Genomic DNA, 59,714 nt, shown 5'->3' on the forward strand with positions numbered 1-59,714 from the left:
TTTAAAAAATGCCCTGACAAAATACGGGGTTCACACTTATAATTACCAGCCACTAGCACACAGGGGGCATTGTTTAGGCTAAAATTGAAATAACGCCTATTCAAAAGGACACAATGGCTATAGCAAGAATTAGGTCAAAGGAATGAAGTGTTAGGCCTAACAAGTGATCCGATAAGGGTAAGGCTAGTCCATATCAAGGTAAAATGATTTGATCATGTGAGCACAGGTCCTTAAATCCCTTAAGACTCAAAATTACAAGAGATCGATGCTTCGCACAAAACCATGATCTCAACGGGCCTTAAATCTCGCAAGATCGTGACTCTCATCTGCGAATATTTTGAGAACACAGGTTGGCAGTTACAAACAGCTAACGAAGACTTACACACTATAAATATGAGAACAACAGCAAGGAGCAAGATCAAGATCACTAAGAGACAATCTAAAAATGTTACAAGCTTCGTGCTTCATATATTATCAGTCTTTATCCTTAGTTTACTTTACAATTTAGTTTAGCTTCTTAATTTACCCATTTGTAATTTCGAGTTCACGTGCACCATTTAATCAGACTTGATCCATTCTATCTCAACTTACATCTCTGCATTCGAGTGAACTGAGGTAAAGGAGCTTGAGAATCTAATTTTATTTAAGATTCAACATCTTTGGCACACCTGGTATTTCGATTGGTTTGGTTGATTTGTTTCCCAAACTCGAAAATCGATATTACAAACCAAACAATACACTCCTTCTTTACTAGTTTTTCAGGACACGTGCCAGACACACATATGGTGCATTATACATTAAGGAAAATTGTGGTTGCATGTGAGCAAAGTAAGTAGAACAACCTGGTTTTTCTCTAATGCAATATTTTTTATTTAAAAAAAATACTAAATAGGGAGTAATTAATAAGAAGGTAGTAAATAATCTAATCATGCATGTTCTTTTTTCTTTTTTCCTTTTGCCACATCTTTGTTCACATGCTTAAAAAATTAAAAGCTGGTCCATTACATTAGACTGAACACAATAGCACAAGTATTTGTTTTCTTCTTTTTTTCTAAACAAAAAAGCGTGATTTCGTGGAATTTTCCGTCTCTTTTATCCTGCAGATGCCCATTGACTTAGTTGGGTCTACTCAAGACTCTAGTCTTCGTTTTATATGACTCAATTGCAAAGACGTTCACTGGCTGACACATCTTGGCTTCTAAAACCAGCACAATAAATTAGACTGAAACTTGCAGGAACTTAGTTTCTTACAAATGGCAGACATAGATGCTTCGTTTATTTTGTACCTTTTACATAGATGCTACGTTCGTCTAATATCAGATAATCTTTGATTAAAATGTCATTTTCTGTTTTTGTACCTTTTACATTCCTGAAACTGGGGACTTGACACTTGAAAAGTGACATTGTGTAAAGGTTTGGTTTGCTAGGTGAATTCAACACAAATATTATATTTAAGACGTTGGGTTCACAGATTCAAAGCGATGAAGCAATCACCATGTCGCAGGATCAACTGTTCCAATGTGGGGAAAATCCAGTACTGTTGATATTGGATGATGTTTGGCCTCACTCAGAAAATATTGTTGAAAAGATGAATACAAGACAACAAGAATCTAGAATTTCGGTGACTTCAAGAGCTCAAATGACAACAGTTGGAACCCGATGCCTTATGAAACTACTCAGCGACGAAGATGCAGAAAAACTTTTCCGTCACTTAATCCAACCGAGTCAAACCGACTTCGATGACCCAGAAAGACGTAAACTTCTCTTCCAGGTGACATGTATCTATATTCTTCCAAATTTTCTGGATAAATCACTTGAGATACGATGAGTTATGGTATTTGGTTGACTGAACAGAACATATTGTGACACACAAAAGGATCCAAGTGTCAATGTATTTGGTTGACTGAAATGCAGATACTTGAAGGTTGTAAGGCTTTGCCTTTGGCCCTTGAATTCATTGGTCGTAAACTCCAAGGGAAGCCTATAGAAGCGTTTCAAAAGGTGCAGTTAGAATGGTCGCGAGTTGGCTCTATAATTGATTCCCTTGAAGACTTGCTTGCTCGTCTCCAAAATTCCGTAGATGAATCCATCAAGGAGTGCTTTATGGACCTTGGGTTCCTGAAGATCAAAAGATCCCCATTCCGGCGTTGATAGACTTGTGGATTGAACTGTTTGGCCTAACTGAACCGGCAAGCATATCTGCAATGCTCACTGTCTAAGAATTAATAGACATGAATTTGACTGCCAGCGTCAATGTTAGAAGGTAGAAATACGATACTGCATTCTTTTCATTGGCTTTTTTATTGATCTCCTTACTTTTGGGTTTACATTCTGGTTTAAGCAGGGAGGTTGGAAGAGACGACCTGGATAATTACTACAATAACCACTTCCTCGTGCAGCATGATCTTTTCAGAGAGCTGGCCATCCATATGAGCACACAAGAACCATTAGAGAATAGAAGGAGACTCATCATTGACTTGCACGGGAATCCGAATGATCCTCCAAAATGGTGGCCCGAGCAATAACTGAGTGTAGACGCCGCTCCTCCTGTCATGTCAATACCAACTGGTTCCTTTGTGTGTGTGTGTGTGTGTGTGTGTGTGTCTTTTAAAGTTGAAATAACTAAGAAGGAAGCGTTCAGCTCATTTCCGTTCATCATCTTCCACATTTAATGCAACCTTCAAGCAGGCAGTACTGTGGTTCTGGTCTTGAATCTTAAGACCGCAGAATACACTTTACCAAAATTCGTGAAGGAAATGGAAAACCTGAAAGTTCTTATAGTAACCAATTATGGTCTCTGTAAAACTGACTTAAGAAACCTCGAGCTACTTGGTTCTTTATTGAGCCTTAAAAGAATCTGATTGCAGCAACTTTCAATTCCATCCCTGTGTGATCTGAAGAATGTGAAAAAGCTATCACTTTACATGTGTAAGGTGAACTAGGCTTTTGACAACAGTTCCATTGACCTCTCAAAAGCAATGCCAAAACTGGAAGACTTGAGCATTGAGTGTATATTGTGAAGATTTGGTGAAGTTGCCTACGGGGCTCTGCGATATCAGCATCATGAAGAACCTCACCATAAGCAGCTGCCACAACTTTATCAGACTACCCCAAGAAATTGGGAAGCTTGAGAATTTGGAATACTGAGGATCAATTACTGCACTAATATTGAAGAAATGCCAGAGTCAATCACAAAGCTGAAGAATCTAACAAAGCTTCATATAACACGTTGCCCCATACGTGAATTGCCAGAGTCAGTCATGGATTTTGAGAATTTAGAGTGTGCTATGTGATGGGCATGCATTTCCCTTGTGGGAAGTGATCATATCTTGCTTTTCAAGACTAAACATAAAGATAGCCGACATGGACGCTAGCTTAAATTGGCTTTCTTGAATTTGGCTGCAAGGTTTCTTCATTTGAAGTTGGTTGGTTGTTTCCTTTCTTAGTTGTCATCGTTTGAATAAATGATTTCTGCGACGAACGTATTAACGTGTTAATGTTCTTGAAAACTACGAGATACTTACTGGAATATATAAATGGTGCCATGCAACGTATTTATGATATATTTCTGTTTACTGGAAGATATTATCTCCTTTAACCCTTATGATTAAGAGATTTAGAAGATTATATATTCAAGTTTCAAGCTCTAGAATGAAAGATATATATATATATATATATATATGTGCGCAAGAAATTTTGAAACTTATGAGAGATGGAATGATGGTGTATTCACTAGTTATTTAGTCCCTTCGGAAAAATTTTAGTTCCATTTCAATAACAAATGGTTACAACTTAATTTCAAATTCAATGATCAATTGGTAGAAAATACACTTACTCTGTTTCAAAAAAATAATAATAAGAAAAAAATAGAAACTGCCTGCTAATAACAATCAAACTTCCTACCAATAGGTGTTGGTTTTAGTAAAAGAAAATTATAACTGCTTAAGTACAAGATTTTAAATTCAAGTTCGTATAAATCTAAAAAATATTTTTGACAAAGCTATTCTCAATTAAATCTAACAATTTTCTAATGTGACTCAATCAGATATGCAATTGGGAAAAAAAATCACACTTCCTACTCACTAATCACTTGTTTCAATTTACACCTAACGAACTAGTGTAAGTATATCCCTTGAATAATATCAAATATTAAAAAAAAACTCTGACTATTTTAAAAATTTTAAATATAACCAACTACAATACTTCCTTCAAACTATAATATGAATTATTATTAATTAGTTTACGTTTCTAACAAAATGGTTAAAATTTTGAATTTTTAAAATTTTTTATATCTTTTCAAACATACACTTGAGTGCAATAAATATAACATTTGACTTATTCTTAACATTTTATTAATTACTCAATAAAGTAAGTGTATAATAAAAAAAAAGATATGTAATAGTTACCTAATGTCCCATATTTTAAACTAAACAAAATTTTTAAAAGACACACTGTGTTGTGGTCTGTCATTAAATATTGCATCTTGGGCATGCAAGAGTAGCCAAGAGTGAAGATTATGACCTATTTGAATAATCCTCAAAAGCTCATTTAAATTATTTTTGGAATGTATTTTTATCAAACTTAACAAATAGTTAGATTTTTTAAATATAATTTTGTCAAATATAAACTAAAAACCAAATACACACTATAAAAACGTACTACAAAAGCAACATAAAAAAAACTGCATTGCACTAAATTTTATGCAATGTTTCATAAGTAACCAAGTACTATATGTTTTTGTTTTAGAAAGTAAATGTAAAATTCACTTATCTTACAAGTAAAAATCATGTTCATAATTAGAATGACTCTAAATATATTTATTTAAAAATAATATATTTAAAAAAAAATTAATTTGTATGTCAGATAATTTGCATCCCCTATTTTATTGGGGAGCATATTCCACCTCTCCTCTAGTTTTAAAGAATTTAAATTTTTTTGTGCATTTTTTCTTTTAAAAATCATCCATCTATCATAAAATAAAGGTTAAAATATTTTAAAACCTCTTACATTTTAAAACAGTTGCTTATAACTTTCAAACCTTTAAACGTTTAAAATTAACTCTTTTAATCTTTAATTTTTTTTTTCAAAGCTCCCTACCATCAATTAATTCTATTATGCTATCAATTAATTTTTGTCATGTCAGATTAATGAAATATACATGGCACATGACATGAAAAAAATTATTTTTATTATTTTTTAACACAATTTAAAGAGAAGCCAAATTATAATTTTTATTTTTAGATATTAAATTAAAATAAATAAACTAACTAAACACAGAATAATAGTTGAGTCATGATTTTTTAAAAAAGAAAAAGGTGGTAAGGAATCTTTGGCAAAAGAAAGAAAGAGACGTTAAGAAATTAAATATTCGAACTGATAACCATACACACTTGAAGGTGTTTTCACTTTTTTTTTTTTTTAAATTGAGTAACATTTGATCTCATTGTTAATTGTTAAAAAATTTAAGAAAAACATTCAAAAGTTATCATTAATAAGAATCAAATAAATAAAAATTTATCCTTTAATACAAGAAAACTATACACCATTGATAATAAAAAAATTAGATAAAACTAATATAAAAGTAAATATTTAAAATTCTACAATAATAATAACATTTTTTTATTATTAATGCCTCAACTATTCAAAAAAAATAAATTAGTTTTTTCTTTCTTTATATTTTTTTACCAAAATTGATACAAATCACTAATAACCAAAAAGTAAATATTTAAAATTGTTTTGTTTAGTATAGGGCAGTAAGATAGAAAACCAACGAGGGGTTTTTTTTCCCCCAAGATAAATGACATTTTAACTTATATAAAAAAATAATTTAATTTTTATATATTGATTTTTTACTTACATAAGATGTCATGTTAGTTTCTATGTAATTTTTCTTAATCTGAATGACAAACTCTCTTAATAACATAATAGAATTAATCAAACATAGGGGCTTTGAAAACAAAAGTAAAAAACAAATATTTAAATATGAGGGATATTATATGTAATTGCCTCAAAATTTAAACAGCTTTATGCATTTTAATCTAAACTAAAAAAAGATATTTTTTGCTCAAAAAAAAAAGATATTTAAAGATTACTTTAATCATAAATGTTTCCTTATAAAGTCCAAGAAATGTTGTAGTATAAATCATGTTATAAAATATAAAAGAATAACAAATACTTAATTATTTTCATAATTATAAGGAAATACATAATTATTATTCCTTATAATTTTAATTGAATTTTACTTTTAATTTCTATAATTTATTTTCAATCCTTATAGTCCTATAATTTAACAACGTTAGGGACTTAAGGAACAAATATCATTTAATCTTATGAAAATTACAAAAACTAAAAATATCAAAAACAATTAAAAAAACGAACAATATTGTTTTTTCAAGCCATAAATATAAATTTAAAAATGTGAAAGAGTCCATGAGATGAGCTGCCAGACGCGCTACTTTGATGAATTTAAAAAATTGAATTGACATTGAAATAATACTCCATGTAATATATTTAAAAAAAAATTAGCTCAATAGTCTCAAAAAATATAACTTTTATAAATTATGAATAAAATTTTTAAATATTTGAAAATATAATCCATTCATAAAATTAATTAGATGTGTTTTTCTTTTTTATTCTCAGAATAAATTTATTATTAAAACAAAATATAATTGATTTAACTAATTTTTAGCTAAATGAATCTTTCATTTTTGTCACCAAAAAATGTATTGTGCATGCTCCCTATTTAATTTATCATCTCTAAATATTTTCATTATCATATTTTTAGATTTGATTTTTCTTGATCGTCATATTCATATCTTATACGGTGCTTTTCTTCATCAAAATTTTTAATTTAATTTTTCTGAATCACTATTTTCATCACAAAGCTTTTCCTCTCTCTCCCTCTTTGTTTTTTCCTAAATATTACGAAGAGGACATTAGACATTGAAAAGGAAACTCCATTACTAATCTGCGATACTATATCATTGATATACAGACGTATACCAATGATAAACAAATTGATAAGTTAAAATCACTTATATGGCTTATATATTAGTGATATATAATTTTATATCACTAATATACTATCGTAAATCAACATAAACAGACAATCAAACATAAACTTATTTATAATTAATATACAGTCGTATATCAATGATGTAGTATCGCAGATTAGTAACACAAAAAACACATAGTCATTTTCTCAAAACAAATCAAATAAAATCTCAGGAAACCCTTGCTTGAACTCTGACTTTTATAACAGAGCCTGACCAAACTTCCTCACCCTAGATTTGCAGCTTTAGTGTAGCTTTATGTAGAAGCTGCAATTTCAAACTTCCTCACCTTGCATTTGTGATTTTTCAACCTGAATCTGTAGCTTCTAGTCTGCCTTGCCTTGCATTCTTATAGTCTTTAATGAATATCTAACTCCATTTATCCATCGGTGTGAGCTGTTTCGTTGTCTACTGTCAATTTCTTCATTGTTATGATCAAGAGTGTAGTGTCGTCTTCACATCTTCAAATGGGTAAAAACGAAACTAGTGTGAAAAGGAAAAATTAGGATATTATGGTGTTAAAGGGTAGTTTTATCTTTTGCATTAAAGGTAAATTAAAAAACGACCATTATCTTAATTTAAAAAAATGAGTTATTAATTTTATTTAATCATATAATGTTGGCTAAATTTGCTAAAACCCCATATCTTTAAGAGAGATAAAATAATATTAAAGGATTAATAATAGTGGGCAAACGTTATGGTATAACCTCACTTGTCTTAAAGCTTCACTAATTAAATCAATGTTTGTCCGTGTCTTTATCCTCTACTATGTCATGCGTCAAAAACAGAGAATGACCAACACAAAATGTCAACCATATTACACATTTCTTAAACCTTAAATTAAAATTTTTTTCATTTTTAAAACAGTTGAATTTTGTATTGAAAATTATAAGACACTTGATAAAAATTATTATAATATAAGTTTTAATATTTCTGTAAAAATTTTGACAAAACTCCCTATAAATAAGATTTCCTAAAAATTTTACAACGCAATATTTTATACAAAATATAATATTAATTAGGAGCTTAGCTCCTTTCAACCAACACACAACATATATCAAAATAGAAATCTAACTATAAGCTACGTGTAACACCTAATCTTACTTTCAAAATAAAATACGTGAGTTCAAATAATGACATCAAAAGGAGATAATGCTAGGCAAAATTCCATCTAGAACAAATGTATGCCCTTCAAAGATCAATAGTAGGATCAACGTTAGTTAATGAATTTGAGACTAAAATAAATTTTTCAGTAAATAGCATCCCAACAATAAATAATTAAATTTATATATGAAAAAATGTTAACATAATTATGTGTGCTAGAGATAACAATTTTTGCAAACAAATATTTAATAAATTTCAACATACAAGGACTCTATGTAACTTTAATTAAATTCTTGATTCATTAAAACATCGTATCAAACATCATTATCATATAATTTCAATAATATAAATAATTACATTAAATAATTATAAATGTATCACTAATCAAAACCAATGAAAAATAAATCCATCAAATAATTAAAAAGACTCATAATTATAAAGACTTATCAGAATAACAAACATAAACACATAGTTCACGAAAGTAAATAATCAAATGCGGCTTATACCTCAAAAATAAATATAAACAAAATCCACGAGAGTAAAAACCAAACACAACCTAAGCTACGAAACAAACATGGATACATAGTCCATGAGAATAATGCTAACCAAGCACAGCTAAAAGCCATGAAATCAATCACAGGTATTAAACCCACAAATAACAAACGTAAGAACAAGACTCATAAAATCCAAACTAACTAATCATTGACCAAGGCGCCAAGGGCTAACAAATCTGCTGTTAGCAACCAGTATTTTGTAATAAGTTTCTTTCAAACCAAATTTCAAATATTCAAGAAAATATTCACCATTGAAACAAAATTTTTCATTTTCAATGTCAGCTCACAGGAATCGTTCTTCATATCAATTCAATATTTTTCAAAATAAATCTCATAATTAGAATCCAAATTTATATTTACTAATTAACTAAAATTATCAGATCTAGTAAAGATAATTTCACAAAATAAAGTATTTTAATCAGTAAAATATCTAATAATCATATTGTTGTTGTAAAAAAGATTAACATAAAAATGTTATATTTTAATAAAGAAAATTTTATTGAATATCAGTTGACACGCTATTCACTTACCTGAGATACCCCTATAGTTTAAGAATTCCTCTTTCAACATCAATTAAATTTCTCCTCCTCCAAACACATTATAAATTAAGTTAAGATTTTATTTTTATTAAATCTACAACCAATATAGTAATTCCTTTTCAACCTTACTCACCACCAATATTAAATAATAATACATTTGAAACTTTGAAAAAATTCTCACTAGCATTTGACCAAGACACCAAACATAAATCATTTCCAAACTAATCATAAAAATGCTAGCATTCAATATTTCATCAACAACTATCCCTCTCCAAGAACTCAAAAATCACATTATTAATTTCATAGGCAAATAATTTTCTGCAACATCAGAATTAAAATTCATGCTTCTCATAAGAATTAATGAAACTCCAAAAATATTCAAAAATTAAGTTCAATTTCTTCTAACAAATACTTCAACAATCATCTTATAATTATCATTCCTCAAATTTCATATCTCATCTCTTCTAAGTTAATCCTAACCAAATTTCAATCAATTTAAATAAAATAAATTTAACTTAAAAATTAACCTATATGTATGTCATTATCAAGTTTTTAAGATAATTTCCAGCTCAATTTTGAATTTCCTCATCTCTACAACAGCATGGCAGCAGCGATACACACACGGAAATTTGTAACCTCACGCCCAACAACAGAATACACTCACAGAAGAACCAACAATGAAAAGGTTTGAATCTCCTCACCTCAACCCAGCAAAGCAGAAAAGAAAAAGAGCACGATGGGCAGACCCTGTGCAACCGAACTGAGAAGAGGAAAGGAAAAGAAAATCTACAGCACCAATAGGGGAAATCTGAACGTCTATCTTGGAAGAGCGAAAGAGAAGGAGATGAGGAATATTGACGGCAAAAGGAGATGAGGAACTCACGCTCAAATAACAGACGAAGCTTCGGATCTCCCCACCGCAGTGATCGACGGCAACACCAATCAGAAAAGAAACAGAACAGAAAAGGGTAAGAAGAACGCACAGAAGGAAGATTTCGATCTGTTCAGCTCTCCGATGACAGCAGCAAGATTTCGAGTGCGACAGAACAACCCCCTCAAGTAGCGATTTATGGCAACTCAAAGCTAGGAAGAGAGGAAAATTTCATGTTTCATCAACGGCCAGAACCTCTGCTCACGCAAGCTGGCGATGTCCTGAAATGGCGGAGGAAGAGAGGGAGGAGACGAAGGAACTGGTGAAAGTCCCAGAGCTTCCCTTCTCTGTTTCAGCATTTTTTTTTTTTTTTTTGAAAGAAAAGAATGAGGAGGGGAACATATCAGAATAAGGAAGAGGGGCATAATGGTAATTTTACCATAGTAATAAGAAAATAAAAATTCGCCACTTGCCTCCAGACGGTAACTGAGACCTGTCTAATAAAAGTCTAGCTCCGCTGTCATTAAACTAATTTTTCTTTTTATAATCTTGATTAAAAATTAATATAACTATCATTAAAATGTAAACTTATATATATATATATATATATATATTATTTTTTATTTTTTTAATTGTACTTATTACATACTCTCTACATTTAAAAATATAAAATATTTTTAATTAAATCTCACCCCTAAATAAAATAGTTATCTACTTTCAAACTAACTCCATTTTTCACATTTACTCCTATTAAACACCCTACAATAAATATAAAGTCATTATTAATAGGAGTACTTTTGAAAAAAAAAGTAATGATTACATCTTAAAAGATTAAAAATACCTTATATTTTTTAATATCTAACTCCTCAAAAAATACCTTACATTTTTTAATAAGGGAGTATAACAGAACTCCTTTACATTTGATGAAAAAATTAAGTTGAATGAAAGTTGTGTTTTAAAACACTGAATTAATTATAATTAAATTCACAATAAATTTTTCTAAAAAATTAAATTAAAAATATCAATTCAAATTATTATAAATTCAAAAGTTTTAACTGTAAATCAGTATTTAAATTTAAATATTAAATGTAATTTGTAGATTGTAACAAAAAATTTTATTTATAATTATTTAAATTAGCATTTACAATTCATTTTATAAAAAATTTTATCAAAAATCTAATTATTATTAATTCATTCTTTTAAAATCTAACTATTATACTCTCAAAAATTTATTTACATTTGCAGATCCTCCCCTTCTTTTGGACAAAGTGGAGAAGGCTTCGACCATCCTGAGATAAGGCCTAGAATAGAAAATTGCTTGATTTGATAAAAATATTTAGGATAAAAGTATATTTTTATTGTTAAAGTATTTTTTAAAAAATACTCAAAGTCTTAACATTTTTGTCAAAATAATTTTATCTTTAAAATTATTAAAATAAAATATTTTATTATTTTCATCAAATTTTTTAATAGTTAATATTTGAAGTCAACGTCAAAAATTTAATGAAATGAACAAAAATATTCTATTTTAATAATTTTAATAATAAAATTATTCTAAAAAATATTAAGATATTAGGTGTCCTTTACAAAATACTTTAAATATTTTAAAAATAAAAATATACATTTACCTAAATATTTAAACAAACTTTGTATCAAACAGATCCCTTGGAGTGAAAACAGGAATTATGAACTGAAGAACACAAGATTTTTTTTTTTTTAATAGAAAAAATGTGTACCTACGCGGAATTTTCGTGCTCCTTTCCTAGTTACATTGTTCAGGCATATTTCGTGGACGTCTCTGGGGCTACGCCAGTCAATCTATGGGTCGTCTTCTCTAATATTAAAAATTACAGGACACTCATTTGCTCGCCTGACACATTGTAGCTTAAAGTCCACGCTGCACTGAAACATACAGAAACTTGGCTCATCACCAATGGCGGATGTTTCGCTTATTTGGGGTTTACTGAAAGAAGCTCTGGCTGTTGTGGGAAAGGGTCTAGAATACAAGAGCACTCGCAAGAATCTCGAGTCAGCTGTGGAGGACTTGAGCCCGTTGGTTGAAAAGATCGAACATTCCATGAAGCAGATGGATCTGCCAACTAAACATATAGAGAAACTGAAAAGGATATTAGCAGACAACAAAGAGGCTCTTGGAAAGCACAAAATCCATTGGTGGAGTTGCGTCCTTGCGCCGTATTCTCAGAGAAAACTATCCGAAGGGTTCACTTCCCTGGAACGCAACATCTCTGTTGACATACAAATTCTCACGCTTCAGCAATTGACTGACATCCTCTCGATCCTGAGTTCTCAAGGTAGTGGCCTTGGAATCCCAACCAATTCAGCTCTGAACACACACAATGTCGGGACACAGATTTTCAAGGATCATCTTGATGAAAGATTATTCCCCCGATTTACTGTGGGATTGGATGGCCCTTCTATGGAAGAGTTGAAGGATAAGCTGCTTCATGGTGATGAGCGGGTTCTGAACTTGTATGGTTTACCAGGATCCGGGAAGACCACTATGGCGAAAAAACTCTGTCTTGATCTCCAAGTCGAAGGTAATCACATTTTATGCATTCACTTGCTTTCCCCTGTTTATCTCATGTTCTGTATTTGTGCCTTTTAGAACTCTGAAACTGGGACTTGACACGAACTAGTGTTGTTTTAAGAAGTAATATTGTCGTGTTCTTGGGTTTGGTAGGCAAAATTCAAGTCCAATATCATCTTTGAGCCGTTGGGTTCACAGATTCAAAGCAATGAGACAGAGATAATCAACAAGTTGCAGGATCAACTGTCCAAAAATGGCGGAAATCCAGTACTGTTGGTATTGGATGATGTTTGGCCTCGCTTAGAAAATATTGTTGATAAGATATATCTAAGATCACCATATTCTAGAATTTTGGTGACTTCTAGAGCTCAAATCAGATCAGTTAAAACCCGATACCCTATGGATTTGCTCAGCGAGAAAGATGCAGAAAAACTTCTCCGTCACTTAGTTCAATCGAGCAACATCGATTTTGATGAGCCAGCAAGACGTGAAATTCTTCTCCAGGTGACATGTATCACAATGAACTAGGGAGTTCTTAATAACCTTCACTTTTCTCTTCACAGAGAAGATCCAAAAATCTTAGAACTTTCACTAGATTAACTAATTGCATTTGGTTGGGTGAAATGCAGATAGCAAAAGGTTGTGAGGGCTTACCATTGGCTCTTGAATTCATCGGCGGCAAACTCCGAGGGAAGGACATTGAAGCGTTTCAGAAGGTGCAGTTAGAATGGTCGCGAGGTGGCTCAATTCTTGATTCAAATGCAGAGTTGCTTCGCCATCTCCAAAACACGTTGCATCTTTTGGTAGATGAATCCATCAAGGAGTGTTTTATGGACCTTGGTTTATTTCCTGAAGATCATAAAGTCCCCATTACTGCACTGATAGACATGTGGATTGAACTGTATGACCTAAATGAGCCAAGAAACATAGATGCAATATCTTCATCAAAGAATTAGTGGCCATGAATTTGGCCGCCGGAATCAAAATTAGAAGGTAAAAAAATGTTACCTCATTCTTTCTTTTCATAGATTTTAGATTGTCTAAGTGGTGGGTGGATTTGAGTTAATGTGGGAAGTTTCACATAAGATAAAAGTTTGACTTGATAGCTAATAAATAATAAAAGAAAAAAACTCATATAATTGAGCCTTGGTGTTCTGATTTAGAATATGGTGTCCACTGATTTTGTCTATTTATTATTCCTCTCTTGTTTCGGATGGTCACTCTTCACATAGTTTGAGTCCCAAAAAGGGAGTCTCCCTGTGAGGGGAAAATTGTTACTTGAACGATGTGGTGTCTTTTTGTTCCTCTTACCCATTTATTCTATTAATTAAAGGCTTCTCAATCCTCTTGTTTCATTTGGGTTTATAATCTTTTTAAGCAGGATGGTTGGAATGGAAGTGGACAATTACTACAATAACCACTTCCTCGTGCAGCATGATCTTTACAGAGAGCTAGCCATTGATTTGAGTGAACAAGAACCATTAGAGAATAGAAGGAGATTGATCATTGACATGAATGGGAATATCCCTCCACAATGGTGGCCTTATCCTGTCACTATCAACAGGTTCTATTTTTGTAATCTCCAGTTGATGCAAACCCACTCAATTAAAAGTTAAAATGACTTGGGAGAAAATTTTTACCGCATTAATTTCCACTCATCATCTTCCAAATTCGATGCAGATCAAAAGGTCACTCCAGGCTGGTGCAACATTCAAGGACCTAGAGCTGTGGTTCTGGTTTTGAATCTTAAGACTATAGAATACATTTTACCTGAATTCATCAAGGAAATGAAAAATCTTAAAGTTCTTATAGTCACCAATTATGGTTTCTGCACCACTGAGTTAAAGAACCTGGAACTGCTTGGTTCTTTGTTGAGCCTCAAGAGAATCAGATTGCAGCAAGTTTCAGTTCCATCTCTATGTGATCTGAAGAATGTGCACAAGCTGTCACTTTACATGTGTGAAGTTGAGAATGCTTTTGAGAACAGCTCCATTGACTTCTCAGAAGCAATGCCAAAACTGGAAGACTTGAGCATTGAGTATTGCAAAGATTTGGTGAAGTTGCCGACTGGGCTCTTCAATATTGCTGCTCTTAGGAACCTCACTATTAGCAACTGCCACAAATTTATCGGACTGCCAGAAGAAATTGAAAAGCTTGAGAAATTGAAATTACTGAGGATTAGTTACTGTGCTGATATTGAAGAAATGCCAAAGTCAATCACAAAGCTCAAGAGTCTAAGCTTTCTGGACATGTCATTCTGTGTAAGCCTTAAAAGATTACCGGAAGAAATTGGTGAGCTGCAGAATCTGAAAAAGCTTTATATGGCGGGCTGCCCTGTACTTGAATTGCCAAAATCAATCACGGATGTTGGGAAGTTAGAGAGTGTGATATGCGATGAGTATGCATATCCGTTGTGGGAAGTTATCAAATATCGCTTTTCTGGACTCAGCATAAAGACGGTCACCATGGAGATTAGCTTGAATTGGCTTTCCTGAATTTGGTTGTTTGTTTGCTTTCTTAGTTGTCGTTTGAATAAATGATATATTTGTGTCTACTGGAAGATATAATCTCCTCTTTTCCCCTATGAGAGAAAAGGGACGGTGGTGTACAGGAAGTTTTGAAAAAAGATGGAATGATGGTGTATTCATTAGGTAATTAATTTCTCTCCGAAAAAGTTTAGCTCCATTAATTTCAATAACAAATGGTTAAAACTTAATTTTAAATTCAATAATTTTTTGGTCGAAAATACACTTACTCTGTTCCCAAAAAAAAAAAGAATAAGAAAAAGAAAAAAGAAGCTATGCTTGCTAGTAAAAATCACACTTCCTACTCACTCACATACACCTAACTAGTGTGCGTATATTCCTTGATTAATATCAAAGATTAAAAAAAACTCAATTATTCTAAAAAGTTCAAATACAATTAATTATAATATAATAAAAAAGAAAGCTATGATTCTTCTTTTCACGGAAGCATGACTTTTCCGCCCTTTTGGGTCATTAAATATTGTTGCCTGGGGCATGCAGGAGCAGCCAAGAGCGAAGACTACAAGAGCATAAGCAACATAAAAAACACTGCATGATTTCACAAATTTCTAGACCTAGATTTCAGCTACCCTTCTGCAAGATCCATTTTCTTCAACTACAATTCAATTTGCTCGACCAACCCCCCTCCATCATGCTCTTCCTTCTCTTAAAACCAAAGGCTCTGTAGCTATAGCCCATTGAGATTACACAACTTGCAGAGATACACTGATTTGTTACCAATGGTGGATGCTGCTCTTCTTCTGGAGCTGGGCGAGATAGCCTCGAGAGTTGTGGAAAAAGGTCTCAAGTACAATAGCACCCGCGAAACCCTCAAGTCAACCACCAAGGATTTGGCTCCCGTGGTTCAGCAGATTGAACAGTCCATGAAGGAGATGGATCACCCAACTGAAGAAGTAGAGAAGCTCAAGGAGATGCTTGCAGCAAACCATGAGGTTCTTGGAAAGATTCAGATCCACTGGTGGAACTGCTGTCTTGCTCCATGCTTTCAAGGAAAACTCGATGAGGAGTACCAGTCACTGGTAAGGTACAGTTCAGTTCAGGTGCAGATTCACATGTTAAGAGATGTGAAGAAAATCCTGTCCAAGTTGAGTCCTCATGATGTTGATGACCAGAGGAGACAAGCCATCACAGCTCAAGATCAGACAAGAGATATGACCCCCACACCTACGTTCAAGGATGATGATGATGATGATGATCTTGAGATATTCCCAGAATTTACAGTGGGAATGGATGGCCCTTTCGTGAACGAGTTGAAGTACAAGTTGCTTAATGGCAATGAGCAGGTTCTGAACTTGTACGGTTTAACAGGATCGGGAAAGACCACCTTGGCTAAAAAACTTTGTCGTGATCCCCTGGTCAGAGGTAATCACTAATCAACAACCTTAAATTTACCACTCTAGGTATTTTTTTTGTCTTCGCTCCCTTCTAGATTTGTAATCTTGTAAACTTTGACCATAATTTTTGTGCAATTATTTGCCTTCTGTACTTATATTCTCTAAGGTCACACATTTTAATTTTAGAAAAATTTTAGTGAGACCCATTGATTAAATTTAATTTTAATTAGAACCTCTAAAATTATGACATTTTACAAATAAGTGAGGGACTAAAATGAAAGTGAAGAGTTTTTACTTATGTCAGTTTTTCATTTTTTATACATTAATTATTTATTTCTTTACACAAGTTGTTCATGCATTTATATTCATTAAGAATAATAAAATTATTTCAATCAACTTTTTAATTAACCATCCATGTTGGTTGTTAATTTTCTTACATTAATTGTTCATGTGTATAGTTTTATTACGGATAATAAGATCATTTTAGTTATTTCCTTAATTTTATTTCAATCCTTCACATATGTGATAAAATTTTAAAATTTTAAAAATTTTAACTGAAATTAAATTTGATCAAGAGATTTTCACTTAAATTTTCCCTTCAATTTTTCCACAGCGCCTTTTAACTGCGGCAGTCGTCCATATTAAATAAAATTGAAGTGACGTAAAAATGCATGTTCCCTATTTATGACAGGCGATTGAACTTTTCGGAAAGTACGCCAAGAGCATAAATGAATGTTCAAGTCTTTCTCCAAAAAATAAAAATTAATTGTCCATATTTCATATGAACAGAACAGGAACAAATTTTTCTATGCCAAAAATACATATGTGGGGAGAAAAGGGACTCACCGCACCGCCACAATTAATGTGTCCTGGTGCTAGTATAGCATTATAGGGATATGAGTGTTACATTAATATATTAAGATTATGATAATATATCCTTATATAGTATTGCTTTTGTTCGACTAGGTAAATTCAAGAACAATATCATTTTTGAGACCTCGCTGGACTCTCAAATTCAGGGCAATGAAGCAATGAACCAGTTGCAAAATCGACTGCTCGAAGTTGGGGAAAATCCAGTATTATTGGTGTTGGATGATGTTCGGTCATCATCACCTGTCTCAAAAAATGTTGCTGAGCAGTTTAAGGTTCGAATGTCATCAGGTTCTAAAATTTTGGTGACTTCCAGAAATCCAATAGACACACCTGCGATCTTATACCCCATGAATCCACTTAGTGCAGATGATGCCATAGCCCTCCTGCGTCACTTTGTTGAACCAAGTAATATCGATTTTACTGACAATAAAGTACGCGAAATTCTCCTACAGGTAATTGACATATACATTTTGTCTCTTCAATTGAAAAAAGATCATAACTTTCTGGTGATAATATTGGTTTTATTTTTTATTTTTTTTTTGTTGGGCTGAAACGCAGCTTGTTAAAGATTGTAAGCGATTACCGATGGCAATTGAATTCATTGGTCGAAAACTCCAAGAGAAGGGTGGTGTCGAGGATTTGCAGAAGTTGCAGATAGAATGGTCGCGATGTCACTCTATTCTTGATCCAAACAAAGATTTGCTCGCCCATCTCCAGAATTCCATGCATTTGTTGGTCGATGATTGTGTCACAGAGTGCTTCAAGGACCTCGGGTTATTTCCTGAAGATCAAAAAATCCCCGTCGCTGCCTTGATTGACATGTGGATTGAACTTTATAATCTCGATGAACTCGGTATATATGCCATGACCTTCATTCACAAATTGACAGCCCTAAATTTGGCTTCAGGCATCAAAGTCAAAAGGTACCTACATAATATATATATATATATATATATATATATTCATGTACAGCGATTTTACCTTTAATCTTCTTGCGTACGTTTTGGGTTTAACTACAAATTACAATCTTGGTTTAAGCAGCAGAATAGTTGGGAGGATCGAAGACAATTGCTACAACAACCACTTCCTCATTCAGCATGATCTTCTGAGAAAGCTAGCCATCCGTATGAGCAACGAAGAATTATACTTTGAGAATAGGAAAAGACTGATCATTGACATGAATGGGAATCGCCGTCCCGACTGGTGGCCACGTCAACAGAAGCAGTACAAGGTAGCTGCTCGTATACTCTCCATATCAACAGGTTTGTTTATCTCTTCTCTCATGATCTCTGATTGATGATGATCACCCAGCAGTAAATAAGAATAAGCGTTCATGGCTCGTCATTCATTTTCTTCCACATTTGATGCAGATCGAAACATCACTTCAGCATGGTGCAACTTTCATGCAGGTGATGCGGTGGTTCTGGTTCTGAATCTTAAAACTACAGAATTCACATTGCCGGAGTTCATTCAGAAAATGAGAAGCCTGAAAGTTATTGTTCTCGCCAACTATGGCTTCCATCCCGCTGAATTAAAAAACCCAGAGCTGCTTGGTTGTTTATGGAGCCTCAAAAGAATCAGATTGCAGCGAGTGTCAGTTCCTTATTTCCTTCGTGAACTGAAGAACGTGCGCAAGTTATCACTTCACATGTGTGAGGTGAAGGATGCTTTTGAAAACAGTTCAATGGAAGTCTCAGAAGCAATTCCAAATCTGGTGGACCTGAATATTGAAGATTGCAAAGATTTGGTGAGGTTGCCTGCTGGGCTCTGCGATATCGTCGCCATGAAGAAGCTCAGCATCAGTGGCTGTCCCAAGTTTAAAGAACTTCCCGAAGAAATTGGGAAGCTTGAGAATTTGGAGTTACTAAGGGTAAGTTACTGCACTGATTTCAACAAGATGCCGGAGTCCATTACGAAGCTGAAGAAGCTGAGACTTCTTGATATCTCAAACTGTGTGAGTCTGAGAAAATTACCAGACAACATCGGGGAGCTGAGGAATTTAAGGAAGCTTTACATGCTGCGTTGTCCAATCAGCGAATTGCCAGACTCAGTCAACGATATGGAGAATTTAGAGAATGTGACATGTTGTGAGTATACGTATCCTTTTTGGAAAGTTATCAAATCTAACTGTTCTGGACTACACCTCAATATGCCCATCGACGCTGTAGCTTAAATTGTCCAGAAGTTGTTGGGACTACTCTGTCGAAACGAAGCTTTTTCCTCGTCTCAGTTTGATTCTTTTCTTTGTTGTCTGAATAAATCATATCTCCTGTAAACTTGGACGAGACTGTTGGTCTAAAACTAACAAGATACATTACAACTTCACATGCTTTAGGAGATGTTTAGTGCATCAATATACTGTCGCTTTGATTTTGGTAATTTATGTGTTGTGTTAAATATGGACGGACTTAGATGTGTGCAAAGGTTAGTTCACCCTTCTCTCTCCCTTTTTTTTTAAAAAAAAAAATTGCCTTTATAATTCATTGAAATGTCAATGTCAATTTCCATATAAATAAAATGTAAATTATTAAATTAATTGCATAACAAATATACAAAATTAATAGTAAGTTATACTATTTCTTGTTTAAACTCTATAATGTGAAGACCCGTTTTTTGAAGAATTCAAATTCTTCTGTGTTTTCTTTTTTCTTCTAAAAATTCTTAATAATGTAATAAACTAAAGCGAAAAGATATTTAAAGATTAAATTAATGAAGAATGTTTCCTATAAAGTCCAAGAAATGTTGTAGTATAAATAATGTTATAAAACTTAAAATGACGCCGGATACATTATTATTTCCATAGCATAAAAGTAATTTTAAAATGTGAAATAATCCGCGTAACCATGTAAGCAAGAATATTAAAAGAAGCTCCTTTTTTTCTGTGGATAAAAATATTTGCTCTGTTAATTCCCACAAAGGACTATTTATTCTTCGGAATAGATTCTTTTGTTTTTAAAATTAGCTTTTGTTATCTTCGGCGCTTTTTCCTACGTTACTGGGACGAAGTTGAGCTTATGAAAGAATTTTGTCAAAAGTGTTGACAAATTGGACAATAAAAGTGATTCCATAGACGGTCTCGCCGGAATTCATAAACAAATATAATCGATTAAATAATTAATTAAAATTCTCAATACTTTACTTCAATTTGCTTCATATATGGGATAGTGAACCCATGAAAACATTAGTCTATGCCGGTTGAAAATCGAAGTTCTAAAACTTAGATCCTAAGTCTTTGACAAAATGCACAAGCTGATATTCATAAACATACGTGTGCCGTCAAATTTTATATTAAGAATGTTTAAAAAATAATCTACTTCATTAAAATAGTTTAGATTATTTAATTAAACACATCTTAAATTTTATATTATACTCTTAATATATTTTTTCAATGCTAAATGGGGACTTGTTTCTCTAATATTCCTTCTCTTTATTATTTTCATGTTTATACTTTCTCTCTCTCTTTTTGTAATATTTATACTATAATTTTCTGTCTTTTTTTATCACTTGTTTTCTTTCTTCTTCCTCTTTCGTTCTCTTTTTCATTTTTTATTGTTTTTCTTTCTCAGCTTTTTGTCCACTCTGATATGATCATATCAAGTTTTGGTATTAAATATATTTGAATATTGTTAATTTCACTAAAATAACTTAAATCACATTATTTGATATATCATAAGCTTTATATTATATATTTATAATCTATTTTTCATTATTCAAGTGACACCTCATTTTCTAATATTTATGATTTATGATTCTAAGCATTTTAAATGATTGTCTCTTATCCTACTCCTGAGGTCTTGAATATTTGTTGGAAGACCTAGGAGAAATGACAATTAGAAATTTTGTTAGAATATTAATCACAATTATAGATTTTAAATTATTGAAATCTCAATAAAAAATAAAAAAATTAATTATTTAATCTTTATAGTTTTGATTTAGTTATAATTCAATCCTTAAATTTTGATTCATTGTAACTTGATCCCTGAAGTTTTGACTTAGTTATAAATCACTCCATAAAGTTTGTCTTTTTGCAATTTAATCCATGAAGTTTCAACCTCTTAAATATTAATTCCTATATTTTAAAAAATAAAGGAACAATTTGCTCAATGGCCTCAAAAAATACAACTTCCATAAATTATGGAAGAAATTTTTGAATATTTTGAAATATGGCCCATTCAAAAATAAATTAGATGCATTTTTACTACATTGTCCTCAACTCTGTTCAGTCTTTTTTATTAAAAATAGGATATAATTGATGTTATTTTGATCTAATTTTCCTTGATTTTATTTTTCCATCCATACGGTTAACGTTTCTTATCGTACTACTTGCCTCTCTCTGTTTATCTTCTCTGTTTTTCCCAAATATTATCATCACATTAAACAGGAAACTGCATTATCGAATAGAAATTGTCTTGTATTCATTTATCTGGAGGTTATCGTACTACTTGCCTCTCTCTGTTTATCTTCTCTATTTTTCCCAAATATTATCATCACATTAAACAGGAAACTACATTATCGAATAGAAATTGTCTTGTATTCATTTATCTGGAGGTTGAAGAGAATCATCCATAATCGAATTTCCATCATCTTCATATATTCAGGTAATATATCCATTGAATCAGTAAATCATCTGTTCCTAATCTATTTTTTGTCATCATTGATGATGCAATTTGCTTGAATTTCGAACACAAAACATATTATTTTCTCACTGTTCATGATTTTTTATTTTTTATTGTGTATTTGATTTTCTATGATCAGCTAAGCCGTCCGTAATTTTTTTCGAACCTAGTTTGATCTGAGTTGGGTGAAGGAGTATGGCATTTTTGTGTTTCTGATTAACGTTAGTATATCATTGATATACTATAGTATCTCATTGATAAGTAATATCAGTTTTAACTTACCAACACTATGTCATCTTGTAGATATAGGGATGCTTAATCTGATAATTTCTTATGATGAAAAATGGGATTTGAACAACCGTTACGTTGATGGTTCATACTTGGAGGTGCTTGTGGAAGACCCAACTTCCTATCTTGATGTCATGGAAATTGTGTATAAGAAATTGCAATTGAATGCAAGTCATGAGGTCAAATTGATGGTCTTTTTTGATATTGGAACTTCAACATATAATATTTTAGAGGTGAAGAATGACAATGATTTGATATGGTATTTTAATTCGCTGAGAAATTCTAATCTCTTTAACTTCCTGTTGATTGTCTCTATTCTAATGGACCTTTTTCCATACAAGAAGTGTTTGAACCTTGCCATGAAGGAGATAGTTCATTAACTTCATGTTCTTCTACATTTTCCAATAACAAGAATTATAGCGAACCTGATGAACTTTTGCAAATAGATGATATTAAGGAGGGAGATGCATTCTTTAGCAAATTGAAAGTCCAAAAATGTAACAGTCACACCCCCCGAGCCCACTGCTTCGAGTGGTGAACTGGGCCGTGCCACCTCACGGCAACCACCAGCCGGCTTTCCTCCTGGTAGTTCAGGAGTTATTCCGCACCCACTGCGCTAAGGGAGCCTTCCCAGGTTCGATCCTCCAACCTCTCCTACATAGCGAAGTTGAGGCTGAACCTGGTACCATTGAGTCAACTGATACCAAATGTAACACTTGCCCCAAGTGTTATCCAAAAATCACACAATTCAAATAAACTAAGTGTGGTTAAGGAGTTAATCCTAAAACCAACTTAGGAAACAAACCATTTAAATCACTAAGCAAATATACGATTGCAAAGTAAACATTTAAAACCTTAAAAAAAATTATAGGTTCTAACTATAGCGCACGGAAGCAAGTTAGACGAAAGAGAAATAAAAAGATACTGTCATGACAGCATTTAAATTGCTGTCATGACAACCCTCCCGAGTCAACTTCTGGGAGGCGTCGTTCCACCATCCGTCCTCCGATCAAAGTGATTTTAAAGCACATCACATGTCACATTCAAAGGGTACTATAAGTATACCAAATTTCAAAAGATCCAACGGTCGGATTTAAAATTAAACATGTTAAAAATTTGATTATTTTTGCTGTCATGACAGCTAAAAAGCTGTCATGACAGCACTTCCGGACCAACTTTCGGAGTGCACCATTTCATCATCTGACCTCCGATCAGAGTGATTCCAAAGCCCACATGTCACTTTTAAAGAATACTATTAAATTTTGAAAAGATCCAACGGACGGATTGAATTTTGTGCAGGTTATAAAATCAATACTGTAGCTGTCATGACAGCAATTTAATGCTGTCATGACAGCACCTCCAGACCAAATTTCGGAGTGCGTCGTTTCTCCGTCCGATATCCGATCGACATGATTCCAAAGCCCACATGAAGCTTATAAAAGGTTTTACTTGTGACCCAAATTTTAGAGAAATCCAACGGTCGGATTAAAATTTGGACACCCGGATGCAAAAGTGCAGCTTTTTGGTAAAAACCATTTTCAAAATTATCCAAATCTCATCCTAATGGTCACAAACCTGTGGGAACACTTTGGACACGTCAAATAAGACTAAAAACACCTGAAAGAACATTCAAATGATGGAAAACCCCCATACATCAAAATTTGACCACCCGGGTGCCATTTTCCCAAAATGGACCCTAAACCCCCAAAATGCACAAATCATACAAGAGTGGTCACAAATCAATCTAAATACCATGCATTTATATAAATACATATGCTAAACATTTTTACTTGGCTCAGAGCTCCTTGTGGGGCCTACGCACCCACTCTCTCTATCCAAGCTATATGTTTGCCCATAGCACACCATTTGCAATGCAACCACTTTGCATTTGCTTATAAAATCACATATATATCAAAATAAAGATCTGCTTGTAATAGAAACTTGGTCTACTAAGTAAATCCATCAAAACCACACACCATAACCAAGTTTCCTAGCCACAAGTCTGCAAACAGACAAAAATTCATACACAAGCACACAATCCACACATATTCACACACACACACACATAATCATATCCTACTGGCACCCTAATCTTAAATACATTACAATATATTTGCTCAAAAGAAAGGGGTTGCAGTTCTTTACAAATCACAAGCAAACCCCTAGCTTTGCTCCTTTCCCGTCCACCACTGGATCCTTCGCCTGGACCTAGAATATTGAAAAGAAAGGGGTGAGACAACCACAGTCTCAGTAACAGCGAAATTTACATTGATTATTACAAAGTAAGCCATAATCAAATAAACGAATAATAAATTCAACATAGTATATAATTTAGCCATTTAAAATGCATGAATGCATGACCTAGGCCGGTATGGCCTTTCATGACCAACAGAATGTCCCCTGGCACTCTTTAACTCGCAGGTAAACCTTATACCTACTTGTACCTCCACAGGCACAAAACATAATCTAAGGCATGATCTAATCCACCGAACCGCCTATGCCCCTTCGACGTGAATCCTGAGCAGTCAAAGCTAACTCCCTCCCAGAGCCAACCCGACTTACTCTCCATGTGAGGGCTACCTTGGCCTAGGCACTCAACCTCATACTTCATATGTCGGATTCCCTCCCCCACTGAGAGGTGTCGAACACTCAATACACTAACCACTTTAGTGCACTGAGCCCACAATACGTAAGACAACACTGAGTACTGACAGTGTGCCATAGAATATCAAAAATCCACACCTTCTCATTGGTGAACTCCCACCGAGATCATGCCTTTTACTCTTGTCTACCTTTCCTGAGTATTGACCATTCAACACTCTAAAGTAGTATAATATTTAAATCTCATTTCCATAAAAACATTGTTATTAAACAATTAGAAAACATATTTGCACTATAATCAAAGTAGTACCCCATAACCCTTATAAAGCACATTTAATCTTTTAAAACATGTAATGCATGATAACTAGTAATATTTATTCAAAAATAGCTAAAACAAAGTAATAAGAAATATAAATTTCCCTGTTACCTCAACCCTTTGGTACCAAAAGGGTTCCCCTTGTACAAAATAGGGCTCAGCTTGTTCCTTACTTCTCAATAAGTTCCACCAACAATTTTCTACAACATATAAGTGATCCACATCACTTATCATGACAAATAGCATTAATGAAGACTATAACTTATACCACACAACTTGGGTCTATGAGTCATAATCCACCCTAATGGTCCATATTAAACCAACCATTCACATAGTATCACTTAACCACCAAACCATTTATTAGCCATCACTAGGCTAATTTTCAATTTATATAATTTTTTAATCAATTAAAAACCTTCACTTAGTGTCACCAACTTTCACCATTAGCCCTTATAATGAAAACCAAACCTTAATTTAAATCTTATTGGGCTCAAATAGCAAAATTATAACTAAATCAATAAGCTTAAACCATTGAAGAGCAAAAACCCAATTTCTCAAGGTTTATTTTGTGCCCAAAACACCTCTTTTCATCCAATTATCCACTCAAAACATTAGATCACTATATAGAAACTCAAAACATGCTCCCTAGGATTCCAAAGAATAAAAGCTTACAAGAATAAAGCCTTTGGGATCAAAATCTAAAAATCTCCTCTTCCAAAAATTGAAGAAAATCAAGAGAAAGAGAAGAGGATTGAAGTAGGGAGTTTTACCTATCGTGTAGCCGAGCTCGCAACGGTCGCAAAGACTCCTAGATCCGAGCCTAACTCCCTCCCTTTCTCTTCTCTTCTTCTCTCTCTCCTCTCATACTTTCCTTTCCTTTCCTTTCCAATTCAATTTCCTTCGTTTTCTGCTTTCTGCATCAATTTTGGTCTTTAAATTTGGTCAAAAGTTTGGGAAAATTACAAGAAAGGGCCCAACATTTTTTATTATTGCACAAAAGCCCGGGTCAACTTTGGTAATTTTTCCCATAGTTAAAAATCAAATAAAACCAAACTTTTGCTTAGTAAAATTCAAACTCTGCAAACTCTGGGCCTCTATAAATTATTCTAATTTTAATTTAATTATAGATATTTTATTTTATTTTATCTTAAATCCGAGTCTTAAAATTTCGGGATGTTACAAAAAAGTTCTGCAATTGTTAGCTATGAAGAGGAATTTTGAATACAAAAACTCTGAAATCAAATGGTCAAAGGCTTGTTGTTGCTTGTAGTGTTGATGGTTGTAAGTGGTACGTACGGGCTTAACAATTTCTTCTACTCAGGTTTGGGTCATTAGACAGTATGTAAAGGACCATACTTGTGCTGATGACGTTGTGCGTGGTGACTATAGGCAAGCAATAAGCCTTATCATTAGTGAATGTGTGAAGCAAAAAGTTATTGATGCAATGACCCAAAATCAATAATTAAGCACATGCGTAAGGAATTTGGAGTTGGTGTTAGTTATTACAAGTCATAGAGAGCAAAGAACTTGTTTTGGAAGCAATTCAAGGTTGTCCAGAGGACTCTTATGCCCAATTACCTTCCTTGTGCTATGCTTTAAGTCACACAAATCCTGGTATATATTTATCATGGATATACATTTGTTTACTAATGATATATTCAGGCAGTAACTAAATTAGATATATTGTGTTATTTAGACAGTAATTATGTTTTGTATCCTACTTTGTTGTCTGATTATTAACAATATGACACAAGTACTGTTACTGATATTGAAGATGGCAGTAATGGTCAATTTAAGTATTTCTTTGTATCATTTGCTGCTTTTATTGAGAGATAAAGCCATTGTCGACCAATTATATCCATTGACGGAACTTTTTTAAGGAACGAATATGCGGGGACTCTTCTAATTACATGAACTATGGATGGAAATAATTCAATATTTCCATTAGCATTTGCAGTTGTTGACTCAGAGACTGATGCTCCTTGGAATGGTTTCTATATAAGTTGAGAGTGCATTATGCTATCGTCAAGACCTAGTCTTTGTTTCAGACAGGAAAAGTAGTATCCCAAAGGCTGTGTGTAATGTATTTTTCGATACTACCCATTGTATTTGTGTACAACATTTGTTGGGTAATATAAGAACAAATTTCAAACACCCTTCAGTTGTCGGTATCTTCAATCATTGTGCTAAGGTATAAAAGTTTTCTGATTTTGAACGTGAGATGAAGAAATTAGATCAAGTGGCACCTGACATTCGTGATTACCTTCTAGATGTGGGTTATGAAAAGTGGTCACGTTGTTATTCTATGAGGAGTCGGTATGATATTATGACTTCTAATATATCAAAAAGCATGAACTCTACTCTAGATGATGCAAGGGATCTACTGATTATACCATTGATTGAGTTTATTAGGAACAAGCTCCAGGATTGGTTTTATACACGAAGGATGCATGCTAATTCTATATCTTCTCATCTAACACCATGGGCTAAAAAACAGTTGTCCGAGCAAATAGAACTTTGTAGACACATGGAGGTAACAACTGAACCTATCTTATTTGATATACTATTGTATATCATTGATATATTGACGTTAAAACTTATCATTGTTACATTGTATTGCATTTTTATTGTAGGTTCAACCAAATGATGTAAATGAGTTCACTGTAGTGCATGGCAAATCTAGTTTTATTATTTACTTGGAGACTAGAAGTTGTAGTTGTAGGAAGTGGGATTTTGAAGAAATTCCTTGCTCTCATGCTTGTGCAGTGATTAGCAAGCAACGACTTTATGCATATACTTTTATTTCTAGATACTACACAAAGTATTCATATGGTTGCACATATGGGGCAACAATTCATTCATTAGGCAATCAATGTGATTAGGCAATTCCTAGTGAAGTGCTTGAAAACAATCTAATGCCACCAAGACAAGAAAGGTACCGGTAGGCCTAAGAAGACATAAATTCCATCGGTTGGTGAGTTTAAGAGAACTATTAGGTGCAGTCATTGCGGGCAATTTGAACATAACAAAGAGCTACTTGCAAGAACCATATACCTATTGGATTTAGCATCCCAAAGAAGCAAAAGACCATAGTTGAATCTACTAGTCAAATTTAAATTTTTTTTTAGACATTTCAAATTTATTTCAATCTTTCCATAAGTGAAACTTAATGAATTTGAATTTGTTTTTGATTATTCATATGTTTTTGCGTCATATGACATTGCTGATGAACAGTGATTTTTTTGTTGTACACATATAGCCATAATATTTTTTCTTTTAATCTTTTGTAAACTATCTTTGGAGATAGTTTAAAAAATTATAAGAATTAAAGGGAAGCATTTTAGTTCCTGTTTATCAGAATAAAAGCAATTTTCAAAATTGTGCATAGAAGCCTTTGAGAGGTACGTGGTAGCACATGCGAATATGGTAGCATGTATGCAATATGCAACTTAAAACGCCCAACAGAGAAAACAAAAGAATAATCAATATAGAAGTAACCATAAACGATTCATATTTTATCACCTTGAAATAAAAGTCTGTTTTCTTTAGTCAGTTCAACTAGATATATATCAACAATAAACAGAAATATGTTAGTGATAAAGAGCGCAATTCATATTGATCATCTACTAAAGGAAACAAAAGACTAAAATTAACTGAAATACAAAAGGCTAAAGGTGCGTCAACTTCATTAGTCCTTCAACTTTTCTATAGTTGGTTGAGTTAGTAACTCATAACTAGAATCGTCATATTGATCATTCTCTTTTTGGTCCTTTTTTTGAGCTTTACCCTCATCTGTTGATTCGTAATTTATGGTGAAAGGAGACTGAAGTGTAGCAGGTGTCTTTGTTGACCTCTTAGGCCTTTTAACTTTCATCCTATTAGCAATTTTCTTGATTTGTATCCTTTTTTGTTGGTCCTTTAGAGGTTCAACCATTTTATCGGCCTAGAAAAACAAAGAATAAAGAGTCAATAGAAAATGTATGCTATAAAAGTATACTGAAACAATACAGCACTGGTCCTTTGTTGTAATGTATGTCATTCATATTCAGCCCTATGAACTATAACAATCAAAATATGACTAAATATATCATTGATATCCAACAGTACAGCATTGATATACATTACTATGATGTACTTTTCCTATATAATCTTCAACAATGAATATGAATCACATTATCAATAAATGATATTTTAATTTAGTTTCCCATATGAAGTATAATTTGTACTTGCTTCTTTTTCTCAAATTGCTTATTGGTATTTGTTGATTCATTCAGGTGGTAGCCTTCTTGTTCATTACCCCTTTCAACATTTGAAGGCATCACTGACATTGGTCCCTAATCAAGTCAAAAGCAATATGAAAAATTAAAACAAGTAACAGTTTAATATAGGTGGAATTATAACATTTCAGCCACATGAACTATAATAATCAAACATATGACTAATATATCATTGATATTCAACAGTATAGTACTGATATACATTACTATGATGTGCTTTTTTCATATAATCTTCAACAATGAATATGAATCACATCGTCAACAAATGATAATTAGATTTAGTTTCCCATATGAAGTTAATTTGTACCTACTTCTTTTCCTGCAATTTCTGACTGGTATTTGTTGATTCATTCGGGTGGCAGCCTTCTTGTTCGTTACCCCTCTCAACATTTAAAGGCATCACTGACATTGGTCCTTAATCAAGTCAAAAGAAATATGAAAAAAATTAAAACAAGTAACAATTTAATATAGGTGAAATTATAACATCCAATTATAGGAAACAAAGTAAATCTTAACTCACTTGGTTGTTTTCCTCTTTTTCATGAAGATTATACTCACTCATGACAACCTCAGCATTGATAGAGTGGAAGATATTATCAACATTATTAACACTCTTATCTTTGTCCCCGCTATTTTCTTGTTGTTTGACAAGGATGTTAAAAAAATTTTCTATAATTGATCGCATCTCTATTTGACTTTTTGCGATCTCAATTTGTCTTTCTTCAATCTGTAGCTATTACTTCTCAACTATCTCAAGCTTTTGGTATATTCTCTTACTTTCTGATCTAGAAAGTGAGCCTTGCATGCTTGTTTCTGGGTCATCATTATCAATATCTTCAACACTTAGAGGTGACACAGTAGATGTTCCTACTACAGCTTGAGTCGCACTCTTCTCTCCTACAAAAATGTGCATATAATCCTTTTCCCCATTCTTGATTTGTGATGACCAACTGTTGTATTTTCAACTGTAAGATCCAAAATAAAATGATACATGATGAGTTACAGCTGCTAATTAATGTCAGATGCAAGTAATAGCTAGCAATTTTCCAATATATATTAGATATAAAAAAATCATATATCACTGATATATATGTATATAACACTGATATACCATTATATAGCACTGTTATACAAGACAGTGAACTTTACATTTTTCATTTTCCAAAAATGCATATCTATTACACCCATTTGTATATGATTGACATATAGTTACAGAAACTATTAAATATTAAATGATTTACAAAAAGTAAACATGATCACGTTCTTTGCATCCTTTGCATTGAACATACTTAAATATAAGGTAAATATAAAATTATGAACATACTTACATTCTTTGCATCGATCACGTTCTTTTCAAATTGTGACCACTCATAATAATCATTCGTTGTCCAGTTCAATATCCTTGGGAGTGCGTCTCCTACTTTTTCAGCATATTTATGCTTTTTCAATGCCGGTATCATTTCATATGCCCAAGCAACAATGGCATATGGGAATCCTCCAATCCAATAATTGACACCAAATTTTTAATTGCATCCTTGAAGGATTCCACAGTCATGTTGTAACACACCCTTCCCTATGGATATGTTTCAAACAAGTTATCATCTTCAAGCAACTTGTAAAACTTGTGATCAATGGCATTATGATCTTGCTTTGACAAGAACATGTTCTCTAAACAATTAATTTTTGCTAATTTGACAAAATAAGCATCATTGTTTGGGATGTTACCTCTAAAGATAGAAAAGACGTCCTTTCTTTTAGGCAACGTGTTCTTGACTTGAAAGAATTTGTCTATGAAGGCTAGGATGGGTTTTTTACTAAAATCCATAGCAAGTAAAGGATTACAATTTAGGCCAGTAACAATTGCAAACTCCTTTAATCCAAAGGTTAGTACTTTTCCTACAATCAAAAAGTATAACTTGTCATCCCTTTCACCAGGGCATTGGCTTCGAACCAACCAATGCACTAATTGCCCTAGAAAAGCACGCATTTTTATGTCTAGTAGGTATCCTAGACATCCTTCTTTGAATGTTTCAAGTTGCTCCTCATTTAGTTTTTGGTTTATTATTTCAACAACTTCAATCTTGCTGCCATGCAAAATTCTGTGGTGAGGATTCCAGAGTTCCCTATAGACTATATATTCTCTTGTGCTTCTTTCGTCTTGACTTATATTCTCTATTGCCTCTTTGTCTTTCCTACGAACAGCCTTGAAGTTGTTGCCCCTGATATTTTAGAAAAGTGTTAATATATTTAAGTACTAGCATTAGTGAATCAAATACACTTCACAATGGTATGTCTTTGATATAGGTACATATATCATTGGTGTGATAATGGTATATCATTGATATATATATTTCTTAAACAGAATTGTAGTAAGGAGGATTATTTGATTAGATTAAAAAGAACAAAACTGAAAGAAGAAAAAGGATGTCACAGGGAAGATGTACTTTATAAATTATAACTAAAGAAACATAAGCTCTATCTACTCTTTTAATCTTAACACAGATATCTTTAAAATGGGAAAAAGAAAAAGGAAACTTACCAACTCTTATGCAAGCTTATTTAATAAATGGTTTAACATAATTCAATTTAATAGGAAAATAACTATCTCAACCATGCAACGAAATAATAAGGAGCAACAAAGGATGGTTAAATTGGTCCAGAAATTCCTAGCCCAACTCACAAGTGGTGTTAAACAAGAAGGCTGGTTTAACTTAGATGAAAAATGCCACTGGCTCAATTTAATTAACTTAGAGGAAAAATGCCATTGCCTGATGGAAAAATGCCATTATGTAAAGACCGCATGTTTTGGTGACATACTTTAAAACCAAATAAAATCCCTTGTAAAGTTCAAGAAAGACCCAAGAAAGACCACACAACAACCAGCCAGTTAGCTTGTTAGATCGATTTAAATATGTATTTTAGAAATTAATTACCCTATTGTTGAAATGCGAGTAAATCAAAAGGCTAAGGCATACCTAGTAATACAGAACACCTTCAATTCTAGGTAAGAGAACAGTAAGTTAACACCCTAGTATATCTCTAACGGTTTGATATAATACTACCGAATAAGCGAGAGCCTAATGTAGTCCTTCAAGCCCAACAATTCATGAGCCCAAGTTGAAATTATTAACGACAAGACACAAGCCTCACTAACAAGCAATTAAATAATGCCGATTTTATGATTAATTAAATGCAAGAAACAAGGTTTGAACTGCTAACTTAGCCATAGCCTAACCTCATTCAAGTGTAAGCCTGTACATATATACAAGAGTTGCAACTAACGATAGTTAAGCTAATAGCTCTTCTAACTGAATAAGTTAAACTAACCCAACTAGATAACATTTAATAATGTCTGTTACCCCTGCAGGCCGGTGCATGGATATCATGCAAACCCAGCTTGGAAATAGCAATAAGAAAGTAAGAAGGATGGAAGGCTTTGTTAAAAACATCAGCAAGTTGATTGCAAGTATGGATGGGGAGCAAATAAAGAACTTTAGCTTGAAGGTTCTCAAGAACAATATGACAATCTATGTCGATGTGCTTAATACACTCATGGAAAGTGGGATTGGATGCAATCTGGAGAGTAGATTGATTATCATAATAGAGTAAAGTTGGCCAAAGGTGAGGAATATACAGGTCAACAAGTAAATACAGTAACCACTGAATCTTGTGACACCCTCGATTTTTAAATCAATTTTTCTTCAACAACAAGGTAACTAATTTCCAAAATGCCATTATGTAGGGACCGGTAAGCAGATTTATCGACAAAGACCCAAGAAAGACCTCACAACAACCGGCCAGTTAGCTTCTTAGATCGGTTTGATTTGATAGAATATATTAGTGATATAGAGAAAAAACCTGCTGAAGTGGGACAATTCTTCCTCTTTGGCAGCATTGACAAAAGACCTGAAACCCTCACTTGAACTCTACCTTCAGTAACAGAGTATGACCCACAACCTACCCTCAATCTGTAGGTTTAGCGTGGCTTTGTATAGAAGATGCAGTTTGGACTTCCTCACCTCACATTCAAAATTTTTGACCTTGAATCTGTAGCAGCAATTCTGCTTGCCTCACGTTTGTCTTTGTTAGTAGATGAATATGCAGAGCTTTGGTTTGCCTCTTCTCGCGTTCGTATGGTCTTCTTTTCCAAAACTATAAGTCAGTTTATTGTCTGGCGTGAGCTTCTTTAGTGGTTGCTGTCAGGTTCTTCGGCATCTGACCGAGAGCGCATCATCGTCTTTCATGTGGGGTAAAGTGAGTGAAAGCAAGTGTGGGCCAAATGTCTAGATCTTCAGTTTGAAAAAGGGAATCAGGGTTGTGGGGTTTTTTTTTACCGAAGGCATTGGGGTAATTTTGTCTTTTGTATCAGAGGAAAATTAAGAAAAGGCCATCCACTTAATTTATAAAAAGGTGGGTTATTAATTTTATTTAGTCATGTAAGGTTGGCCAAATTTGCTAAAGCCCCAAAAATAAAATTATAAAGATTAAAAATACTTTAAAATTTATTATTAATATTTTAAATTATTAAACCCTTTTAATCTTTATAAATACTATAAATTTTAAAATTTTAAAATATTTTTAATCTTTATAATTTTATTTTTTTAAAATATAGGGATTAATATTTAAGAGGTTGAAACTTCAGGGATTAAATTACAAGAAGAAAACTTTAGGGGCTAATTTATAATTGAGTCAAAACTTCAAGAACTGAGATATAATGAGTCAAGGTTGAGATATTGAATTACAATTAGGTCAAAACTATAAGAGCCAAATGATTAATTTTTTTCAAAAAAAATATGATCCTTACTTGCAATTAAAAAAATATGAATAATTAGTTGAAAAATCTATTAACTACAGTTAAGACTATTTGTAACATCAATTAAAAATTTATAAAAGTTAGTTGATAATTTTAATTTTTTGCTGTTAATATACAAATAAACCACTTGAAAAATTAAGTATATTTGAAATTATTTATAATATTAGTTAGAAATTTACAAGAGTTAATTGTGAAGTGCAAATTAATTACTTATGATTTTTTGATTTCAATATATAGATAAATTATTTAAAAAATTTACTAAATATACTTTGAATTATTTATAACGTTAGTTGAAAATTTATAAAAATTAATTATAAATTGCAAGTCACTTACTAATGATTTTATTGCTATTATTTGAAAAATCAACAAAAGATAGTTGGAAACCTTTGCAACATTAATTAGAAATGTACTAAAGATTGTTATGAATTTCAAATCAATCAACAAAAAGTAGAGGAAATTAGTTCAATAGCCTTAGAAAATATAGCTCTAATAAATTATGGATGATATTTTTGAATATTTTAAAATATGACCCATTTATAAATTAATTAGATATATTTTATTTTTTATCTTCAAATTAAATTTATTATTAAAACATAATATATTTATTGTAACTAATCTATAACTGACTAAATCTTTCATTTTTTTCTTTGAATCATTTCTTTTTTTTTCTTTAGATATAAAATTGTCTCCTTTCTTCATCGCAAAGCTTTTCTTTTCTCTCCCTCTCTGTTTTTCCCAAGAACATTATAAAGAGGACATTAAGCATTGAAGATGAATCTTCATTTCTAGAAGTAGAAGATTAGGTTGAAATCTATTATCTGTTATTTGATTTTCACCATCCTCATCTCTCTCAGTAACATCAAATTTTTTGCAGTTTGTGTTTGATCCATTTTAGGCAAATGATTATGTATATATATCAATAATAAACAAGTTTATGTTTGATTGTCTAGTTATATTGATCTGCGATAATATATCAGTGATATACAATAGTATATCAATGATGTAGTATTGCGAATCATTAACACAAAAAATACACAATCATTTGTCCAAAATGGATTAAATACAATTCACGAATATTTTTGGTCTCTTAGTTTAACTAAGAGAGTCAAATACCTAAACTAATAAAATAAAAAATCATAAATCTGTAGCTCCATTTCCTTACTGACGTACTCTGTTTCGTCGTGTATCTCACCTTGCATTTGTCTCTCGCGATTGTAACTATGGCTCTCTCACATTGCTTTGCTATCTCGCGTTCGTCTCTTTGTGTCCAATTCTGTCTTCTCTCTTGCATTCATCTCTCTCATTTTAGAAATTTCTTACATTTTGAATCTTTTAATATTTGCAAAAAGTAAATATTAAAAGAGCAATTTTGTAAATTAATTATAAATTAAATATTAAAAAAATTTAAAATTTAAAAAATAATAAGCTATTTTTTTATTTGATCTTATAAATAAGTTATATATACAAATGACCCTTAAAAAATAATATATATTATAAGTAAAGATCGGAATCTATTATTAGAATTTAATAATTTCAGTTATGTTGTTGTCATTAATATTCCTATAGCTCCCTAATTGCCATATTGGGTTTTATTTTATAATATAAAACCTTTTTTATAAATAATTTTAGCTTATCTATATATATATATATATATATATATATATATATATATCTTTCTATTCTTTGGCTGTTTGGTTGATTTCTTGTACGAGAAGCATGGACTGGAGACTGGAGAAAGAGCTGTGGAACTTGGGGGGCGAAAACTGGGAACTTAGACGGAATTTTCGAGCTCTTCCACACCCATTTAGGACTGGGACCTTATCTCCATCAACTCCACTCCATGATCTTCGTTCTCGAATTACAGTGTTTACATCAAGATGGCAACTTTGAGAATTTTGGCCTCCGGCTTTTTCTGGTGCTGAAACCAAGCTAGCTATCAATGGCAGATCCTTCGATTCTTCTGGAGTTGGGCGACAAGCTTTTAAAAGTTGCTGAAAGAGGTCTAACATACAAAAGCACTCGAGAAATCCTCAAGTCGACCATCGAGGATTTGGGTCCATTGGTTGAGCAGATTGGGCAATGCGTCAATCAGAATGATCTTCAAAGTGAAGAAATAGAGAAGCTGAAGAAGATAATAGAAGCAAACAAGGAAGTTCTTGACAAGTACAAAATCCGTAGGTGGAAGTTCTTTGTTGCCCCATATTTTCAGAAGAAGCTCGATGAAGAGTACCAGTCCCTTCGACGGTACTGCTCGGTTCAGATGCAAATGCAGATAGCAAGGGATTTGAATAAAATCCTATCCAAGTTGAGTTCTGATGATAATAGCCTCAGGAACCAAAGCTTCTCACCTCAAGGTTCTAAAAGAATCAGAACACAAACTTTCAAGGGTAATCTTGAAATATTCCCAGAATTTACAGTGGGATTAGATGGTCCATTCATGAAGGAGTTGAAGTCTAAGTTGCTTCATGGGGATGAGCAGGTCTTGAATTTGTATGGTCTAGCGGGATCCGGAAAGAGCACTTTGGCAAAGAAACTCTGTCATGATCCCCAAGTCAAAGGTAATCGCATTTCTTGCCACTTTTATTTTTCTTTTTTTTCTTATGTGCTAAGATTTCTGATGTCCCTATCAAATTTATCATCAGTCATCTTATCAATTTTATGCACACTGACTTGCCAAGAATGCGTATGTATGAAAAGGATTGAGTTGTTAGCCAAAAAGACATGCTCGAAGTTTTTGTAGCACCATCCTATATTATATTTATTAGAATATCATTCATTTCTTTGGTTTGACTAGATAAATTCAAGAACAACATCTTCTTTGAGACCTTGGGTTCACAAATTCAAAGCAATGAAGCAATGAACGAATTGCAAGACCGACTGCCTGAGTTCGGGGCCAATCCAGTATTGTTGGTTCTGGATGATGTTTGGCCTGCCTCCAAAAATGTTGTGGAGGAGTTTAGGGTCCAAATGTCAGCAGGCTCTAAAATTTTTGTGACTTCAAGAGTTCCGATTGCCACACTTGGCACTCCATACCCCATGGAACAGCTTTCTGAAAATGATGCAGTAGCTCTATTCCTTCACTTTGTTCAGCCAAGCAACATCGATTTTGGTGACAAAGAAATGCAAAAAATTCTCCTGCAGGTGACATATAGATTCATTTCTTTGTTCAAATAATTTAAGACATGATTAGTCAGAACTCTATTTCCTCCTCTCATAGTTTCAGAGTAGTTAATTATCTGCGCTGGCATTTTAGATATGGTATATAAAATGGAAAACAAAAAATGATAGTAGTATTCTATGGAGGACGTATTCTGACACACAAAGGAAACAAGGTCATAACCTTAATTAGAGTCGCTGATTTTATTTGGCTGACTGAAATGCAGATAGTTAAAGGTTGTAAGCGTCTGCCACTTGCTCTTGAATTCATTGGTCGTGAACTACAAGATAATGGTATTGAGATGTTGCAAAAGGTGCAGCTAGAATGGTCACGTGGTCAGTCTATTCTTGATTGGAACCTGAAGATCAAAGGATACCTGTTTCAGCTTTGATTGACATCTGGACAGAACTTTATAACCTTGACGAACTTGGCATATATGCAATGATCTTCATCCGCAAATTAACAGCCTTGAATTTAGCTGCTGGCATCAAAGTTAGAAGGTATATATGTCTATACTGCATTCTTAAATTTTCTTGTGCCAATTTGAATCCAATTATAATCATGGTCCCACTTTGGCTGTAAAGTTGAGGACAAATTCATGCACAGGCTTTTAATCTTCTTACATTTGGTTTTTCAATCCTGTTTGAGCAGGATAGTCGGAAGAATTGAAGACAATTACTACAACAACCACTTCCTCATGCAACATGATCTTTTCCGAGAGCTTGCTATACATATAAGCAACCAAGAACCATTTGAGAATAGGAAAAGATTGATCATTGACGTGAATGGGAATCACCGTCCAGAATGGTGGCCACAGCAGCAACAGCAGCAAAGCATCATCACCCACACCTTATTCTATATCACCAAATGGTTTAAAGACCCAAATCAGAAAAGGGTATCTGCTCTTATACTGTCAATATCAACAGGTTTGCTTACCTCTTTTGATCTTGAATCGGTGCACACCTAGGAACTAAGAAGAAAACATTCAGGGCTTTTTCATTCATCCTGTTTCACATTTGATGCAGATCAAAACATCAATCCAGATTGGTGCAACATTCAAGCAGATGATGCTATTGTTATGGTTTTAAATCTAAAGACTACCGAATACACTCTACCTAAATTCATTAAGAAAATGAGAGACGAGGGAGTTCTTATAGTTACTAATTATGGCTTCCTTCCCACCGAGTTAACAAACCTCAGGATTCTCGAGTCTTCATGGACACTCAAAAGAATCAGATTGCAGCGGGTTTCAGGTCCTTACCTTTGCAAATTGAAGAGCGTGTGCAAGTTATCACTTTATATGTGTGAAGTGAAAAAGGCTTTTGAAAACAGTTCCGTTGAATTCTCAAATGCAATGCCTAATCTGGTGGACTTGAACATTGAATATTGTGACGATTTGGTGAAGTTGCCAACTGGGCTCTGTGACACTGCCACCCTGAAGAAGCTCAGCATCAGTCATTGCCACAAGTTTACTGAACTTCCACGAGAAATTGGGAAGCTTGAGAATTTGGAATTACTGAGGATTAGTTATTGTGCTGATTTTGAAAAATTGCCAGAGTCAACCACCAAGCTGAAGAATCTAAGGTTTCTGGACATCTCATTCTGTGTATCCCTTAAAAAATTACCAGACAAGATTGGTGAGCTGCAGAATCTAACAAAGCTTTATATGACGGGTTGTCCAATCCATGAATTGCCGGACTCAGTCCTGGATTTGAAGAATTTAGAGAGCGTGATATGCGATCAGTACGCATTTCACTTGTGGGAAGTTATCGCATCTTGCTGTTCCAGATTAAACATAAAGATGTCTGACATGGATGTTAGCTTGAATTGGCTTCTTGAACTTGGCTCCCAGGGTTTCTTCATTTGAATTGACAAACCTCCCAGGTTGGTTTGGTTGGCTGTTTCCTTTATTCATAGTCGTTTGAATAAATGATTTCCACGGTGAATTTGTAGTCTGCAAAGCTACGAGATGTTTGTACACTGGAATGTATAAATGGTGTCATGCACGTTATTTTATGAGATATTTGTGTACACTGGAAGATATAATCTCCTTTTTCCCTTATAATCAAGAAATTTAGAGTATTTGAATTATATTTTAAAAAGAAGTATTAATTTTAACAGACACATAAAATTGACCACTGCTTTCAGTGTTTGTAATTAACAAGATAGGGCATTTCAGGGAGGAGGTATTACAACAGATGGCTAAGGCCTAAGACGATGGAATGAGACATGATATTTTACCCCCAAAGACAAAAAAAATCGAAGCATGCACATTGTTTTAAGCAAGACAGCGTTTTTATGTAAATTAGTCACTGTAGCATCATTGTGTTTTTAGATTATGTGTGTTTGTTTTCAAATACTTTGTGCAAATCAAGAAACAAGTTCCAGCGAGGTTACGTTTCACCAAGGAGACACTTGGGAAGAGCATTACCTTTCGCATTTGAGAATGACCTCTTCCTCCTCTTTGAAAGCAGGAAGTTATGAAACAGCTCTGTTAAACATGAACAGAGCAACCACAAAGAACAATTGCATGAGTGGAAAGCTCTGCTGTCACTCGAGCTGCAAAAATTTATCTTGGCTCGAACTCTTGGGACTACAAGTAGACATCCTTATCCTAACAAGTAACAACTCATAATTTTCTATGTATAAAAAGTTTAATTTAGCTTTTGCGCTTTTGAAATAAATTATACTTGTTCAAGTGTTGTGCACATTTTTCGCTCCAGGAATGAGCCTCCCTTGTTGCACGAATTGTTGAAGGCGTGTTGATAAAGTTGGAGCATATATACCAAAGTGAATCACTACTAAGACTAATGGGCAATAACTCCCAAGATGATTGATTTACTGGAATTTAGGGTATGAGCAGCATTGATAAGACGACTTTTCCAAAAGCACAAGTTAATAGTCTTCTGTATTTCAAGATTTTTTGCTCCTTGGCCATTGATGTAAGCCAAGGATCAGAGAAACATGGAAAGCATCTAAAGAATACACTTGGCTCACTATTTTTTTTTTTTTTGGGTTTCGCTTTGATATTCTAGGTCTTTGACCTAAACTAATGTAGTTGATATTTTGTAGGCACTTTTTTGAAAGGTATACCTTCCATTAAGAATTTAATTGTTGCTTCATGTTCAGAATTCAAACTTGAGACCTCTATGTAAGTTGGATTAACCGCAACAAGCAATCCAAATGCTCAGTGGTGCTTAGCTCTATGTTACTAGAAGAAAAAGAACCATACATGTCCATGGACATACCTAATGGAGGATCTGTTTGTATTTGAAAGAGGTTAGGCCAAAAAAAAAAAAAAGACTTGTCATTCTTGACAAGGGTGCTCCTATTAATCCCCACTCCCTTCACCCCTGATTTTTGATGATGTTAATGATGCACAACAATTAAAGAGTTTTGCTGGAGCTTCATCATTGGTTGGTACATGTAGTAGAATAATCATAATAAGCAAGTTCTGGGTAAAAATGTAGATGCTACCCATAAGATTGAGAACCCAAAGTCCTAAACTGCAATTTGCAATATCTTAATCCTAAAATAAAATTGCTAAATGCACGTGGCTATATATTCATGAATAATTGGACTAAGGGGTAGACAAAGATGTAATGAATATTTAAGGGGAATAGTATCTATACATGATTTAATGACTAAATTAAAAGGCGAGCACTTTTGGGGACTAGGGTACTTGAGCTCTAAAGAGGTCAATTCGGAATCTTGTAGTAAAAAACAATGAAGAGGATTAATGAGTTTCACATGTTGTGTCTTTTGACTTTGCAATGAGATTAAATCACACTCCTGATTTCTTCAATTCCATTTATGTCTTGCACATGCTAATTGAACGAATGTAAGCATAACATCAAACACACGACATAAAATAGTTGTTCAAGAATTTCATTTCAAATTTAGTATAAATTAATAGCATATTCTCCTTTCTTTTATCAAATTGATTATTGTAATTTAATAAGAAGTTTTTTTGTGACCAAGAATTTTTTATTTTTTTTAAATAGTTGTAGTTGTTGCAGATTAATGTCACGTGATTAAACTATTAAACATTCTCTCTCCTCCGTTTCTCTATATATATATATGTGATATACCCTTATCTATCAACGGTCAATATAATTGTCATTAAGCATGGAGTTCAATTCCACGTTAGTGAAAGCTGTCGATATCACTTGTGTGTTGGGCAATTTTCTCATTTAATACTGGTCTTATGATACTCTATAATTTTAGACATTTTAAATGAATAAATTGTCAATTTATTTTGGAATTGACATCAATTGTATTTACTGTTTATCAAGTGCCATGTGGATTTTAATAATTGGAAAAATAGCAATCAAGGATCACTAGAGCAAATGTATATTAATCAAAGGTCGCTTATTATCAAAATTTAAATGGATATTTGTTGATTCAAATCCTAAAAGGCTCATTTTTATCAAAATAAAATTCCTTTTGTAAAGATTTTTTATCAATTTAACAATTACATGAATGACGTTAATTTCATAAGGTTCATTTGAAAATATTGAAGATAATGTAGATCTTTGATTTTCCTCATCTCTTTGGTAGGTTGGTCTAGGATATTGGAAGAAGCATCCGAACTTTGTAGGTGTATGGTTGAGTATGGACTGGGGTTTTGAAGTGATTGAGTGCCTAAGTAATTCTGAAGGCACAATTCTAAAGTCACTAATTATTGTTTTGCTCTAAAAGAAGTTTCTCTAAAAGAATTTCTCCTGAACGTTAATCCTACGAATCCCGTAGGCATTTGCTTAATATTCCCAATATCATGAGTTGGTTGGGTTAAGGCAAAGATTGCATTTTCCATAAACCATTCACTAGGCAAGTTAACATCATGCCACTGAATGACTTTAAGAAGGATAATGTTTGCTTTGGCTCTATCGGTTAAAAATACAATGGTATAATCATCTTCCTTTAGTATTAAAACTCTAGAACTTGAAGAGTTCATGACTTTGTATTGAATTCTATAGAGTAAGGCTGCAAGAAAGATCTTGGTTTCATACGAAAGCCATGTAGTTTTACGTTTAATTTTAAAACATCTATAATATTTTCATCCACAAGGCTAACTATTATGTTTGGGTAATTGTTAAAGTAGATTGGCCCTGTATGCAGGCTGACTTTATAGTACCTAATAATGAGTCATAAAATAACTCATGTTGAATATCCTTAAGACAAAGAAGACAAGAGATGTCTAATCCTTCTCTAAGTAGAGGTTTAATAGCAACTTAAACACATCTAATTTACAAAAATTTATAATTCTTACGGTGGTTTTTAATGGATTCACCAGATAGAAGAAAAAAAAATATTTTCAAAAAATTTGATAAAATAATAAAATTTGGTGAAGAATTTTCCTTTAGGTTTATAGAGGGCATTTTTTATCAACTTCTAGAATTTTTCAATTGTCAATTTCTTGATTAATTTTCTAAAAGTGAATTTCTTCCTTAAAAATGTTGTTAGAAGAGGAGGATCCTCTTTTATGGAAGGAGGATGAGCCAGAGATAGAAGTTTGATAGGAGATCTCCTCTTTTCATATATCATTACCTCCAAGTTTCATAGAAATATAAGGAAGAATATCAATCAAGAGTTAAGAATCAAATCAAATGTCAAGATATTAACATTTTAGTACTTAGTCCTAGCCACCAATTTAAAATGATTAATATACACAAAATAGTCATGCATGCAAGTTTCTACCGAAGTATGAACTTATACTCTATTCATCTGGGTTTTACTTCCATAACCTCACAATAATCATGGAAATTTTATCTATATTTATCACAAAATTACTTAAAAGTGATACGTGTTATCAAACTAAGAAGAACATGATATTAATACATTGATATAAAATTTGATATAATAACTATTGACTTACATTCTATCAATACATTCTTACTTCTCCTTTTGGCTCAAATATCAAATTGGAGAATTAAACTAGAAGGGAAAGTATTTATCGAGTTTTAACAACTCCTCATTTTAAATTTAAAATAGTCTATTCAAGCTTGTTTTTTTTTAAATTTTGATAATAATTTATCTTTAATTGATATAAATTTGATTCAGTGATCCTTGATTACCATTTTTTCTTAATAATATATAGAACTTCTTGTTATATACTCCCACCATCTTATATAAAGGGTGTTTTTATAAGCTTAGCTTATTTTGTTTTTAAACATAAGAAATGTCATGATAATTTTGAGTAATTGAATAATTTTATTCTTATTGTCTTGAAAATAAAAAAATATATTAATGGTGAATTTATCCAACATTATAATATTAATTGTGATATTACTATTGACAAAATTAGAAAATTGTTATATTTTTATGTATTTTTAAATAAATAAATTTTTTTATCAGAGTATATAGTTTAATTAAAATATTTTATATATAAAGATGGGGAGAATATTTTATGTCATGTAAACCATTTAATATGAATTTTAAATATTTTTTAAAACAAATAGATTTAATAGTTAATGATAATAAATTAGTAGTAGGATGTGACTCTTTTTTTTTTTGGCCTAATAGTAGGATGTGATTTAGATTTTTAATATTAATATCTGATGATGATCATTAGATGAAAGTGGCGGTGGTTTTCGCGTTCGTGTGTGTGTGTGTGTCCTTTTTTTTTTTTTGGTGTTTTTTTTTTTTTGGTGGGGGAGTGGGGGGTTGGGGACGCTGACATACTAGCAAGTAGCAAGTAGACAGGCGCGTGGGAGTGAGGAAGCAGGAGGATTAGCGCCGACAGTTGACAGATAAGCATGAGACAATAAATGGTACTCGCTCGGTTTTTATATAAGGTGTTTTTTAAAAAAATAAAAAAAAAAAAATATGAAATATGAAATAATATTCTATTTTTATCTTTGTAGTCTTAATGATATTTGAGGCATGTTAAAGCATATAATGAACTTGCATAAACAATAAAATATCTCATTTTTTGTAATATAATATTTATTATATTCTTGTAAATAATAAAGATAACTGAAAATTGAACTTTTTTAATAAATAAAGCGATATTAATTTTTTAAATATGTGTGAAAAATATCTCAGTTACTTTATACTCCTGAATTTTAATACAAGGCTTTTAAAAAGATCGATCCTTAATATATAATAATTTAAGGACTTTTATACAAATAGCCTATATTATAAAATAAATAAAAGAAATAGATTATCCTTTCTTAAATTTTAAAAATAGCCTTTTTAATATTTATATTATAATTAATTTATAAAGCTATTTTTTTAATATTTGTTTTTTCAAATGCCAAAAAATTCAAAACACAAGAGATCTCTGAACAAGAGAGACAAAAGTGAGAGAGAAGACAAAACTCGACTAAGAGAGACGAACTAGAGATAATAGAACAGTGTGAGTGAGCTCAATCATGACGATAAGAACAAATACGAGGTGAGATACATCAACGGTACTCAAGAATAGAGCACTCGAACAAGGAAATGGAGCTACAAATTTATAATTTTTTATTTTATAAGTTTAGATATTTGATTCTCTATGATAAGTTAAGAGTCCAAATTTTTTTTTTGTAGACCATGTTTAATCTATTTTAGGCAAATGATTATGTGTTTTTTATATTATTGATGTGATTGTATATCAATTATAAATAAGTTTATATCTGATTGTCTGGCTATATTAATCTATATAGTATATCAATGATATATATATTATGTCACTGATATACTATTAAAGATCAACATAACTAGACAATAATATATTACTGATATATAAGTCATATTAGCAAAAGCTTACAATTTATTTATCATTGATATACAGCCATATATCAATTATGCAGTATCGCATATCAGTAATGAAGTTTTCTCTTCAATGTCTAATATCCTCTTTGAAATATATGAAAAAAACAGAGAGGGAAGCGAGGAAAAACTCTGCGATGAAGATAGATAACCAAGCAAATTAGGTCAAAAATTTTGATAAAGAAAAATACTACACAGAGATGAATATGATGATTTAAAAAAATCAGATCAAAAAATTTGATGAAAAAAATATTTAGAGATAATAAATCAGAGAGAGAGCATGCACAATGTAATTTTTTATGATAAAAATAAAAGATCCAGTCAGTTAAATATTAGTTAAACAATATATATTTTTTTTAATAATAAATTTATTTTGAGGATAAAAAGAAAAAAAACACATCTAATTAATTTTATAGATGGATTATATTTCAAAATATTCAAAAATATTATCCATAATTTATAAGAGTTATATTTTTTGATGCTATTGAGCTAATTTTCTCTAAATTTAAAGTGATTATTTTTTTCTCAAAAAAATAGTAATTAATATTTTTCAATTTCATTCTTTACTTATTTATTATGAATTAAATTTATAGACAATATTTTATTATGATTATTAATTATAAAAACAGAGTAAAATTGAAAATTTTATATATTTTAAAACAATTTTAAGAATGTAACTACTCTATTTAATTAAATGTAAAAAAATGGTGAGAATAGCAAACATTAAATTTATTAGTTCACCTTATATTAAAAAGTAGAAGTATAAGAAAATGGAGGGATATTAAATAATAAAATGAACAGATAAAAGAAAAGAAACACGGAATTTAAAGCGGGCATGCAAAAAAGGCTCCCGAGCACTTCACTTAGCATCGTGCAATGCACTTCCACTTCTATTGACGACTGACTCCTCCCGCTCCTGCCCATATGCCAATTGCCAGCTTGCCATCCATTTCTCTATCCACGTGGATGTCCTCCTCATTCTATCCCCATTCCTCATCATTCTCAACCTTTTTCTTTTATATTCCAAAAATATTATATATATATATATATATATATAAACTGCATGTAACCTTTTTTATTTTTTCCCCTTGAAAGCGAAGTCCTCGAGTTTTTTTTTTTTAATTAAATCTCAATGAGAGGATTTGAACCTAATACCCCTCATACTTGTGAGTTTTGAAATAGCTGTAAGCTATTGAACCTTTTGAAAATTCTAATTCATTGTGTGCTAGTTTATCAAAACTAACAAAGTAAAAAATAAATAATTTAATAAAATATTTCAAAGATATTCTATTAATAATATTTTTAGCTTTAGTCATTCTTACATTATGACTTAACAGCTGGCTTGGTTTGCACTTGATATCTGTACTTTAAGAAAAAGAAACCAAGTTTTCTATTGCAAGGTGACATCCAAACACCAACATACAGCTTGTTCATTATTTTATAATAAAAGAGGATTTGAGGCTATTCTTCCATTATCATTTCAATTCCATTTGCCTAAGCACATGGGATTTTTTTTTTCAAAAAATAAAAAAAAGGAGGGAGAACATTTTTATTATTGCTACAAGTTGTTTTTATGTGTTTATTAAACAAAATTGTCGATTTTGGAATTGACTTTATTTTGTCCAAGTCCAGCTTGATTAATTCCTTGTAATATGCCCGTTTGAAATATTATGTAATTGTTAGTTAGTCCGTCAAATCATCACATTTTGGCAACTAAAAGGAATCAAACTCATCCATAACAATGATCAAACAAACCAACATATTTATCCTCTAACTCTTTCTTCATTTCAGTCCCTGCAAAAAGGAAAAAAGAAAAAAAAAATCCTTTCTTCTATATGAGTTTTTTGAATAAATATTTATGCCTAACGCTTAATGGCTAAATCACTGATGTTAACATTGAACGTGGAGATGATGGATGGTTTGAAAAGATTATTAATGTCTAATGAGACAAATCAAAGGGGTTACTTAAAAAAATTATAATTTAAATATTAGAGGAAAATAATTTATCCCAAGAAGTGGACAAAAGCTTAAGACATAAAATACAAAACTAACTTAAAAAATTATACATTACAACTGTATCCTACTACAATTCAGCAATCTCGGTTGAATTTACAGACAATTATGATTTAAGTATCACCAAATAAAGAAAAAACAAATAAAAAGCATCACTTCAAAACCAGAAAATAAAAGAAAAATAAATGAAAAGTAAAAATAATCATAACATCACACACCTCTGAGCAATTTCTGTGTACTATTCTTCTTTCTTACCCAAGGGTCCATTTCCAGATCTTGAATCTGACATCAACTTTGCACTTGGCGTTCGAAGTCGACGCCGTCGCCGGCTTCTTGCCGGACGGAAGACTAACCCTGATTCCATCGCAAGACACTCTGATTCCGACTTTGGGCGTCTTCAAGCTCCCCATCTTGGCCGTCACCTTCGTCTTCAAATTCACCTCTAATGGCAAACCACTCTTGCTCCTCATCCTCGCCTTCAATTTTCCGGCACCCTCGTCGTCCACTGTCTGCTTACTGCTCGAAACCGTAGCCTTCAACACCGTGGTGTTCTTCTTCCCGTGCTCGAAAGAGGGGATCGTGCCGTCGCCGATATCAACGCCGTCAGAGAGAATCGAAATCGAGGTCGGCTGGTAGATGAAGGCGATGTTCTTGTTAGGATTTCTGGCGGTGACGCTGATGTCCAATTTAGAGTCCAGAGTAGAGGACGATGAAGTGAGGTTAAGGTAGGAGAGTTTGAGGGAAGTGACAGTGAAGGAAGGGCGGTGTGGGCGATAGATTAAGTAGAAAATAACTCCGGCGACGCCGATGATGAGGAGCAGGACAAGGAGGGTGAGGAGGAACCAGTAGAGGAATCTGCAGCAGCATCTGCAGCGGCTACGGCGGTGGTGGGGCTGGGGACGGTAGGTAGGTCTGGTGGCACCGTAGAGTTGAGCTTTGGTGGCAGGAAATGAAGGATTAGCGGCACCGCCGTTGGTAGTGACGGTGCCGTTAGAAGCAGGCTTGGCGGAAGGATAGATCCTTTCGGCCATGGAAGTAGTGTAGGAGGAAGAAGAAGAGGAGAGGAAGAGAGAGAGGACTGAGAGAAAGTAGAGAGGAGAATTAAAGAGAAAGGTGCTTGTTATCCTTCTAAATTATGAGAGATGGACATTAAAAGGTCCATGAACGGAGCAAAAGTTGATTGGTTTTGTGTTTATTATCATCTTTTATTAACAAAAACATAACAAATATCAAATTATTACATTAAAAGAAAAAAATATGAATAATATGATAGGATTAAGTATAAAAAATAAAATTAGTCATTAAATTGATTAAAATATTAATTGAAAAATTAATAATTAACTATAAATAAACTGTAATCAAATTATTTATAAATGAAATATTTTATTAAATTAATTAAAACTCTGATTTAATGGTTTTTTGATTGACTCAAGCGAGTTGAATCGTGTTTATATAGTATGGGCGTCATTTATAATTTACATTTCAAGGAGAAAAATGAGAATAGTGAGGTGGGGAGGATGGGAACGTTCCAACGAGAGACAAGAGCTGTGTCCAGCTCGGCACTCGGCAGCGAGCGCGTACTGAAGCCATAACAACCTCATCGTCTCATTGATTATTCCTCCGCATCTCTCATCACGAAATTAAGCAGAAATGATCAAATCATTACTTTTATCTGAAACAAATAACTTTTAATTTTATTTATATTTAAATAAAAAATATTTTAAATTTGCGTTACATTTTTTTCATAGCTTATAAATTTAAATAGGAGTAAAATTAAAAATTCTATTTAATACCCTACTAAATACGTTGTATTAAAGATCACAAATTTCTTTTAAAAAGAATATTATAATAAAAACTAAAGAGAATATTCTTAAATAATATTGCTATTTTAGTATTTTTTTTACCCAATTGACTTTTCATGACCTTTACAAATATATACATATAAATATGATTCAAGTGATCCTTGAGAAGTTTGCATTTGAAGTATTTGATTTGGCAAAACGAAAAAAAAAAAACTTTTTGAACTATTTGAGTGGTATTATATATAATCCATGAATAATACTTTACAACTTACGTGCTTCGTACTCCCTCAGTTTTTTAATATAAAAGAAACTATTGTATATCTCTTTATTTTTATTTATAAGTAAAATTATAAATTTTAAAAAGCATTTGTTATATATTTTTCAAATTATTTCTCATAAAATAAATATTTATTTTTACCAAACAAATTTTTGTCATTGATTACAAGATAAGTCAGTCAAATTTCTTTTGCCCTTGAACCAACTTCTACATTCATATTCACTCGCACTACCACAATATAAGTCATTTTAGACATTGGGTAGGTGTTAATTCACATACTTACATACATATATATTCTCAGTCACATTCTTATTTTATTGAGTAAATTAATGAGGTTATTTTATATAAGTCAAATATTATATTAATCACACTCAAAAGCGTAATTAGAAAGATATGGAATTTTTTTTTAAAAATCTATATTTTAACCAATTTTTTTAAAAATGTAAATTAATTCAAAATTATTTATATTATGATGTGGAGGGAACATATAACACCAGTCATTGCGTCAACTTTGTTAATAATGTTGGTAACAGCATATCAAGCTTACATTTGTTATTAGTATAAACTGCTTTGAAGGGCTCATTTGTGCGTATAATTGACATTTTTCTGCCCAGTTTGTTCACACTATTTCTCTCATTAACTGTCCTTTCATATTTTGAAAGATCCAAGAACTAGAGAGCGAGGTCCCAGCTCATGTACGGATTTCGAAATGAATGCTGCTCCTCCATATGTATTGTATTGAAATTTAAGTCAATTTAATTAGCTGGCTATATCGTTGAGCTAGCTTCATCATCTATTTAATGAAATATTTTCTTTATGATTTATCTAATTATGATTTGATTATAATTTGGTCATTAATTCTTAACCAATATCTTAACTACTATGATTTTCAATAACTTATTCCGATGTGAGTTTCTTTAACTAACTTAAAAAAAAATAAATAAATTGATCACTTGTAAGTTTGTTTGTTTGTTTGTTTTTTAAACTCTAGTTTATTAAACTATGAATTGCATATAGAAGTTGGAAACGAAAAAGAAGAGTTGAAACTGGCCAAAAAAAAAACACAAAAGAAAAATTGTGACGCTAGCTCAACGATAGAGCCAGGTAATTGAATTGACTTAAAAGAAAAAGAAGGGAACGCGTATAAAAGGAGAGTGGTGGTGAGGTTTTGGAGCTTGAGAAATTGTGACGTGGGAATTCAGATGCTCCACCAGTCCACTTCTCCTGTTTTGGACTCTCTCTCTCTCTCTATATATATATCTAATATATATATATATATATATATATATATAAAAACGTGAGGGAAACGGAGCAGACCACGTTTAATAGTCATGAGACCGACTTCGTTCTTTTGAGAAATAACAAAAGTTGTTCCTAAGTTCCTACCAAAACGTCCAAAATTATGTCCCCAAGTCATCAACTTTTTTTCCATTCCATTATTAATCTTCTTCTTACCATCTTATTTTTTTAAAAAAAAAAATGTCTATAAAGAATTAATGGCATGGTAATTTGTTGGTTTTTAAGATTTTCAAATCTTGACTTCATGAAATTAAGAACTCCTTTGTTATAAATTATGAAATACTTTTAAATAATATCAATAAAACTTATTAAATGTACTTTATAATTTTAATTTTTTAAGATAAAAATATAAATTTTTAAAAATATTCTTCATTTAATACTTCATTAATGAAAGAATATTGAAAAGAAAGAGTAGATGAGAAATATAATGTTAAAAAAATCATTAATTTGAGATGGAGGGAGTATCATTTAAGTCAAGTTAATATATTTTTAGACGGCACGTGCTATCAAGGGTAAAAAATCAAAACTTGTCATGTTTTAGTAAGATTAAAGGAAAAACTATTTAAAAAAAAAAAAAAACACACATACACACGGAATAGTTATAAATGCCCCCCATTTAGTAGTAAATGACAACCACTGGCAAGTTGTTTTGGCAGCAACACCACCTCCCTCCGAGTGTAAGGTTCAAGTTTTGAACCTCACTTTGACATATGAATGTGTGAGCTGTGTGTTTAATTGATTCGTTTCAAAAAAAAAAAGGAAGTAATAACGGGTACAAATTTTAAATTTAAATTATATAGCCGACACATATATAAACCTCTTATTACAAACTGAGCTTATTCGCTACTTTTAGTTAAGGAAACACTTACTCTACTCCAAGACAACTCATATTAGCAGTTACCGACTGTAATTGACTTCGCTCATTGATAATGAGCCAAAAACCAAACCCAACAAAACAAAACAAAGTTATAGTATTACTTTACAACTAAGCAATACAATTTCTATTTTTTTTTCAGTAGAAAGCAATGCAATAATTTTGAACACGTCAAGCTTTCTCGTTGTTCTTCAATCATATTATTATCTGCGTCAACAAAAAATTTTTGTTCATTTCCTCTGTTACTTATTCTTTCAATTTATTTATTATTCCTGGTTATGTAATTTAACCATTTACAAAAGTCCGAACACGCAAATACAACGTGGAGTTCTTATTCAAATAAATTATATAAAGTTTATTGAAAAAGTATAATATTTTTTTAATTTTAAAACAAAGATCCATTTTTACTACCCAAACTTGCAATTTCTACAATTTTTCACACCGAGAAAATTACTATTTGGAATTATTAATTTTCTAATTAATTCTTGAAATGTCATTCTCCACTCATAATGTGACATAAATTTAAAGGTGTCTGAGGAAATAAAGTAGTCAAGCAGTACTTTGGAAAAAAAAAAAAAGCCATGTTCCGGTGGTCCGGAAAGTCTCATCATTGTTCAATCCAAGCTCACGGCACTTGCTTCCGGGACCAAATCTCTAACTCAAAGTAAATATTTTAAATATATATATATACTTCTCCAATTCTTAGTATAAAATATTTTTATCATTTTACACATATTAAAAAAAATTAATTTATTTTTGATGTTATAAAAAGATAAAAGTATTTCATTTTTATCTTTAATTTAAAATAATAAAATAATTACATTAACTACATTCATGCTAATCAAGATGGGATAAAATTAAAAAAAAATTTAATTTTATAATTATTTTTAAAATATATATTATAAATAAGATCGGAAGGATATATATATAAATTACTTGTGCTTTAATTTAATTTATTTGATTTTTTTGTGTGCACATCGCGTCTTTTTATTAAAAATAATTATATTTAAGATATGATAGAATATTAAATGTGAACACTTTTTATAGCCAATATTCAAATCTTGACTCATTAAATTATGATGAACTAGCCTCTTCTTATGCTAGATTTAATCCTTATTAGTATCTTATCCGTTTTTTCAATATGGTTACTTGGTTGTATCAAATTCAAGTATTATCACATTCAATTGAGAGTTTATCTTTCAAAAACATTTTTTACATTTAGATAAACTTGAATTAAGACCTTATGATTAAGCGACCATAACTTTTTACAGTTTCACCATGATAAAACTTGGCTGGTAATTTAATCTAGCTATTTAAATTAAATACATTTTGTAAATTTTTGAACGTATATAATCTTTAATAAAAAAAATTGTAAATGAAAGAACCTTGCATAGAAAATTAAAATCAAATTAAATTATAATACAATATTTTCATATAATTTGGACAAAAATATTATTTAATAAAATTTTCTCTTAGAAAAAAAATAAAAAGGAAAGAAAAGAAAAGCACAAGGTGAGTGATGTGAGGCAGTGAAGGGCAAGTTGCAGAATGCAATCACTGCCATATCAATATACCATAATAACATTTGAATCACACTCTTATTTATGAAATGAAAGTCAAGCTACCTGCAATTTTGATTTGATTCCTTACCTTCCCTTGCTTAATTTATCTTACATTAATTCATTATTAATGTGGTCTTCTTATATTCCCTCATTAAAAAAACGAGAAAAAACTTATGCAAGCTTGAGATCATCATTATATTTCTTATGTGAAGTTTATTTTAATTATTTCTGTGTGATACAATGAAAAATTAATAAATAAAATATAGTACTACAAAGTTTAATTAAATCTCAAGCCACTGTGATGATTGGAAATTAAGAGTTTAAAAGTCACAATGTTCACAATTATACAACATGAATATATAGAAAACAATGAAGAAATATAAAAAAGCAAGGGGGAAAAAAGGCATGGGGCCTAAAAAAATAATCGTGACGTGTGAGATTACTTGAAATTTTGATATGTAAAATAGTTGGCGCATTAATTTATTCATGATTATTATGTGAATATTCTAAAGCAGCATAAGCATACTACGGTTGAACATTGAAAATATCACCATTAACTTGCGTGTGCGATTCAAGATATCCTTAACAAAGACATCCAATTCTCATGTTAGATAAAATGTTACTTTCTTCTCATGCTGTTTCATCAAAGATAGAAAGAAGACTATAGAAAACACAAAGGTATTTTCGCTATTTAATTTTTAAGTCGTCAACTATATATGTGCAAGTTTTTTAGAAAATTGAAAAGTGAAAAATGTCCTCATATCATGTTTTCTTTTTTTTTTTTTTGTTAAAATGTTTTAAGGGTCAAGAATCATGATCTCAGTTATGTCCATGTATTTGTATGTTGTCTAAAATAAGCTATATACTAAAAGATCGTTTTTTTGAGTCCCCCCCCCCCCACATGAAAGAGTCACTTTTTTAAAAAAAAAATATTTTGAAAAATTGTATGATATTTGTGTGTGTGTGTGTGTGTGTGTGGAGTCGATCAATGAGTAAGCGAATTGAGTAGCTCACAGTACTTATAGCTTGTTTGACGTCCAAGGCTATGTAATATTTATAATTTGTAAACAATCTTACTATACCCATTGGGTTAGATATTTCTTATTTATTTTAATTTCTTTTCATTGTCTAATAATTAGCCTCCCCAACCATATGGTATTATATATAATATATCATATCCACACAGATAGACAGACAGAAAATGCTAGCAAGGTGTGAACGTTTCACCTTCCTTAGTTATGCATATGATTGCAATAGGTTGTTGTCTCACGCATGTATTAATTAAATAATTATCAATGTATATATAAGAAGATCTTTAAAATTCCAAACTTTATCATTGAAAATAATAAACTTTTGAGTTCTTCTCCTAACTCAAAGCTGTGACAGCAATATCAGCCTATGATGATGACCACGAACAAAAATGTGTTACATATTAAGAAAAAATTGTACTATTATCTGATCACCACATAATTGTATATTCCCTCTGTTTTTAAATATGAGACATAATAAAAATAATAATTTTAAAGAAAGCATAACTATGATTATATTATTATAACCAAGAATTAGTTGTGTTGCAATAATTTCCAATTATATGATTGATATTAGCTACCAATATGCATAATACATTAAAAAAAAATATGACTATTATACTTTGTCAACGAAAATCAGTTCTCATTGGGGAATAAATAAAACGCGGCTAAGTGATGATATTTAGCAGAGGCACAGATATGGAGCCATAATCAAATCATCAATATTTCTATTTTTATAGGGAAAAGAAAAGTTTGACAGAAATAAACCGTGCCAGTCAGTGAAGCCAAGGATGGAGCCCTGTGCCAAGTTTTGTAAAAGAAATCACATCATTTATAATTTATTAATAGTATAGGTTTTTAATAAAAATATCTAATTATAGAATTAGATGCATAAAATATAGAATTTTTTTTTTCAATTCTAAATTATATAGACATGGAGATATCGGATCAGATTACTATAACTTTTGTAATTTAAGAATTTCATGGATCATATTTTGCACGGAGTTTGCGATGACGATGATTATATTTATAACTTATAAATATTAAAACTTTATATATATATATATATATATATATTGACATAAACATTTTTCAAAAATATTTGCAGCTTTCAAGTCTAAAAAAATCTCCAAATATTTAAAAAATATATTCAACTATGAAAAATTTAAAATTTAAAATAATTAAATCTAAATTACAAAAGAAAGTCTCAAAATCATACTCCCTCTAATATTGATATATTAGATGTTTAAAAATATAAAATATTTTTAGTCTTTTAAGGTATAATTATTGCCTTTTTTTTTAAAGTACCTCTATAGATGAGTGACTTTATATTTATTGTAGGGTATTTTATAAAAATAAATATGAAAATATATGATTAGTTGGAAAGTAGATAACTACTTCATTGAGGGGTGGGATTCGATTAAAAATGCCTTACATTTTTTAACAAATGAAGTAGCTCTTTTTTTTTTTTTTTTGCACCACTTGAAAATTATAGCTCATGGTAATTAAAGAGAGAAGAATTATAGCACAAAATTATGGGTATTTGCGTACGATGATTCACCCAGGAAAATGATAGGTCTCCCATGAGAGCATGAGTAATAGTTTACTCTTTCCCATAAAATTCTAATTTCAATTTTAATGTATACATATGAGTTAGTATGGGGGTATAATTTTATACTACATAAGATAACGTCAAATAGTTTAAATAAATAATGTAAAAGAATGTAATATATATACTCCCTTCGTTAAAAAATATATGACATTTTTAGTCTTTTGAGGTGTAATTATTGCTTTTTTTTTTAAAGTGCCCCTATCGATAATGACTTAATATTTATTGTAGGGTATTTAATATGGGTAAATATAAAAAGATAGAGTTAGTTTGAAAGTAGATAACTACTTTATTAGAGGTGGGATTCGATAAAAACACCTTATATTTTTTAATGGAGGGGTATTAGTTTTTTAATATTCTTTTGATGACAAAAACTAATAATTTATTAGATATTTATGATATAAAGATATAATTTCCGACAAAGGGACTATGACATTAGTCTTTCCTTCGGTTGAATTATATATTATAGTATCTCTACATGTAATTTCCTTTGATCGATTGGATTTTCATACCGCCGTTGCTATTCTCTTCTCTTTGATTCATATAACAATGCAATGTATACTCTGACAACAAGGGGTTTTTTTTTAGGTTATCCTTTATTAGGTTGCTTAAAATGCGGGCAAAAGTGGGATGAAATATCAAGTGTTCGTGATATTCGATATTATTATAGTCCCACTTTTGCCTTTTACTTAATACATTATAGAAGCTAAATTTTTGGATCACTGCTTTGATTTGATATGCTATTACGCATTCTAATTTCAACCAGGCTATTGAATTTATCTGCTGTCTTCGTATTTGTAAACTGATAAAACTTAGAATGTATTCCCAATCATACAGAGAATTGTCATGACATAAGACCGTGTGTTGGGTTCAATCAAATCTAGATTATTTAGATGTGGCAATGATTTTCTTAACCCTTTTGTTTTCAGTACTAATGTTCTTAATACTAGATCAAACTGGCCAGTTCAATTGGTTGCATTGAGAATTGATCCTAAATCCATTTTATCACCATAGAAAATTGAAAAATTGAGAACTAGTTGAACCAGTTAAAATCAATAAAACCGACAAGAAACCAATCAAACTGGACATATTATTTTTTATTTTTAATTTCTATTTATAAATTATAATTTATATATAGTTATACCTAATAAGCATTATGAAATGAAAAATGCAAGAAGTATATATATATATATATATATATATGAATTATGTGTATATGTATTTATTTTAAATTTATAAATAATAAATTATGAAATAATTATGTATATTTCCAATGAAAATGATGTAATATTGATGGATATTATGTTTTTTTAGTGTATATTATTTTATTTAAAATTTAAACATTCATTTTTGTTACTATAAATGATTATTTCTTTATACTTTAAATATATAATATTTAAAATATATTAATAATTCATAATCATTTGGATCATAGTCTAACTATTGAATCGTTAACCAATATTTTGATTGCTTCAATAGCCAATTCAGTTATCAAGACATTGGTTTTTTACCTTGCATGTCCCTGACACAAATGAGAAAGTTTGCCTTGCAAGATATTATGATGTAGGTACCTAAAAGAATCAAATAACCTGCCCTTTTGATATGATCAAAAAGGACAACTAAATCACATGATTTGTAAGTTTCCTAGGACTCATTTTAAAATGGGAAAAAGTAAATAAGTTATGTTTAGAATCTCGTGGGGGTTTGGTTGGATTAAACATTTTTCACTATTTTAGAATCTGATAAAAACAGAGACGAGGGGACAATGATTGATGAGTTGCTGTAGAAGTGGTGATGCCCATAAAACCTATAGCCTGGTTATTTATTCTCTACAAGAACTTTGATATATTCTCTATCAAAGATTTTATATAATTGAAATCCTTAGAAGTTATTGGTTTGAGTTAAGCTCCCAAAACCAACAAACTTGATCATCCTTCTGCACGCCAATATCTGAAAATCCGCCAAGACCATGGATCTAGCACAGCTTGTTTTGTTGGGATCAACTGTCCGTGTCATGCTGATAATAATAGCTAGATCATACTCAGTAATTTGACTGTGTTGAGAAATTAAAATTCACCCACCATTCCCTAAAGCTCCTCGCATTGTCCAGATAAAAAATCTCAGTGATAGTCCACAGCCAAACCAAACGCGCGCGCACCCACACCAACAATATGCACACAGTGCCGCACCCTTACAAAGATGGTAACAGAAGTGAAGCTGTAGATAAGAAGGCAAACTGATTTTGTCTATGTGGTTGCTATTATTACTGTCTAATTTTACTGCATCTTGCTGCTTAATTGGTTACATAATTTGGAGCACAGTTGTCTAGTTAGATGTACCCAAATGGCTCTACTTTATTGTCACAAGTTTGGAATAAAATTTCTCTTCCTTAATGTTAAGTTGCTAAGCATCCTAGAAAGCATACTCTACTCTGTAGTGAGTTCTCTGTTGTAGCTTGTAGGACCTGTCGCGTAACGTTTTATTCAATGAGTAAACCAGAGAAAATAATTGTTCTTTGGGTCCGTTTTTCTGTAGGAGTTTATAAAATCGAATTGAATTGATAAAATCGATCATCAATGACTCTAATTCAGGCCCAATTTTTTTGACGAACAATTATTTAACGCTTATTTAGATAATTTGAGCTTTGGTAATGGTATTTATGTAAAAAATTATGTAAACTCGTGAAGATTGCGAGGCTTGGTTCGCATTATTTACATGGCAAGTGCAAAATCTACTCTCTAAACGCCGTGGTTATGATATCATTGAACAATTGGCCCTCTTACAGACGATAGTGGATTGTGCAGAGAATAAAGAGCTCTCTCGCATATTCTTCATCTTGTTAGCCCAGTCATCTACTTACACTGTCAATTCCCGATGCTCTTAAATAGCGCTCGGTAGCTGTCTCGCCCAGCCCTGTATCTTGCTCGTTTCTCCTCTCTCTGATATCAGTTTCCCTCCTTCACTGTCGCGGTTTGGCTGTTGACATGGGTGTTTTCCATTCACATTTTCCCTCCACTAATAATTACATCTCTCTCTTTGCAATGACAATCTCCTATTTACGTTGCCCGAATTGGTTTCTTAAAGATCAAGGTGATTTTGAAATAAAAGCATTATTTACAATCCCGCAACATGCATTGAGATGGTTTTTTTTTTTTAATACTTTATCTAATCCTATTTATTAGTCGCATTCTAAAATGTTTCCTTCATTTTTGATGTACAATTCCATTGTTTTTCATCACAAAATTTGATGTACAATTTTGAAAATATCCTCTTACAAATTCTGAAAACGTGTGTAATATTTCAGTTCTCAAAAAAAACTATTGCCCCATACTCCTCCAGTTTCTACGAGATAGAGAGAGAATATTTTAGTCCAACTTATAAGACAACTTAATGATTATTGTAACTAATTTTATCATTCTATCCCTATTAAATGTTAAAAAAGTTATTAAATATTGAAATTTTTTTATAAACAATTTTAGAGTATTTTATTATTAATGAATAATAGGAGTAAAGTTGAAAGCTTGTTAAATTTTTAAATAAAATTAACCATGTTTAAAAGTTATTAAAAATGCTGAAAGTAAATTACAAATATGATCAAAAAGAGTTCTCCCCTCGTTTTTGACTACAAGAGATTTTTAAATTAGTTTATTATAATAATTATATTTGAAATTGAAATGTTTGAACTAAAATATCTTTGTAATTAATGTTTACTTTTTTTTTTCTCTAAATTAATGATACTATCCATTTATAAAAGACAATGTAAGAAAAATATAATTAATATTTTTTGAAATATGTAATTTAGCTCATAATAAAAAACAAAGAAACATATAATAGTTTCTCTTATACTTAGAAGGGGAGTAGTATTAAATAACTACTAAATTTAGGTGAAAAGTTGAAAAATGAATTACTTTTAAGACACACTACCAAGGTGAGTTAATTAGAAATGGCTTATAAAAAAAAAATTAGAAAAGTACTTCCTCTTGTCCTCTTTATAGGACACGGA

At 31.7% G+C, this 59,714-nt stretch overlaps 5 protein-coding genes across 9 annotated transcripts; 4 read left to right on the plus strand and 1 right to left on the minus strand.

Moving 5' to 3' along the window:
• Positions 1–12,010: 12,010 nt before the first annotated feature.
• Positions 12,011–15,313, plus strand: LOC129291508 (probable disease resistance protein At5g66900). 4 transcript variants are annotated; one of them, XM_054928903.1, is made up of 5 exons: positions 12,011–12,678; positions 12,822–13,172; positions 13,298–13,661; positions 14,047–14,232; positions 14,349–15,313. In XM_054928903.1, the coding sequence occupies exons 4-5, from the start codon at positions 14,184–14,186 to the stop codon at positions 15,161–15,163; spliced, it is 864 nt and encodes a 287-aa protein (XP_054784878.1). In that variant the 5' UTR covers positions 12,011–12,678; positions 12,822–13,172; positions 13,298–13,661; positions 14,047–14,183; the 3' UTR covers positions 15,164–15,313. The 4 variants fall into 2 exon arrangements, with proteins under 4 accessions (XP_054784878.1, XP_054784881.1, XP_054784877.1 ...); XM_054928902.1 differs by having other exon boundaries at positions 14,050–14,232.
• A 416-nt stretch (positions 15,314–15,729) lies between these two features.
• Positions 15,730–19,860, plus strand: LOC129290628 (probable disease resistance protein At5g66900). Its single transcript, XM_054927456.1, has 5 exons — positions 15,730–16,576; positions 17,515–17,873; positions 17,980–18,344; positions 18,463–18,683; positions 18,792–19,860. Exons 1-5 carry the CDS (start codon positions 15,934–15,936, stop codon positions 19,592–19,594), a joined length of 2,391 nt encoding a protein of 796 aa, XP_054783431.1. The 5' UTR covers positions 15,730–15,933; the 3' UTR covers positions 19,595–19,860.
• A 7,603-nt stretch (positions 19,861–27,463) lies between these two features.
• Positions 27,464–30,400, plus strand: LOC129290974 (uncharacterized). Its single transcript, XM_054928040.1, has 3 exons — positions 27,464–27,775; positions 27,876–28,063; positions 30,253–30,400. Exons 1-3 carry the CDS (start codon positions 27,464–27,466, stop codon positions 30,398–30,400), a joined length of 648 nt encoding a protein of 215 aa, XP_054784015.1.
• A 5,671-nt stretch (positions 30,401–36,071) lies between these two features.
• LOC129291550 (probable disease resistance protein At5g66900) lies at positions 36,072–39,539 on the plus strand. Of its 2 annotated transcripts, XM_054928981.1 has the most exons (4): positions 36,072–36,890; positions 37,127–37,473; positions 37,716–37,989; positions 38,141–38,277. In XM_054928981.1, exons 1-3 carry the CDS (start codon positions 36,272–36,274, stop codon positions 37,878–37,880), a joined length of 1,131 nt encoding a protein of 376 aa, XP_054784956.1. In that variant the 5' UTR covers positions 36,072–36,271; the 3' UTR covers positions 37,881–37,989; positions 38,141–38,277. The 2 variants fall into 2 exon arrangements, with proteins under 2 accessions (XP_054784956.1, XP_054784955.1); XM_054928980.1 differs by lacking the exons at positions 36,072–36,890; positions 37,127–37,473 and adding an exon at positions 38,515–39,539 and having other exon boundaries at positions 37,819–37,989; positions 38,141–38,415.
• A 7,735-nt stretch (positions 39,540–47,274) lies between these two features.
• LOC129291270 (NDR1/HIN1-like protein 10) lies at positions 47,275–48,398 on the minus strand. Its single transcript, XM_054928545.1, has one exon. The coding sequence runs from the start codon at positions 48,289–48,291 to the stop codon at positions 47,512–47,514; it is 780 nt and encodes a 259-aa protein (XP_054784520.1). The 5' UTR covers positions 48,292–48,398; the 3' UTR covers positions 47,275–47,511.
• Between the last annotated feature and the right edge of the window lie 11,316 nt (positions 48,399–59,714).

Source organism: Prosopis cineraria, unplaced genomic scaffold (genome assembly GCF_029017545.1).
Source record: "Prosopis cineraria cultivar Desert tree isolate PC_DT_omini unplaced genomic scaffold, ASM2901754v1 PC13, whole genome shotgun sequence".
Lineage (NCBI taxonomy): Eukaryota > Viridiplantae > Streptophyta > Magnoliopsida > Fabales > Fabaceae > Prosopis > Prosopis cineraria.

Excerpts from the sequence above, each read along its gene's own strand:
- LOC129291508 (XM_054928903.1), top strand. The coding sequence starts at position 14,184 with ATGGGAATATCCCTCCACAATGGTGGCCTTATCCTGTCACTATCAACA. Across the intron at positions 14,233-14,348 it reads TATCCTGTCACTATCAACAG|ATCAAAAGGTCACTCCAGGC; the intron begins GTTCTATTTTTG and ends AATTCGATGCAG.
- LOC129290628 (XM_054927456.1), top strand. The coding sequence starts at position 15,934 with ATGGTGGATGCTGCTCTTCTTCTGGAGCTGGGCGAGATAGCCTCGAGA. Across the intron at positions 17,874-17,979 it reads TACGCGAAATTCTCCTACAG|CTTGTTAAAGATTGTAAGCG; the intron begins GTAATTGACATA and ends GCTGAAACGCAG. Across the intron at positions 18,345-18,462 it reads TCAGGCATCAAAGTCAAAAG|CAGAATAGTTGGGAGGATCG; the intron begins GTACCTACATAA and ends TGGTTTAAGCAG.
- LOC129290974 (XM_054928040.1), top strand. The coding sequence starts at position 27,464 with ATGAAGAAATTAGATCAAGTGGCACCTGACATTCGTGATTACCTTCTA. Across the intron at positions 27,776-27,875 it reads AACTTTGTAGACACATGGAG|GTTCAACCAAATGATGTAAA; the intron begins GTAACAACTGAA and ends TTTTTATTGTAG. Across the intron at positions 28,064-30,252 it reads ATTTCTAGATACTACACAAA|CTATTACTTCTCAACTATCT; the intron begins GTATTCATATGG and ends TTCAATCTGTAG.
- LOC129291550 (XM_054928980.1), top strand. The coding sequence starts at position 37,931 with ATGATCTTCATCCGCAAATTAACAGCCTTGAATTTAGCTGCTGGCATC. Across the intron at positions 37,990-38,140 it reads GCTGGCATCAAAGTTAGAAG|GATAGTCGGAAGAATTGAAG; the intron begins GTATATATGTCT and ends CTGTTTGAGCAG. Across the intron at positions 38,416-38,514 it reads TATACTGTCAATATCAACAG|ATCAAAACATCAATCCAGAT; the intron begins GTTTGCTTACCT and ends CATTTGATGCAG.
- LOC129291270 (XM_054928545.1), bottom strand. The coding sequence starts at position 48,291 with ATGGCCGAAAGGATCTATCCTTCCGCCAAGCCTGCTTCTAACGGCACC.